Source organism: Hyalella azteca, unplaced genomic scaffold (genome assembly GCF_000764305.2).
Source record: "Hyalella azteca isolate HAZT.00-mixed unplaced genomic scaffold, Hazt_2.0.2 contig15466, whole genome shotgun sequence".
NCBI classification, from domain to species: domain Eukaryota; kingdom Metazoa; phylum Arthropoda; class Malacostraca; order Amphipoda; family Hyalellidae; genus Hyalella; species Hyalella azteca.
In genome coordinates this window covers 61198-133286 of record NW_025945320.1, presented here as the reverse complement: position 1 = coordinate 133286, position 72089 = coordinate 61198, and the positions used below count along the sequence as shown (strand labels likewise).

Genomic DNA, 72089 nt, shown 5'->3' with positions numbered 1-72089 from the left:
CCGGGCGGGATCAATGGTTTGCGCCGACCTCCTCTTTTTTTTTATATCATTTCCTTCTTCGATTGACTGAAGCCTGTCGGATTTCATAGCCACGCTTGCTTGTTAACTTTTCTGAATACATTTCGATGGAGACAGATTTTGGTTTATAATTCAAGGTGAAACTTCATTAGCAAGCGGAGTTTTGGTTGCCGATTTAACTTTTACAATGAGACCGCTTATATAAGAAAGGACGCTCATATATTTAAATTTACCTCCATATGATCGACATGGCCCCCGTTAATTTGTAGCAAAATGTAATTCAAATAACTTACTCGCGTTGGAAAGTTGAACCGTCGTCGGATAATTTTCCCGTAATATTGTTTTTTTTTCTCTGGAGTGTTTGAATGTAATTATATTCATGTTCTTGGGAGACTGGTAATTGATTCCAGATATTTGTTAGAAAATTCTTTTGCGACCGTCTCAGTTGGCTTAGCAATAAGTAGCTGCCGAAAGAACTGCATTGAATGTACGGAACTTGAGCGCGCACATGGTCTGCTATTTTTTATAAGGCTCCCGGTGACTTTCGAAGCGACGTTTGTCTTGTGCAGAAGAATTACTCAGGAAATGATTCAATTGTTGACTTGCTTCCGATTATTTACTGTTATCTCACATAGCGTTTGCTGCAGAATTTCCATGCCTTAAGTATAAGGATTAATGGAATTTGGAGTCATTGAATACTTGAGTTTCGTTAGGTCTTTGTGTAGCTGCGTAGTATCAACAAGAATGCACTGCAGTTAATGGCATACATTTTAATGATTACGTTGCTGCTAACGGTTAAACCAACTGGTTGGTGTGATGAAATTTACGCATCCTCCCCATAAAATTAATTATAAGTGTCTAATCTCTCTGATGCCTTGATATAGGATGCGTTCTTTCATCAGAAAATCGTTAGAAAATAAAATTGAATTTTTGTTGATTACATATCAGGTCGCCGGATAGTTATTAGAGATATTTATCTAAAAGAACACCGAGAAATTTGGGAGGGGGGGACTCGAATGAAATGAATCTCAACCCTAGTTGACTGATGATGAATTGCAAAAATGACGCGAGTCGCTATATTATCGATAAGAGTTCAAGGCATAACGGCCGCGCAGCAGAGAAGTTAGGCGATGAATCGAGCGACGACCTGAACTGGAGATGGAAATCTTTGACTCGACTTCCCGCGGTCGTGCAGTTCAGATCTGATCAGGTCTGAGCATCAACTTTGCAGTTGATGACCCAAGATGACATCTTCGACGGGCCTTAAGGAAATAACCTTAATTGGGCCATTTTCAACCATCATTTCACGGATGGGTTGTTGGTTCAAGTAAACATGTTGACTAATGGGTTGTTAAATTTGTTTCAAATTAATGCAGGAGTATATAAGTAATACAACGCCATAAAACCTTCAACGTACAAATCGATGTTATCGCACTTGTTCGAGTAATAAATCTTCGTTATCTCAATCGGTTAAGTAATGCCTCCTGGACTGTTATATCCTGCAATCATCAAAGAGACGTGAGCTCTGCTATTTACAGTTGCAGCTAATTACTCGTTCGTTGTGCGGCACCACGAAATGCGGACAAAAAGATTGTAACAGTAACGCCCTGTCAGTCAACCCGAAATGCGGTGGTGCTCTGCGTACCGTGACTGAACTCGTTTGCCGCGTATCATCTCGACAGCGAAAAGGTGCTGTGTTGAATCTGTTTAAAACAGTTGTGTGCTTTGCGCCCTCTAGAATGAAATTTCATCGCAATTAAAGAAATGATACCATCCGAATGTAGTCTATGTTATTAACTGTGTTACATCTGGATTACGATGTTTAGGACCATGTATATATAGGGCTAATTAGTTTCTTAAAGAACGTCATACAGCTGACTTCTTAGCGTCTGCTCAGAAGCTTATCTTCTTGTCAGAGCCGCATTTCCTTCCTACATTTCCGTGCACTGACGTAGAACAGCAGGAAACTAACAGACTGCATCGTGTGACAGCAGCAACGGTCTATGTAACCTTCAGACCGCTTGACGTCTGACTATTCAGCCTGCTAAGACATTAAAAATGTTTATGATTTCTTTTTCTGAGAGGCAATTGGACTCCATAAAACTTTTTCCGAATAATCTAGTTAGCTGGTTCATGGACGATCATACCTATATTAATATTTATAATAATAATTAATGTTCTGACATCAAAATTATTATAACTATAAATAATTAATAGGTAATTATATTCATATCGTCCATGTGGTCTAAAAATATGCGATTTACAATTTCTCCCATTCTTAACATTATCTATTGGCATTTTCGTATCCTTGATGATGGAGTTGATCGTTTATAGTTTTTGCTCATATCCAGCGTCTTGCGTAGTCGCGATCGCTTCAAATTCCAAGGACGGATTCTTTCATTGAACAAGAGAACAAACTAAATACTTGGTAGCCGGAACCGCTGAATTTGTGTGTGTTTTTTGAGCATTCTTATTCTATTTATCTTTATTCGCAATTGATATATTTGCAAGTGTAAATAAAAACCTAAATTTTAGTATGCCATTATTTTACACAATAACTTTTTAATCTTCTCGTGCTCAATCAGAGATGAAGGAAAAAGACATTTATATCTTAGTTCAAACGTAGACGGCACTTGAAAGTGGACGCAGGAATCTTATTATGCGTTATTTTTTTTGCCGAGTGTAAAGCGAACCTGTAAAATTATGTAGTTCAGGACGAATTACTGGAAATGGTAATGTTTACTTTTTCATCAAAATTTCCCATGTAATTGATGTTGCAAGTGCGAAAACGAAGCAACCAGCGTTGGAATGTAAAATAAATATCGTTATTAATTTTTTTCATGCGTTGGTTTCCGATTACTCAATAACGATCGTCGATGTTTTCTGTATGTTAAGCGAGTTTTAAAATGTTGCATATGTTTTGTTGACGAACTTTTCCATGATGAACTTTTCCATGTCTATCAGTAAATTTAGCTTTGTCGTAGTTCATTGTTAATACAAATGAACGATTTAAAAAAATTGCTAGGTGATAATTGTTGAAGTTTACGTTTTGATTAAGAATATTACAGAAGTACCATCACTTTTGTTGAATATTGTGTTGGCCATGGATGCTTCATAGTTTTATTGGCCCGTAATGATCTATGCATCTCGTATGCATTGACACAACCAACAGACTTGGAGCTATCGATTCCCCTGGTCTTACTTGATTCTTGAGCGTTTACTTGATGAAAATGAAATTCGTGTCACTCGCTAGTGTGTTTGTGGCTTGAATCGTACATATTGTTTATATAATCTTTGACGCTTGAATTAATTCATTGATGGCGGCGCTTGCAACTGCTAGACGTTCAATACATAATGCATTCATCGATTTTTTGATCAAATACTAATTGTAGATGATGACTATCATTGATACCAAGCGTTAAAAGTTTGTTATCATTGGAATTTATATTTTTTAGTCTGGTTTTAAGATTATCATTAGATAATTTATCATATGCGTTCTGGCCCGAGATTTTATCTGAGCCAAATTAGATACCTTGCATATTAATGTGATGCCATCGAGTCAGCTGGATGCTTCATTAGGATTCTGTTACTCCAAAAAAGGAGTATTGCCTTCTTTGTGCTCGTTGCAGATAACAACTGCTCGAAAAAGACCATGACCTCGGCTCACTTGAACCTTACTTATATCATTATATGGAGTAATGAGCGAATTTTAATTTCCTGGGCACACATTATAAGACAATATTTTTGATTTCAAGTCAATTAATCTAGGAATAGTAGTTACATAGGATCCAATGATTATTTTCGGTTAACGAATTTAACAAGCGTTGGAATCTTAGCTACGTTTATAGTTAAGACTTATTTTACTAAAAGTGGTACCTTGTTTTTTTTTTGTTAAGCCTAAACCCCAGGGATAACATTTTAGAATGAGTAAAAAAGTATTGCGACAGTTCGTCATTTTGTGGGTTTTTGTACAACGGTGTGGAAATACGAGGAAATGATGGCGGGGGAAACGGTTTCGTTATTATTGTAGATCTGCTGGCATATAATGCGGCATAAAGTTATCATAAAACGTCACGGTCATTCCTGGCTCGTTCTTGAACTTTGCAAACATTGACAATGTCACATGACGAATAATAATGGAATAGCAAGAAAAATTGTAGCAGTAAAACCTAAAATTTCGAAATCGGTAAGATTCTAGCGACATGGTAAATATTTGGCCGGTTCAAAAATTATGGTAATTTTGCTTTGCTGGTAACTAATGGTCTGCCGCAATTCAATACCTGTATTTTGTTGTTCAGTTTGAGAGAAAACAAAAAATTGTGACCTATGCTGCTCAGTTTTTAGGTATGCGTGTGTTCTTGCGCGGGTAGTATAAGACGATCCTGAGGCAAATGCTGCAACTAAACAGTTCAATGGAGTGCAATTCTGGCCAAGTAATATCGATCCGATGTTTGATTGTGGGACGTGAGTGAAACCGTAATATCAAATGTGAGACTTAGGTCTACACAATCAAAGCTGCTCTCAGCATTAGTCGGTATTGTTTCCAGTTCGCGATGTTAGGTGATATATTGTGGATATGAAAATGTGTTGTTTAGAATATCTTCCTTACATATGCTATTATAATGCAAAGTACAGATCTAACTGTTCATGATGTCTTTAAACTAGCTTTAATGAAGTACAATTTATCACTTCGCGTTTTATTTCTCGAAGTTAACTGTTCTATGAATTTGGTTAGTACAGAGATAGAAATTCAACGACTTATTTGCGAGGGTAGCATTTTGCTTAGCAATAAATAACAGCCGAAATAACTGCAAATAGCTGCACTTACGTATCTTCAGCTCGCACTTGGCATGCTATTTTTAAAATGGTTCTTTGATTTTTATTCGTCCATTTTGGACTATTTCCATAAATATAACCATTATTTCTGACACCTGAATAGGATTATCAATAATAGGATTATCGAAACACTTGACTAATAACTGGGTATAGCGTACGCAACACAATGTGTGCCTGCGCACACACGATACGCGCAAGGTGCGGAAGCGTGTAGCTCGTATCGAGTGCCGACGCGTGAAGGGCAGCACTGATCGACCATCGTCATGCGCAACCAGGAAAACGCAAAAATTTTACGTTCGGGTGTGGTGCATTTCCCAATTTCTTGGTAGCCTCAGCGTCATTACTATGTAAAAACTAATGACAGTTAGGGTTTCTGATTTACGTATTTTGAATGTTAGACATGTCTCAACATTTGCGCAGTACACACTTTGACGAAGCTCCTCATTGTCTACAAAAATTTTTACTGTGGAATAAGCTGTCAAAGAAAATAAGTGCCTATATTTTTTAGCGCAATAAAATTATGTTCTTTAGCTTAAGCGAAAGTATTTAATCTGATTGCACATCGGATAGATTTGAGAAAATTAGATTTTATATTTTCTTTTTGTGTAACTCTTTCGATGCATCATTATAGAAGCCAAGCATCGTAATTTTTGGGATTCAAATATTCAAAGATAGCGCTCGTTAGCTTGTTGATCAAAACTTGATTATTTTCTGCACCCTTTTTGTCCTGATGTTGATCATCTTTCATGTGGATGCTCCTGAACACAGTTCAATGCTACCGTAACTCTTCTGTTGATTACTTCAATTCTCGACTAATTCTCCATCTACTGAACAGCTTAACACAGTCAAGGTTTTACCTTACATTTTGGCGACGTAAATACATTCATGACGGATTTACGCTTCATTGAACTTGTACGAAGTCCTCGAGTTGTCGCTCCGCGGTGTGACACCCTCTCCCACGAGAGGTGGATGGTGTACATGCACGTCAAGTTATCTAATTTGTCTCGGTTAATTTCATGCGTCGTAATGTGAAGAAAGAAGCATAAAGCTGTAGGAATACCATCTTTTCAAACAGAGGTGAGATTTGTGAAAGAGCTGCCCTTCGCTTCACATTTGGCCTTGAGCTACATGGATCGTCCGTCGTGCGACTGGTGCCTTCAACGTCTCCCTGGCAGCGTGCCTTCAATGTCGCCTTGGTAACTTCACGATTTAACGCTCAGCTTCCAAGATCTTGATGAATGAAAAAAAAAAAAAACTTGCAGTGAACATTTCAAGCGCCGACTTGCACTTGGCTTTTATTTAACATCGGTTCAACTATTTAGTGACAGACGGTTTCGTCCCATCTATTTCTTTTGGTAAGAACGAACTTAAAGCTGATAGAGTCTTTGATATTTTGAGTGTGCTGAAAGTTATTGTGGCTGAACGAGAGAAGGTTTTTTATTTTTATATTACTACCATATTTTTCGCCATTGTGGTTTAGTGTTGCCGCTGTTCGAAAGATCTGAACTCGAGTGCGCTGTTGAATCGGAACTCGGAATTTTCTTTATCGAAACTTTGGTATTTCTGACAAAGTAATTATGATACATTGGTATTTTATGCCCAAAGAAAAAAAAATAATATGTTGTAGAGGCAATAGAGGTGCCTGGAACTTCACCACTCCTATACGGGCACGAATGTGAAGAGTTGAACGTTAAGCAATACATTAGGGCGTTGCTGTGGGGGTACTGTTGCGATTTGCATAAACCGACCTTGCATCCCACGCTCGTGTTTAATATACGTCAGCGTACTGGAATCTAAAACTAATTTTACAACTATAATAATGTATCGTATAGTATTTCTGTTTGTTCTTCCATCGTAGACTTTTGTTTTGAACAATATCAGGTATGCCACCGCACTTCAATTGAATTGAGTAATGTATGCCAGTGAGTGAGTCAAGAAATGTCGAGGAAGTCAAGTAGAAATTAGGCTATAATTTTTAGATTGTTGCGAGTTTCATATGAGCGTTTGTTTTCATCTCCTCTATAAAAAATATTCACTTATCAGACGTTGCGCTTTGAGTTACGTGTCACCGACACAGTTTCATTTTCTGCGAGATGGACGAGCCTTAGTTGCGTGGTCTTGTGCAATTGGTTGCTTTTTTGCTGGTTCTCGCTCCAGCCTTTTACAGCTTCACAAGGTCGACAAGTCCGGACTCTAGCTTGACGACAAGTATTATTAGTCTCATTGATGTATGTCTATACGTGCCGGGCCACTGTGAATGAATACGTTGGTTGCAAATCACATATCTGATTAGTATTAAAAATAAATTAAAGTAACGAAGTAACGTCGTCGCCCGAGAACACGGATCAGCTTTGTATGGTTGAAAGTTAGGAGTCCCTAAAAATTGCAGCAGTGCGTTGCGGGTTCGATCTCAACTTTCTGTCAAAATTCTGCTGTAAAAATTATGGTCGGAATCGGCGAAGTACTTGGTTGGTTAAGAATAGCGAAATAGGAGTAACGAGTTGCTTATTCAATGGCCCATACAAGCTGTGAAAAAATCTACGATGTCGAGAAGCGGCAACAGGCCGCATTAGGCCTAATCTCCGCTGGCACTTGTATTACTATGTTATTCGAACATCTCGGATTTGTGGGATCATTGGAATGCAATATCACTCTTGATTTTAGCTTTGTATGAAGATGCATTTCTTACTGTCATGTCGTGAAATGAAGATAGATTCTTCTGGGTTTTCACTCTGACAGTTGACAAGGCGAAAAAATTGTCTGCCCAAAATTAAACCTCTCTTTTAGCTTTCCCAGCAAGATGTTTTTCAAAAATAGTGGTTTAAAAAAAATAGAGGTCTGCTCTTTTGGTAAATCGTGTATTAAATAATGAAATGGTATTTAAAAAGATTGGATTGTATTTGTGATAATCTCGCCGGCTCACCAATCAACTATCAAATACCTCGAAAGAGAACGCAGCTGCGACTGGCCTCCTATTGACATCCTGGAAATTTTCCCCAGCGTGTACGTGCATATTCGGGGAACCCCGGCTTGTATGAGTAATAAGATGATCTGCAGTCGAACCTGAATTATGGCGAACTGCCAATACATTTTTTTCATTGCACAGTAGTATTACCTATTTAAAAAAAATTTTAATCAAACCCGATTTGGTTCTGGTCTATTATTTTGCAAAGAAAGCTTAGAAAATTGCAAAATGGAAGGGATATTTTCTCTACCGATTGAATTCATTTCGTGCCGTATGAGTAAGGAACGTTTCTATTTAAAAGGCATCAATTGGAATTGAGAGTTATTTGAGCATAAATGTAAGTATTCTTACTTTTTGACTTGTCAAAATTTTTCATTGCTGATAAGATAACAAGGTTTGTCGCTTTAATTTGCTCTTCTCGATTTCGCCACTTGAAAATTGCTCAAAATATTTGACATTGATAGTGATTACCTATGTGGTGTCTAGTGCCTTGGCTCTCCGAAGAAAACCAATTTAGTGACGAATTTTTATGTTTTTTTTTGCGATAGCCATGTATATAGTAAATTGATTGCAGCTCCAAAGTATTTAATTCACAGTATACTTGATATATTTTCTACACTGAATTACCTCATAACCTCACTCATGCTCTTGGTATCACTATTATTGATGCTCTATGATAATTAACAATGGGTCTCCGAGAAGCAGTTTATTCATGTATCTCTCTTAGGCGACGTGTATTTGATCACGACGAGTGCGTTGCTTCGTTCGTCTCGTTCGTCTAGTGACGTCACGCGGCGTCCTTGAGCGGGCCTTTGTCGTCCCGTACAAGTCCTCAGGCTGCCGTGTTCAATTAGGGATAACCTGCCTGTGTTGCTCTATCGTGCCACATAGTCTCAGTGCTTACTTGTGACCATGTTATTTTCCTAAAAATTATTCATGAGACCAATTTCTGCTTCTATTGTTTCCAGTTTTTTTTCCACACAGCTAATGAATGGTTTTTGTATGTGTTTTGTATAAATGTGGCATCTAGTGTAGCAGTATCAGGACTTCAGAGCTAATTATTGATTTATTATTTTCAGAACAATGGAATGTTGACAATCACCCGGATGCAAACTTCGGTCCATTAGATTTAGCCAATATATAATAATTAGCACAGATTAGAACAGATTGCAGATACAAAATGCTGTTCGCCAAACACTTCCTGAAACAAGGGCTGCAGGTACGTACATTGTCGTGATTATATATTGGCGATTATATACCAGTGTCAATTCCACACCGGTTATCAATCCGCTAATGCAAAAATGTAGCCATATAGCGATTTAATCTAAATAAAACGGTAATGCAGGTTGTGTGAAAATTGAGGTCCACTAAATCTCTGCCGTTCGTTTAATTCCATCAATATTATTGAACACAATCCATTCAATCGTTCAATTATCTCAATCGTCCTCAATCAAAATTCAGTTTGAAATTAAATTCTTTTGCCTTTTATCTGATGTCGACTTAGGTTAATTATAATCGTTATCTAGGCAGGTAAGTTCGCGGGGTCAGGGGTTATGTATCCTATCGATTTTTTTACCTGAACAAACTTAATGATCAATTCTAAGCATGAGTTGGAATAATGAAGCAACTGTTGATGCTAACCTGCTAGAACGGGATAGACTTGAGAACCTGCTAGACTAAAATAATTGCCAGAACAGACTTTGATGAAACGATGATAATAATCGTTAATTACCTTACGATAATTATCGATAATTACCTTACAAGGACGATACTTACCTGCAGGTGGGCCCGTGGAAGGTGACCCGTAAGGTGCTGCTGTTCATCATCGCCTTCTGCGTAGTGGTGTTGGCGTTCGGCACACTCATGCTCGAGACGCACGCCTTCGACGCCGACGATGACGACGATGATGATGGCAGCTACGAGCGATACGACGATGATGATTTCGATGAACACTGGAGATTTGGAGGCGGCGACTTGTTTATGATGATATTAATGGGACTTGCAGGTGAGGTTGTGTAGATGTACGAGTGTGATGAGGCTTATGGGACTGGCAGGTGATGTAGTGTAGATGTACGAGTGTGATGAGGCTAATGGTGATGTTAGTTAGTTTAACAAGTATGATGATACTGAGACCTGCTGTTGGATTCATTTAGATATTTTAGTGTGATGAGGGAATGGGATTGGCTTTATGCGATTGATTGGTGGTAGAAAACATTGCTATTTTGATGCCACGATTGTTTGCTATGTGAATTGACACTGCAAATGTTATGCAGGCGCCGGCATCATAGTTTCTGCGCTGGCGTGTTGCTTCGCTCAGGTCAATCCACCCAGCCACTTGGAGTCGCGTCCCGGCGAGCAGGTCTTCACCATACAACTCACCAAACCTTCAATAGGTCCTCAGCATCCTGAGGCTCTCAGCCACTACCAGCACTATCATCTGCAACAGCAGCAACAGTTTGAACGGCAATATAGGCAGCAGCAACAGCAGCAAGCGACGTCTCAGCAGCAGCAACCAGTGGCTGCACACTCAATACCACAACAACAGCGGACAAATTCATCCCAGCAACAGCAAGAGACAAATTCGTCTTGCGGTTCCCGGCCTCCGCACACATCGTCCCGGGAAGGCCTGCGTCACCAGAGGTCTGCCCCTAACACTCATCGGCATGTTCGTTCCCCGCCGCCGCCGTACACTCCTTCCCCACCTGCCCAAGCTTCGGCCCCTTCTGCAGCGTCCCCTTCTGATCAGCCGCCCCCATACTCACCTTGAAGTTGATCGTATATTTTCTACTAGAGTTAAGTAAAATACCATCATGATATTTTGTCCTGGTTAGAATTAAGAAAAATACCATCTAGATATTTTGTCCTGGTGTCAACACATGAAATTTTTTTACTGAGTTAAGTTATTAAAAAAAATGACCTTCTCTGGTGATGCTATTTAGTACCAATGTTGGTTAGTTATATGAATTTTTGCGTGTGAAAATGAATTTTTTTTAATGAGTTACATGATTACAAAAAAATTGACTTTCTCTGGTGTTGCTATTTAGTACCAATGTCGGTTAGTTATACGAATTTTTGCCTGTTAAAATGAATTTTTTTAATGAGTTCTATAATTACAAAAAAAAAATTGACTTTCTCTGGTGTTGCTATTTCGTACTAAATTTGGTTAGTTATACCAATTTTTGCGTGTGAAAATAACTATTGTTCTACAGTTATGCAGTGTACGAACTTCCTATCGAAAGACAAATGTCAAACTTGAATTCTTAAGTAGTTTTTGACCGGAACGCTGGAGACATTTGTGTTCTATCCAAAGAAAGATGCTCTTGTATAAGTATCAATAATCTTTTTATTTCGATCGCCATCATTCATACTTCAGCTAGCAACTGAACTGGTGGGGTAGCGCGATGAACGGCCAAAGTATTGAATGCGATAAATTCTGGATGTTTCAATGTGAACAGGATTCCGCCGGGTTTTAGGATTTTCTAGTCCTGCAGGAAGGACTAGAATTAGCCTTAATTTTCAGGACTGGATATTTGTAGTTATTTGAATTTTAACTGCAATGTAATAATCTGCTCCGATACGTCGGTTTACCAATGTGCTCATTTCTTGTTTGTTAAGGCAATTTGCATGCAAAATCTGATACTCGACGGTGTACTGAACGCCCGAGCGGATCCATGTACGTCGTATGGTTCTTACAGTATGCGTTCAAGTTAATATGAATATAGATTTAGTAACTAAAGTATTATTCTATTCTTCACCTAATGGATGTATATAAAACATCACGGACAAAGTCCGCACAACGATCATTCAAGGATGCGCTATGCGCTGCAGTGAAGGACTGGAAAAATACGAGCGAATGGCTTCATTTCCGATAAAATTTTTTTATAAATGGTCAATTCGCGAATAAATTTATTTCGTCGTTTATGATATTAAGGAGTTAGTACCGCACGCCAACGTTTCGATTGTTTTATCGGCTGAATTGCCCTATTATCATTGTCGTTCTTTGGTTAGCATTTATTGTACATAGATGTTCACAATTGTTATGGAAATATTAGCATTAAACTTATGTTAGTCCTGAAGGAAATGGATTCATCTATTTTGGAAATATATCTACCTGTATTGACGACTCATTGTGAACAAGGTTCTATGTATTTTGAATCGAGCTGATTTGCACTTGTTTTATTAGAATGGATGCATAATACGCCTGATTTAAGTAAACTTGTAAATTTTTTTTTCTTTTATTGTTTTGCAGACATGAAGGAGACTATGGTTGACGATGATTTAGGGTAGAAAATGTACAATTTTTGGGTATTACCGCGACCGATTCATGAAGATAGTAGATTCGCTCCACAGAAGCGTCGCCATTTCAAATTGTGCGAGATCGAGGTTTAAAGGTTATCTTATCCCAGCGTCCATTGAAGCGATTGTTGATAGCTTTCCATGCGGAAATATTCAGGTTTCGCGAATCGTTTGAAAATACTTCTTGCCTGTTGAGTCTACTTTTCATATGTGAACACTTCCAATGTGTGGCTACTTGCAAATTTAAGCATACGCGAACTGTGTATGTTACACTGCTACGCAAATCAATTCGCGAGTCCGAGAATTTGTGAAGGAGAGAATTTAGTTTCAATGACAAAAGAACAAAAGGCTTGGTGAAGAGTCATGATACGAAATTAAACTCAGGTTTTAATTGATTTGGACTGATACCAAGGTCACTGGATATAAGTTATCAAAATCAACGGTTTACAATGGCTTTCATTCTGGTGCTCCAACGCGATTCAGATGTCCTAGCTTTGGGTTAAACCAACGCCACACGATTCCTATTATTTGTATATAAATTTCAATGAGAAACTGGATTTAAGTCCTCTCAAATTGAGTAAAGAAATTACTCTCTCAAAGAAAATAGACCTGAAGGTGTTGCGGTTGGCTTATCATCCCACAGTGATAGTATCTCTCCCGGGACATCTGACGTACAGTGGAGTTCTCTTGCATATATTACCTCATGTAAGGTGCAAGCAGGTATCAATAAGATCTTATTTTTTTCATGGCACGAAAAAATATTCGAACGTAAATTCTAATGACTGCGAGGCGACTAGGAAAGCTCAACTGTAGGGCAACAATGCGACGAAGTAACGTGGAACGATCTTGCCTTTAGGTGGTAGCAAGAACGTGATTTGTGTCGATGCTACGAAAGCATATGGCAAATCAATAAATTTTAAGCACTACCTGGAATTTAGAGCGATAATTTTAAGAAATAATTATACACAAACGAAGAAATTCCAGTTTTCCAGTACAAATGATAAAATTTCCTGCAAAAAATTCCAGGATTATTCCACAAACTGAAAACTATCGGAAAAAATTAATTATAATTATCAATGATATATCAACAGCATATTAATGAAGATCTGGTGTTAGATTAATTTAACATTTTCCCGAGGTGAGCATCAGAATAAACAATGAGAACGTGAGGAAGCATGAGCAAAGATGCACACTTAGTCATGACATTACTGGCGTTGAATGCTACGATCATGAATATCGACTTTGGAATGCCAGCGTATCACAGATGAGTTGCCATCAGCAGACATTGTTTTATTTAAGAGTGCGTTTAGTTCCAAATGCGACTAATAGATATGAAGACTAAATATTAAATCAAAACTCAACAAGAAATACAGTATGGGATAAAGTTAAGAAATAATTATTAACAAAATACAAACGAGAAATAAATAGATCTACAGTCAGATCGATCAAACAGTACTACCACTATGATTAGAATACAAACGAGAAGTAAATAGATCTTCAATCAGATCGATCAAGCCGTACCACTATGATTAGAGTTCTTTGGAAAGCAAGTATAATGGCGAAAAATCAATCACAGAAATTCTAAGACCTAACATATATCTAGAAAAATACAAACACTATTTCCTATCGTTACACTTTTCCGTATTCTGGTCAGCGGAAATTTGCTAAAAAAACAAACATTTCCGTCGTAGAAGAGAGTAGCAAAAACACAGGTACACTCGAGGCAATTATCAGGAAGATACTCTTAATTCAAAGAGGCACTCGTACGAATAAACCTATCAAATGGTTTGGGATAAACTTAGAAATTCTCATAGAATGCTTCGAAATGGAGGGAAGAAGAGAGCTTTTTAACAGTACCGTTTGAAATTAGCCATAAACCAGACAAACAAATTACTGCATGATTATATTATTTCTAGCCTGCACGATCACTGAGTTATACATACAAATAAAGCTGCCGGCGCGCAACTATGACGCAAATTAATTCGACGGGTTTCGAGTTCATCACATTTGAAGTACATATAATAGGCAAAAAATCACAGGATTCTTGAATAAAATAAGGCAACTGTAGTTACAGTCAAAATTTCACAACTAAGATCGCAATTTTTTTCTGAATCTGCTCTGTATGACACAAGCGAAATAGAGAAAATAAGAATAAAGGATCTAAAACGACTCTCGATATTTGATAGCTCGTTAAGAATAAACAGAAACCAACGCGAAGCTACAGTTCCAAGATGTATTGTTCCGGTGTGCTGAAGTGTAATGGGGAGGAATTAGTACAAGCGAGATCAAAGAAATAATTTTTAACTAAGGAATTAGAGACCAGGGAGGTCCGCGACCACTTGATTGTTACTATATTTCAGTTTACGTTGCAGCGGACAACAGATGCGATATGGAGCGCAGGTTGTGCCAGAGGACAAGCACATATTCCTGATGTTGGTCAACAATTAGCAGCGGAGCAGCATTAATTAGGCTAAATATTCAATATAATGCACCGTATATACGAGCATAAATCTACATAAATGTACGAGCTGAAAGAATATCTTGGTTCCTACTGGAACAAATATTATGGAAGCGAAAAAATGAAAAGAAACAATAATAGCTTAACTTTGAAAAGCTGAATAGCATTCCTAGCATTAACTCTCAACTTATTCAGCTCGCTAAGTTTACATATGTTGAGTAATTCTGTAGCAATTACAAAACGAGTGATAATCAACATGCATATAATACTTAATAAAATAATACGAGTTAACTTGACAAAATTTTTGATATTGGATGAATCAAAACCATGACAAGTAGACTTGCTTCACACACAGCACAGTTCAGGCGCTGAATAACTTCACAACTTCAATACAACGGAACATTTAACATTATTGTACACTGCATTCAAATTCTGAACAACTGATAATCTCACATTAAATCTAATACAGCTGCCTAAAAATTCTCATACAAAAAGTTGGTGAAATACAACGTTTTAATATGAAATTCAAAATCTCCNAAAATTTCTACGTCCATAAAAAAGGGATACCAATTGTGATGCTTCATGATCTCCTAGTCGTACGTTTAAACTTTATTCTTTCTATGGCAAAGTCTTTTACATTTAGTGTTGATAGCAAAAAGTTCATGTCACGTACATTTTCTAAAGCAAATGCTGCACAACACGATTTTCATCGCTCAAGAAATGTTTCAAAGAATTTTTTTTAGCTATGATTGCAAATGAGGCGACCATCCTTGTGATGCCACAGCTAAACTTTGATGACAGCATTAAGGCTATTAAGTGCGGCAGATAGTAAAGCGTGTTGACGCACGGCTGAGTCGAGCTGTAACTTGCCGAAGCTCGTTATGATGTCCGTCATCTCGGCACATCTCACTCGGTGCAGACGCTTGATCTGTAACAGTAGAGATGCTTGAATTTGTAGTTAAAAATTGAAAATTGCGGGTGATGTCATTACAGGAAAAATAATTTAACAAAACTTCGTCGCGGACAGGGTTATTTCATTATACGTATAATATAAAAAAATAAACGCGGAATGACTCGAAAGTCATTGGTGTGAACCAATTATTTCTGGGAACCATTGGGAACCAATTATTTCTATTTCCACTGTTTCTTATGGGGGAAATTATTTCGGTTAACGAACGTTTCAGTTAACGTCAACCATTCTTTAATGGATTATTGTCGTTAACCGAGGTTCTTCTGTACACACAAAAGGCAGGGTTTCCGTCAGTGGCGCTTACGTGACCTTAAAATTTTCTGCCAACTTGCGATTTAAGCAAACTAATGATGTAAATAAAATAATTATAAAAGTAATCCTAAAGTCGGACCTCGTGTCGAGCGACGTCGCTGCACGCCTCGAATGCCTCCTCGGCTTCCTTCTTCGCTTTCATTGCCTGCGAAAAAATTACCATTAATTTACAATGAAGTAACTTAATTTTAAATTCACAAAAATAATGAATGAAAGTAACTCAATCACGAGCGGAAGTATCTAAATAGTGATGCAATTAATATCTGATACATCAACTGAAGAAACAATTAAAAAAATTGAATACAGTCCTTGTATTAGAAAAGCATTAATAATTACTTAGAAAAATCTATATCGTGGCTTCTGAATAGTGTTTTAATATGACCCGCAAATAATTGAGCTCCATTATTGGCAGGTTAGGTAGGCGTACAGCATTTAAAGAAGATCAAGATGTTCGCCTAGTAAAGCTTCAAATTAGGTTTCTTTAGTAAATATTTTCTCGAACAACATTGTTTACATTTCAATGTTAACTTTACTAGCCAACGTGCACTGAACCCGAAATATAAAATGAAATACAAACAAACAATAAGTTAAATAAATACTTGATAATAATTACACTGAAATTAGGAATCTGATACAGATCATAATAAGTATACTCACTTCCTTGTGAAGAATTTGTTGCTAAACTTTTCATAGTGATGTAGAGTTTGGTAAAAAAAGATGTAAACACGACCAAAAAGGTCACTGGAGGATGCTTCTTTGCGACAAATGTGCTTTCAAATCAAGTTAATAAAGTTTTGTTAACGGTAAATTGAAAGAGATATCCAGTTTTCAACGCGTACAAATTGATTTTCGAACCTCGAGATCAAACCGTTTATAAAATTTAGAGAAAAATTATTATTCAAAGCACCGCGGAAAAAAATATTGAAGATGGCAATGAGTGCTGATAAGCGCAGAACGTAGGACACGATGAGGCTATTATATTAATTACGGTGTAAAACGTAAATAACAAGGATAAAAAATGCTGATTCATAAATTGTGGATTTATTCATCATACTCCGAAATCGAAGTATATAATCAAGGGATCATGTTACAGCTATATAATGCCATGCTCATACATAAAACAATATAATTTAAAGGATAACGGGCACAAAATACAGGATTTAACAAGAATTAGTAGACCGAGTTGCGTATTTACAAAGTAATAAAATTAGATATGAAAGAAAAAATTTTAAATTAAATTTTACAGAAGAAAAAAAAAATAAAAATGAACGTTAAAAATAAAATCTATGTTAAAATAACAACGGTATCCTATAGTATCCGGAAAAAATACTGTCACACACACACATTAACGCGCAGCACAAAAAAAAAACAACTTTCCATCAAAAATATTATAGTGCGAAAATCACACGATGCTCTTTGTCTCAAGGAAGACTTGAAATCCGCGCATATTATGATGAAAACCAAAAATAAATGACGTACGCGAAAGGACGAAATACATGCAACAATAAAAAGAGTAACGGCAACGGGCGCTGGTAGCGGCGAGAACCGAGCGCGTCGGCTTCGTGGTTGCGGCTCATCAGGCTAACGGAGAGTCGACCAGAAAAATAATAAATACCAGCAACGCGCTTTTGGATGCAATATAAGAAACGATTACTAAAGTTTTGGTCAGTTTGAGATGAAGCGAACGCTTTGTCGTAAAGTTAATAACTTAGAGGTCATAGGAGAGTAGTATTGACTATTTTGTCGTGTGTTACGAAATGAAATATAGCATGACTTCCCAGACAGCGGACAATGAATTCCTCGCAATAACCCTTACATTGATATTGACTACATATACACGACGATGTATTAATATTAATTGAAACTCTGTATCTATGTGATAATTTAGGATCAATCCTCATTTAGACAGATAATTTCTTTCAGCATGGGTAACAACATTATCAAAAAACGTCGAAAGAATGAATGTACCAGAATGGGGACCAACACTAACGGCGATTTTTAGCGCATTTTCTCATTTATGGAAAAAATGCACTATTGTGCTCGCCATGTCCGTCTGTCTGTCTGTCTGTCCGTCACTTCACGTTTTCGTCGACGAGAAAATGCGCACTCTGTCACTCACTGCAGTGAGTACTGAGTTATATTTTTTGCTAATAATAACCAGACGCCGGCGCTAACGGAAGTACGGGAAGCGCGACAAGTTGCTCGCACCTTCATGCGGGAGAAAGCAGCGCACTTCTATCGGTGACACGGCGATCAGTTATGACGCGCCGGGCACAACGTGTTCCAGAAAATATCAGGCCGGAGAAAAAGCGATCAGTTCTCAAGGCGATAACATGGAAACTAAACCACAAAAAGATAGTCAACTGAAATAAAACTTGTAAAGCAGTAGAGCGCAAAATATATGCTTACGAATCCAAGACAGTTGAAGAAATCTAAAAATTTATTAACTGGATATATATAGGTGTCATGACAAATTAGTTTCAATTCTGTTATAATCATTGATTTCAATGACTATCTTGTACCTACGTTGATTAAAAAGAAGTATTTAATCTCCTTAGTCTGATATAATAAATTTAAATACATTACATTATTGACAGGAAGCATTTTAGCTCTCTAAGAATTACAAAGCCTACACTATTATTTGCTGGTATAATTCAAATTTATTCTAAAGTGCATCAGATGCAACATAAACTTGTGCATGGAAAACAGCCTTCTGTGCTCAAACTACTACCCGTCGGAAATTTTTTCTTCATATGCCAAAACAATTTAGACGCGTTACGAGAGAGTGCGAGACTGCACGATCTCAACCGGCTTACCGGACCTTAAGAGATCCTTAAAAACTTGGGGGAAAAGTGACTCGAGTTGCCCAAACGCGGATGCGAGCAAATTGAGAACAAGGCAAGAAATAACTAACCTTATAATATTATACACATGTTAAGCTGCTTAACTTCATGTATGATGCAGCTAGGGTTCGACAATAATAGTGCCATAACTTGTAAAAAGAAAGCATCCGAGACACAATTTAATACAAAACAAATTAGACATACTTTCCATTTGGATGCCAACACGAACGAAAAATATCATAGTTCGAGGAAACGTGCAGAAATAATTTACAAAAAGGGACATAGACTTACACGGGATGATAGAATTTACATCATAACAATCCAAACCTAAGGAGAAAATCGCTCCCTGATGTCATTTAATTCAAGCCCTATCTCTACAAAGATTTCTGCGCGTACTAGGCCTTTGCATACGCATATCAGTGACCACGGGTAATGTATGCACATTCAAAGGGTTGAATTCTTCAGATTTTATTTTTATTTTTTGATTTTGCTGCAACTTTTGTTTGGATTTTGCCGCGAGCGTGGCATGTACTGACCCACTCGCCATCTTGTTGTGAGCTCATTCAGGTTATTTTCTAGCTAGAAGGATTTCTCACACGGCCTCGGGAACTCCAGCTGATATACCTATCGTTCATATTCAATACTAGAGAGCAGGTCGATTAGTCGTGAAGGACTTCATTAAATTACGGCCACCGATAGGACTGCAAAATTATCGATAAGGTGCATAGAAAGATACATGTCCGATAATTAGATCCAGAAGGATAGATGACTACAGAATTAATTCATTATAATGCATCCTAATTTAAATTTAACACATTCTTCAAACCATTCTCGAACAAATGTGTAACAAATATCGTACAGCGTAAAAAAATGATACAGCAACTATACTGGTTACAAAATTTTAACGATAACGAAAAAGTTCTTTACAAACGCCCGCAATAATCTATTCGTTTGTAATGAACACAGAGAAAAAAACATATTAAAAATAAATACAAAACATTTAAATAACATCCAGGCCTCTCCCTCTAACAACATTCATTAACGGCAGGTGAATTTCCAGAATGCCAATCGCAGTGTGACACAACATGAGAAATATACAAAAACTTTTAACATGCATGATTCGACCGTCGAATTACATCAAAAATGAATTTTAATGTAAAATAATAAAATTTAATTGCATGAAAGTCATTTGGATTAATTTACAAAGGATAGCAAGGAACGGTTTATCGCTGACTTCGGGCTGACAGAAAGAAAAAGTGATAAGTCTAATTATGAGGTAATCTACATTTAAAAGTATCGTTTCATCAATGTCATGTCGCTATAATCATTAATATAAAAATGGAAACGTTTCATAAAGCGAGCCAGTTGTGATCACGAGATTATATGCTTGAAATTCTCTAATTCCATTGAAAGGTTACCGGAAGCCAAATTTAATGTGTGACAAATTAAAATCTCGTGGTGTTGATCACAACAGGCGCCTGGCGTCATACGAGCCGATCATTTCTGGGTGGAACTTTACCAATCTCGTTTTCAACACCGAAAGATTTGCTTAGTCGATCAGGTTTGGGCGGTCGTGGAGGAGGCGGAGGAGGGGAGAATCGAGGTGGAGTTGGAGGAGATTTGGAGAGAGGTTTGTTTCCAGTCATGGATGAACTCATGCTCCTTTGGTGCTTGTGGTTGAGAGATCCTCTGGCATGTTTGGGGACTGCACCACCTCCGCCAAAGCGTTGGTCAGATGGAACCTTGGGATTTTCAATCGAATCCGGTGAGTTGGATCGCCTATCTGCGATTCCTTGGTCTGAAGTGCGCTCTAAACTAGAATGTTGACCACCATCGGAAGCTGTTAAATACTGTCCATGTTGCTTGAATATGTTATCAAATTCAAGGAAGACTTCATTTTGGATGTTGTCTCGCGTGAAAGACACTTCACTAGCTGTACGTCTGAGGTTTCCGTTTCCCTCATCTCGCCCGTGTCCTCCTCGGTCAACAGTTGAATCTCGGGAAGTGACTGGACTACCATGATTGTTGAAATTTCGGATATCGTGGCTCAGTTTTTCGCCGAGCTCCTGAGAAGTAGTTACTGATTTCCGCCCCCGCAAATCATCGATGGTATCGAAATCTTGCGAGGTTTCCATGAAACGACTAGACCGCCCTTCGTCAGCACTTGTCGGGTCGTAAAATTCCGAATCAGTGGTGTACGGTTCTCTTCGAGATTTCTTTTCAAATTCTGAACTTTGAGACGAATGAGGTCGCTTATTCTTAGAATCTCGATCGTTTTTAGGACTCTCTCGAAAACCCCTTTCGTTCCCCAGTCGCTTGGATGAATCACCGTTCAACTCACGAGAAAAATCTCCATCAATTTCATCCTTAGACGAATCTTTTTCATTTCCTTGTTTTGAGGTAGTTTTGCGGGATAGGGGTTTCTCCATGCATTGTTCTCCCTTGGATCTTTCTCGGTCGGATGTGCCAGATGTATCTGATGCAGAAGATAATAAATCTCGTCGACTGGATGACCTTTCTGGTTGATCCCGACGGAGATCTTCGACGGTTGGCAGGGCCATGTTTGATCTCAATTTACCTGACCCAAATGTTCCTCCTTTACCAGTAAACCACGAACCGAGCTTGTGGCCTCCGGAGTCGGACTCCAGGAACGTTTCTTGAACATGTGATACGTTAGGAAGAGAACTTTGTTTCAATCGTTGTCGAGAACGAATTTGGCGAGACCCGCACGATTTTTTGAATTTTACTATTAACAACACTCCAGAAATAGAGATCACTGCTAAACCAATGCAGGAGCCTATTAAAACGTAAGCCATGTAAGCCTCAGTAGGTACCATCTCTTCAACAATGTTGACCTTCTCTGACAGAGTATAGTTTAGTCGAGGAAACTGGTTATGCAGAGTAGGATTTACTTCAAGCTTTTCATCGACAGTGTGTCTGGTATTAAATAAATCTGCACTTTGGGGTACTAGGTTGATAGTATTAAATAAGTAAGCTGCAGACGAATCGGTATCATCATCTATTGGACGATGATAGACTTTTGGTTCTACATTTTTGGAGAGGTCTATGTCAGACACTGGTATCTGTAGGGAATTAACATCATCATCAAACATTTGATTAAGCTGAACGTCGTTAAGAAGTTCAACGGGCTTGACGTGGTCATTTGATGACATAGAGTCATGAGCAATATCTAGTTCCTGAGACTTCGCCAAGTTGTGGTTAAACATGAGAGATTGGTTGACAGGTCTAACAGTCCCAACCATCGGTACGACGTCTTGAACTACAAAGCCGTCAGTATCGTAATCGCCCAAAGATGAGTTGAAAGATCCAAATGTAATTTTTTGTTCAGGTTTTCTATCATCTTGATTTGGATTAATAACCTGCTTTTCCGAAGTTTCGTAGTCGTAATACACATAATCATATGACTCGTGCGAGTTAACATTCTCGACTGTTCCAGATTTTCTAGTAGGATTTGCATCAGCAATTTCAGGAGGAGAATATGACGCTTGAGAAATACTCTCATCCTTTATGTTATCAGAGCCAAGATAGTCCTCATCAGTAACAGTATATGATTCACTTTCAACATTCGAATTTATTTTTTCATGTCTTTTACTGCTTATATCTTCATAGAAAGATTCGTCAGGTGCGCCGCCATATTCGTAGACAATACTGTCTTCATGAGGGACATCATAAGATAGTGAATCTTTTTTCTTAGCTGTATTACTTTCAGCGAATGAAATGACACTGTAATTTAGTTCAGGATGGTGCACTTTCTCATAATACTCAAGCCGATTATTTTCTTTTGAAGTCGTTGTGGGCGAATACTGTGAATTTCCGAGAACATCGGGACTACCAGGATCTTCATCCGATGTGTAATAGCTATCATAAACTTGATTCTGAGGATTTCGCAGAGAATACTGTTCGTCATCTTGCAAAGCAGGAGCAGGTCTTGATTCTTTTGAGTTTGTCGCTTGTTTTCGTATCGGCGCTTCATGATCAAACGAGTGTTTCTTCTCGTCAGAAGCGACACCGTCGTAGTTCTCGTAAAATGCATCAGTCAAGTTAACTGAAGGTTGATCATAATCTGAAGAACCTCTGTATTCGTGAACTATTGCAGAGTTAACTTTTTGAGGAATTATTTGGATACGATCGATGGTAGGAACGTGTGATATACGGAGGGGGCTTTCTAATCCCGAAACAGGAGTATGATCAAAATGAAAATGCTTTTCCACTCGTTCGGGAATGTGCTGAATATTTTTTATTTCCTCAGTTCCATCATCGTTTTCAATATCCTCCTCATGACGTACAGCAAAGTGAGAAGATTCTCCGAATGCATTATCATCACTTCGGCGTAGTAAAGTTTCGGCGGATTTTACAAGGGGAACGAAGCCCCCTTCAGTTTTCGGTTTTGGGAAGTATCCAATCGTGTTCTCAGCCTTAAATTGAGAATCAGCGTTGAACTGGGAGTCGGCGTTTAACTGGGAGTCGGTGTTGAACTGGGAGGAGTCGGCGCTGAACTGTGAGTAGGTGTTGAACTGGGGGTCGGCGTTGAAATGGGAGTCGGCGTTGACCTGGGAGGCACCGATGAACTGGGAAGCAGTATTGTGAACAGAGTCGGTACTGAACTGGAATTGATCAGTGAACTGGGGATTATTTCTGAAATGCGAAGAGCTTGTAGGTGTCGCTAAGTTACTCTGCTCAGGATGATTGGACACAGAATGTTCAAAATTACTATTATGATGATGTGGTTCATGATAATCAGGATGTTTTAAAGGATATTCGTAGTTAGAATATAGTGCCGGTGGTCGATGTTGTGCCATTTTGTGGACAAGAGGGATGCTCGGTGGGCGAATATTGACAGGGCCGTCAATCCTGTCATTATTTAATGGGATATTTTGGAGATTCTGATTATTTGAAATTAACTGAGCCCTCTGACCATTTTGAGAAGATACTGGCAGTCTACGCCTCCGAGGCGGCCCAGGTTTTTTGTTAGACCGTTCAGGTTCTTCAGTGGGAGACGAGAATAGAGACGAGAAAAAATTAGGAAGAGATGAAAAGACACTAAGAGGTGAAGTTTGCGTTTCTTTTTTCTTAGCTGGTCGTGAATCTATAACGGGAACGGGGATATTGTCTTCTCCAATTGCAATCCTCGGAAGCACAGGCTTATGGCGCATCTGTGAGGGAAGGATAATTTGAGCTCCAGGTGGAAGGGCGCTCAAGGCTTCAGGTGGCGGCATCCCTATACCCATCCTGAGCTGGCTGATATCGGGAAGACCAGATCTGCGCTGGAACATCGACCCGTCACGTGGCTCCGAAGTGAGACTGGAGCTAACAACTAATTCGAAGCCGTCTCTTGAAGGAGCAGTAATAACCTCAACGTCAGCGCCGTTCCTCGACTTCCTAGCCACACTTTTGTACGGAAGCCAATCATCATCTGGCGAGTCATAAGGATCAACAGAGTTTGACACACGATCACTTGGCTCGAAAATTCCTAGAGAATCATTTTTCACCACTTTCACATTAGCATCGTCGTGAATTTCATGGGAATTAACCGTCGATTGGGCCATCTTCAAAGGCCCGATAAGTAAATTGTACAACAATTTCATGGCATTATGGTTCAGGCTGCTGAAATTTTGTAGGAGTTCTCCGACGAAAGCACCATGAAACCCGTTGCCTGATGCAAAAGACTGAAGAAAGTTAGTGACCTCTCCTTCCATAACAGTGTCGCCATCGGTAGGTGATTCAGAAGGCTGAACAGAAATTACTTCCACAGAATCTTCTGCATCATCTGAAATGTTTGATTCTGGGTTAACCGTAGTCTCTAAATCAGAGGTAAATTGCGACTCTGAAATAGATGGAATATGCTGAGTAGTTTCGGTAACGTCGTCAGAGTCCGTTGAATGTAATATTTCTTTAAGCTGGGAAACTAATGATGTAACCAAGGGTTCATCCTCAGGACTGGGTTGGAGTTTTTCAAACAACGAAGTGTGAGGCGTTATGATATGAGAAGAAGATGAGTACTGCTGAGTGGATGGAACTTCAGTAGAATAGACACTATCGGCAGACGAAATTACGGATAAATTTTTAGTGGGATAAATTTCCGGATCAAAAGTCACATTTTCTGACGCGTCGGTTACGTGATCCATGTAATTTTTTTCTTGAGATTGCTGAAGATATTTCTTTCGGTTGATTTCATCAATTTTACGGTAGCTCGTGCTACGCTTTATATTATCAGGTAGAGGGCGATACGTCGGTAACGGGGAATTGTTAGGATGAATTATAAAAGATGTCTTCGAGAATCCCTGTTTACGAACATCAAGAATACGCCGAGCCAACTCCACGAGAAACTTTTCTTTTTCGGTAGATACGTCATTGAGGGCAGTTGCGTCACCAGTTCTGTGCATCATTTTTACATTTTTTGCAGCACCAACGCTTCTGTTGGAAATTATAGTTTTATTTTCATTGACATCAGATGAATTTGTGAACGTGAACACAGTGGCACTCATCTCGTCATGGTTATCTTGATTGAATGGGCCCATATTATCGGATTCCAACGCAAGTTGAACTCTTGTTGATCTATCAGCGGCATCGCCACTTCCATCATGAGAAACTGAGAGCGCTTCTTCATCATTCAATGGTTGTTCAAAAGAACTGCAGATTAGAGCGAGAGGCAGAGCTGAAATTAGAATCAGCACTAGCCATACTTTACCAATTAGCTCCATCTGGTTCGAGTAAGTTCTGCTTGGTGTTAAACTCTAGATTCTAAAAATCATCGCTTATAATTTTCACTGTCACTGTTGTTCATGGAAATATAATAAATTGCATTGCGGTATTACAAATGCAAGAATTTAGTGCGGATTACTGAAGTTCAAAAAATATCTACGGTTCTCGACCGTAAACTCTGAGCTCAAGTTTGTTACAGTTCACTGCTGTGCCAAAGGAATAAAATACGTTTTTTGACATTCCCTTGCAATGAGAGAAGCCGGGTGATGCTTAGCGGGCTTGGCGGGAGCAGTCCCAGAGACTACGTAAGCGAACGAGGTCTCGGCATAGACTGGCTCTGAGCTGCAGCAGCTGCCACGCGATGGGCGATACGGAAATAAATCAAAGGACCTCAATTCCTGCAGTGATGGCACCTCCAGGAAAGCGGGTTATTACAATGTTGGAAACGAAACTAAACCAAGCTCATGTGAATATTACTTTTACTGTGTAACAAAATGAGTGAATGATTATGGGAATAAAAACTTTTTGCATCGAAATTCACACCTATAAGTTAAAATCTATATCACATTTATTACGTACGACCAAATCTGATTGCAATACGCATCATGAATGTAAAATTACCTTATGTCATCGTGCAAAGAATGATGGTATGAAAAAGGCAACATAAAATCTTGTGATACTGAGCAGGTTTTCGAAAGACTCTGCGCAGGCTCGGCTATGCATAGACGCGATGGCTGCGGTGTTCGCACGACGTGCATGCCTAGTTTGCACGGCGACCACGGAAAGAAAAAGATGCGTTAAAGAGCGCGCCAGATGACGCGATAACTGTACTCCGTCGCGCCGCGGCTGCGTAACTTTTGCAGAGTGGAGGTGCATGTAGAGCGCGCAGTGTTCAGTAATACTTTGAGTGAAGGAATATTAGGAAGCACTGACGGAGCTATACAATGCCCTATAGATAATGTGGTCTTAGATAATGTGGTCTTAGATAATGTGGTCTTAGATAATGTAGTCTTAGATAATGTGGTCTTAGATAATGTGGTCTTCTTCTTCTTTGCCCCTTCTATAAGGTGATCCATGATCTTCCTTCGAGAATTTACGTACTTACCAATATAACTGAAAGAAGATCCTAATCATCTGTTACTAAAACATTGTGATGTCCAGGTGTAACTAAGTAGAAGCGTGGAAGGCCCAGCTAATGTAATTACTGGCAGCGAATACTAATGAAAATTCGTGTAAATAGCGAGCTTTTTCTAGATACGCTTTCAGAATTAAGAAAATCGCGCATTTATAAGCATACCCATTGCATGGTAATACATCCATCATGACACTGTCGCCAATTCTTAGAGAGACATCAAATCTTTGTTTCTTTTACAAAGAGATATTAAATCTTTGTATTCGTTTCTGTTACAAAGAGGTATTAAGACCTTTGATTTTTAACGAAAACTTTCCTTACCAAGCCTTAAGGTACGAATATCACTGACGATGTTTAATATACTTAATAATTTAACCGATATCAACTCAGAAAGAAAAAAATAAAAAAATTCTGTTAGAAAAAATTCCATAGGGAAGAAATTAAAAAATCTTGCAGTAGTCCGTAAATATCTTACATCAAATATCATGCGTAAATAAACCTAAAGAATACTTAGTTTCATTAAATCAAGCCACGGATTAAAAATCATGCGACAATTCTTCATTTTCAAGCAGCAACTGGAAAGATTACAAACAGGAAGGCACCATGTGGAACGGTGTCGCAGAGCGACATTCTGTCCCATGAGATAGTAAGAAGACGTCATAACTGTGAGCTGCTGGCGGCGAGCAGCTGATCAACTATCAGTTGACAGCCAGTCATGTTACAGGCACAAAACACGTAAACGGAGCGCGAGCAGCCACGGCCAAACGTTCCAGACATTGCAAGTCCGATCCCCGTTCAGAAAACGCATCCATTAATTGTCATGCGTCACAATTAATTTGAACAATTTGTGTCTTTGCGGTCAAGGTAAGCTGCTTTCAAGGAAAACGAATTTTGAAAATTCACTTTGAGTAGATTATTTTTCACACAGTAAACTTAGAGAATATCAATGAAAATAATGCAAGAAGAAATATGGAGGAAAATTGAAAAAATCGTATGCAGGGCCGAAGTGATACGGTCATTCAAGTTTGATTTGTTATGCACTTTCAAAGTTTTTTCTCCTCTCGCTTGGAAAAATACGCATGGCGAGGCAAGAGTATATACAAAGTATCATTTTAATAATAGGTCTTGGGTAAAAAACAGGAGTTGTGAAAAGGGATGTCCCTCGAGAGAGGATACTTTCATGACAGTATATCTTTCAGGACACGGAACTGACGACAATTCATGTCATCGTGCAAGAATCCGCGTATCATATGATGACCCAACCAACATTGACTAGGATATGTTACGATTAGATAAAACTGGAAGCCCGACACACGACAGTGCATGTATCCGTTAGATATATAGATGGAGACAAGACACATGCGTCAAACTGCATGAGCTATGTATGTCGTTGTCGTTCAAATATCGACAGCGTAAGTATTGCAATGCACTTGAAAATCGAGCAATAGTTTCACAGAAGATATCGAGGCATTACATGGACGTTGTTCGAATGTAAGGATACAAATGTGAGAAGCATACATGTTTCACAGACAGCTCATTCTCAAATGTGTATTTAACACTTCCCAATGTCACAATTCCTAATTATTTCTTTCACAATGTCATAATTCCGCGAGGTGTCACTTAGTAGGAATGCGGTTCTGTGGCAGGAGAATTAAGACGCAATCGATATAGCTAGTGAGAGTGAGAAGTGATTGAAACATCACACGTTATGTACTTGATTGCCCAATAATTGCAAAATGATGATGGAAACGGAGGCGGTTGACGTCGTACGGATGCGAGTGAGAAGAAGGATGCTGCCATGGATATGGCGACTGAATGGAAAATTTCAGCACGATGTTATTTTTGGTTTTTTACGATCACATGTTAAGTTTTTAGGAAGGACAATTTCATCAAGTAAATTTACAACTAATTAGAGGGATGCTCATTTTGTCGCCATAGGTGCAGGTACTAGTGTCGGGACGGATAATGGTGACTTCAATGAATATTCAATAATGATCTCACACCTTCATTACAGTAGCACATTGCCAACGGGCAGGAACAGAAACTACCAAAGGTAGTTACTGTTACTGTTTAACTATACCGTCTGTTAAAAGGTACAAGTTATTGTTAAATAACATTCCAAGGAATGTTCTGAAAAAAAAAAATTAGTCGTGATTATGAAGAAAATGAGAAACATATAACATTTGTTGACAACAAAATATTGGTTAGAAATATTAGCTTGCATCTTTGAACCCTATAGTTGAAATCAACAACCAATATTGTAACTATCAGGATACGCCCAACGTCCCATGAAGTGCTGAAATTAAAATGAAGTACCGTTAAACACCACATACAGTACGGAGCTCCTTTTTAAATCATGTTTAGAAAGTTGAAGCATTCAGATTAAATGCACAGTAGTTATTAATTTTTGTTATAGCCAAAAATTACGATCGGCCAACGTTTGTTAGTTTCTATGTATGAGCAAAATTATGGATGCAAGTCGCTACTTCTTCACAAAGTTAATGTAGAGCCCTCGAATGTTGGGTTAGATTGACCCAGCACAATGAAGGCGAAGGTAACAGTACCGGGAGCAACCAGGCTACAGGGTGCGCGTTTGTGTCACAACAGCAACGAGAACACCGCGGCATATGGCGAGGCTGGAGCGAGGCATTTGGTCGGCCAGGCGAAGTGCCTAGCGTCATAAGTAACGGAGGCATTAATGGATGCAGTGTTACCTTATATTGCTTCGGCATTGTGTATTACCAACACAAGAGTCTTGCAATGCACGAAGGTTGATAAGATTTTACGTTGCTATTGATTATCAACGTACAGAGGAAGTTTTTAAATCATCGTGTTTTAGCAAATTGAGCATTTTCTACATTACGTACTACTCATTCACACAGCAATTAACAAGTCGCTGCGCGGCAATGGAGGATTTAAAATGCAAGACATTTCTACTTACAAGATGTCACTTTATTTTCGCATGTATATCCTCCCGTTAGTATATATTAGGTAGTCGAAGTTCATGGAGAGCTGTCAATAATGGGATGCTCCAACATCATTGGGTGACCGCATTGCGGGTCCGGCAACGCATCTGATCACGTAACACTTCTGAAGCTCAACTTATCAGTCCAAATGCCGGTAAATAAGCGACCAACATAGCAGGGATAGCGTGAAATTCCACGTCTTGGCATGCGACACCTCAAATACATTCTCAGCCTACATTGAGGTGACCAAGCGGCCGCTGTACGACACGCACTCTTAACTCCTTGATTTACGATTGGCTTCGAAGTTATTTTAGGGCGTACGTTAAACAACGTATGTACTTTCACACAATAATTTTTCGTAGGTTTAAAAAATTAGATTTTGAGGAAAATGAGGCGCGGTTTAATTCAAGCAACCAGACGAAAGTCACCTAAAGCTCAATTTAATCTAACAAACGTAATTGAGGACATGGACATGAATTAGAACAATTCTCAAAGATGAACAGTGGAGATGCAAGACGCATCTACTACGCAAATAAGCAACACCTTAGTGAAAACCGTCAACTGTCCCGTATTTTCAGGCGCACTTGCAAAAAAAAAAAATTATTCGTCTCTTCGGCTCCTTGAAATTATGATTTAATCCGCAAAGAGAACGGGACGTATAACTGAGTGTTAGGTTCAGACGCGCCTCTAGCTACTGTCCAAACGTGTCATTAACATGCGTGTCCATGTCACGATGAGAGCGATAGACCGACATACCGCCGGCCACATCGGGGAGCTCGCTCTGTTTCATCTCACCCGGCCGCGCGCTCTACTAACCACGTACGCGCCCTCATGACCACAGCTTCTTTTCCTCGCTGGGCCTTCTCAGAGATATTGTAATAGAGATACTGTAATACAAGCATAAACTCCTGCCGGTAAATGTTTATGATGAATAACTATCCTTCTAAGTGACATATTGTAATACAAGAATTACCTGCAGCCGGTACATGATTATGATGAATAAATATTTTTCTAAGTGACATTGAGATTTAACAATATTGTTGAAACAATATTACTGAAATATACGAAAAGGCAATTTCAAAAATAATGAAACGGCTGGAGAATTATAATATTTTAATAGAAATCTAAAAATGATCACCAAACACGTAGGCGATGTTATAAATGTCGACTCTTCCGACTTTATAAATAGCACATTTCACGAATAATAAATAGTTCGAATAATTTCTTGGAGAAGACGTCAGCTTGCATAAGCGAGAAGATTTGAAATAAATTTAACTTTATGAAAAATCCCATTTTAAAGAAGCCATGTTTAATTGAAGAACGCAAACGGAGCAACGGAGAAGCAACTAAAGCAACGCAAACGTCACGTTCTGTAAACCAGCGTGTGTGTGATACGAGTATACCGCTACCATTTTTCTTCTATCCTTATGCATAAAACAAGTGTTACTTTATATGTAACAATAAGTTTTATTTCAGTTCCTAATTACCGTTAAACAGTGCAGAAAATTCCTTCTCCACAGAACGAAAGAAATTAGTGAGAATCTTATAAATTTTTCAAGATTTCGGATAATATAATCAATAGTAAAAAAATTGTTGATATTCTAATCAATCACAAAATTCCGTAATCAAATAACGCAATTACCAAATATGCTCATAATGAAGAAGTTGCCTATGCCCGGAAGGTAAGGAATTTTACCGGTCCAGTAAGAGGATCTTCGAGCTAGACTGCTGCTTAAAAAGTAATTGCTATATATAATGGACGTTATTATAATGGTTGAAAAATATTACTAAGTAAAGGAAAAATTCCTTAAACCAACATTTAGAAAAAGAACCCGAAATCAAACCCTGATTCGAAATTTCAGAAATATTTTTCTGCTTAAAACTTGACGTAATTTCAATTGTATGAATTGAAATAAAAATATCATGCTCAATCTCAACCACCGTCTTGCAATATATAATGGCCGGCATGGAAACCATCCTAAAATACGCTCTCGAAGTAATTTGCGACAATATTTGCACACCCTAGGAGTTTTCAAGACATCACGATGGTCGATATTAAGGTAAAATTCATGTATAAAAAAATAAATGAAAAAACTGAAAAATGGCAAACATAAACGCAACTAAGAAACGCCAAAGAAATTTTCCGAAAATTTATCGAAACAATCGGACAAATTGCCGCTTGATCCATTGAAGATCTGAAAGGACGCTTCAAGATTCCATTGGTCACTTATCGCCAGGTTCAGATATACAAAAAATTTCCCATGATCCCATATGGTAGAATATATCTTAACTTAGCATAATTTTTCACAAATTAAATCAAAGCCCTAGTGTAATTTGAACAAATTGGAAGAACAGCTTTCAGCAGAATGACGGTAATATTTTTCCTGTGTTCGTGAAAGTCGAAGTCGGAGGCAGAGGCATACAAAGGAATGTATGTCAGTATCGCGTACCACAATGAAAGGCATCACAAGCAGCTAAATAAAATCCCATAAAAAGCATATGGCATGACGCAGCGTTGAAAGGCTGACGCAGCAGCGCAATAACCTTACTGGAAATAATGGCCCACGCCGGCATCATCAACAGCTGCTGAGTTAGTGACCACTGAAACCATTGAAAATTTCACGCCCTATATACGAACGCCTCAAATAGTTATCCTATCTAGCTCAAGTATTTCCTCGAATTAAAGTATTTTTCTGGGAAATTAGCACAAAATGAATACATATTACGAAAAACCCACGGACGTTTGATGACATTCAAGGGAGAAGCGGGGAAAAATGCATCATCTCCAACAACATTTGATTCTCTAACTGGAAGCAAATTTTAACAAATCCGCAACTGGAACAAAGCAAGTATCGCAAAGCCCGCGAGAACGCAGATTGCAAAGCAATAAGAAAAATTGAAGAGTCAATTTACCCTAGAAAGTTGGGCACGGGCAGGGAAATGGGTCCGCACGACAATTTCAGTCGTGCGTCACACTCGTTCATGAGAAGACCACTAGAATGAACAGGACTACAGCAGCATCTAATGTTTTCCAACGCGTGCAGCAGCAACATGAATCGAAAAATATCAATAAAAAATCAACTACAATAAAAAGACAATCATGATACCGACGCAGCAAAGAAACAATTTCTGCGGAAGCAAAAGAAAACGCCAACGCCAGTGCATTATCGTTTGCGTGACTGGTGACAGTAATGGGCAATATATGGTCAAGAACAGCGAGTTACTTCCTTCACATTACCAAAAAACTCAATTTTATAATATGAACAGTAGTCGCATCAGTAGCAACATTGAAAATCAAAATAAATACAGCAAGGCAAAAACAATCTGCGAAACTTCAGAATTTTTAAGCTACCGGTACAAAGACAATCACAGGTAAAATGTTAACCTTAGCGTCAAGATACTACAGCAATCATCTCAAAGGAAACAACGACCACAATATTAACAGGAACGGAAACAAGAACAAGAGCGGTTGCTTGGGCTGAAGGTTGCCGCGATATCGCCAGCATATACAATACTGCGCCACTACCATCAGGTCACAATTACGGAACCGGAATAAACAGGCACAAGCATGAAGCCTGCTTTGTCATAAGTGGTAACAGCAGCAGTACAGCAGAAGGCGGCTGTGTCTTCAGGGGTAATCACAGCAGCAGCACAGCTGAAGGCTGTAGTGTCCTACGAGGTAACAGAAGCAGCAGCACAGCTGCTGCTGCAGTGTCCCAAGTGGTAACAGCAGTAGCAACACAGATGGGGCCTGCAGTGTCATAAGGAGTAGCAGCAGCTGAAGGCTGCAGTGTCTTAAGAGGTAACAGCAGCAGCAGCACAGATGGAGCCTGCAGAGTCATAAGGAGTAGCAGCAGCTGAAGGCTGCAGTGTCTTAAGAGGTAACAGCAGCAGCAACACAGATGGAGCCTGCAGAGTCATAAGGAGTAGCAGCAGCAGTAGCAGCACCTGAAGGCTGCAGTGTCTTAAGGAGTAGTAGTAGTAGCAGCAGCAGTAGCAGCAGCAGCACAGATGGAGCCTGCAGTGTCCTAAGGGGTAGCAGCAGCAGCTGGAGCCTGCAGTGTCTTCTATAAGGTAGTAGCAGCAGCTGAAGGCTGTGGCTGGAGCGGGCATTACAGGGCAGTGGGTCAGCAGAGCACAGGGCATTAATTCCTGCCGTCAGGCGTACGCGATGCCGGGCGCGGGTCACAAGAAAGCAAGCCTTATGCCCGGAGAAAGCTCACAGCTTTTTATATCCAAAAATATTCATATCTCAGGCATTAACTAGCAATTTTTCGAGTTTTAATTTTTTATTAAGAACATATGCTCAGCGGAAAGACCATTCATATTTATTCGCAATATTTTGTCCAGGATGGAAGGGATGGGATGGGATGGAATAGGTTAGAACATATCGAAAGATTCTCATGTATGTGATTGCTACATTGTTCGATGAAAGAGAGTTAAACGGTAAATATTCGTTGCATGTTCATAAACATGAATATATCATTACCATTTATCGTTTTTTCTCAGACGACTGAAGAAGAGCTAATAGCTTTTTGATGAGAGCGAATACGGTTTTTTGACCTAAGAATGAACGAACTTTAAACATCAAGTTTTTATTTATTATCCGCGCCTAGAGCAAGCAAATTTTAATGTATGCTTGTCACGTTTTCTCAAATAAACGAATATAGTTCACTTTTACAAATTTCCAGAAAGTTAATGTAGCGATGTTAAGCTCAATAATTTGACTTAACAGATGATGAAACGTGTCGAGATTAGCATCTTAAATAATTTAAACAATATTGCGATCACAAATTAGACAAACAACTATTCGGTTCTTCGTCTAACAGTCTATCTTTAAAATACGGACAAAATATAATCGTTGTAAATAGGGTTATTTTTATTTACATTTACGACTCCTCGGTAAATCGCAACATTAATCGGTTAATAAAAAACAAGAATCAGTTGTTAAAGGCGCCTCACATTTCAAGTGAATAACACAACCTCAACCACTAACATGTTCAAGCGATCGAAGAAGTTTTGCGATAATATTCTACGCATTAGAACTGGTTCATGTTCTCGATATCTCAGTGATGAAAAATCCAGATCATAGGTTTTTATATAATCGCGGACGATTTTTTTTCCTTGGAGCCACTATGAGCTCATTTTTTCTGCGGGAGTAGTTTTCAATTCACATGCAAGCAGCAGTTGCAGCACCTCAAAAAACAGTTCGCCGAACAACATACAGTATTCGGCCAACAAGACGCCAGTCGGACAGTTTATCACTTTAGACGAAGATATTTCGAGCAGTGCTCGAGCGATAATTGAACACGTTTCAGCAGCTGTAAGTATTATATACTCTTGCTCTGCAGCCACTAGTTTATCAAGATAATTTTGAGGCGTATGCAAGTAAATTGGAAGCCAAAAGTGGAGTGGCAGAATAGAACTCGTGNCTATGCCGTCATTCGTTATTTTGAGAAACATTTAATGAATTGAAAGCGTATCGGTCTTGGAGGTTCATGTGGCGAACTCTGCGCGTGATATTATTTTCAAAATTCTATAATGAAATAACGAAAAAACAATTACAATAACGAAAAAACAATTATATTAACAATTATTATTGAGATACGTATTCATTAGTAATTAGGAAATTCGAAGATAAAAATTATATTAAGAAAAATTCTTCTTGTGAAATTCCGACCAACACAATACTTACATTTTTTGTCGGGGCTGGCTTCCCAAGGCAGCGGTTGAGACTGACAGCGGGAATCATGCAGAGCTTCAATACTCAATAAGTAATAATAACAGGAACTTGAAGGATCATTTTGGTTAGCCCTTATCAAGCGCACGGTTGCAGTGCTGGTACTCACAGCGTCCTTCCTGTTAGGCTTGGCCTTATCAAGCGCGCGGTTGCAGTGCTGGTACTTATGAATTATATTTGAGCTTGGGAAGGAAGCATAAGGATCTAAAATAATTAGCATGTATGTAAAATTCAGGAAGTTTATTGTATCGTCATCTATTTGGAGACAATTACCTACCTCAACATTAGATTAAACTTGGTTATTTTGTACAGTATGTATCTATACTAGTGATTTTCCTTATTTTGTATTGCTGTTCATTTTTTTGAATTATTATGTCTTCCTGAGATGTAACTAATTATATCTGATACAACATTACCATAATAAGAGTGTCGGACCAAATCTACAATGATAACAGTTTGATAGAATGATATTATGAAAGAATGTTAATTTAGAATATATAGGATAATAGAACATGATAGAATACTGTGATAACTTCTTTTGAAGGATTTTAAAAGCAAAGAAAACACCAAGCAAATTTACCATAACGATATTGAAAATCTTTCGGAGTCCAGCTCCATCATCAGTTCGACAATCTAAAAATGAAAGCAATCATTTTAAAAGTCAAAATTCTAAGTCAGACATAACCTAAAAAATACATAACATTAATTTGAAAAACAGGGCTCGCGGAACACAGAGTCATAGGAGACACGAAAAGAATAAAACTAAGGAGAATAATAAAGAACAAAACTTTCTCAAGTTTTATTCTTTCCGTGTCTACTATGACTCAGTGTTCCGCGAGCCCCTTTTTTCGATTTAATGTTATGTATTTTTTAGGTTATGTCTGACTTAGAATTTTGACTTTTAAAATGATTGTATTCATTTTTAGACTGTCGAACTGATGATGGAGCTAGACTCCGAAAGGTTTTCAATATCGATATGGTGAATTTGCTTGGCGTTTTCTTTGCTTTTAAATTCCAGGTGAACTTGCGATATAAACAGACTGATAATATAAGAACTTCTTCTCAAGCATTTTCGAAGTGCTAGCTCTCACCCTGCAGTTGTCGATGGTGTGTACGAAGATGGAGGAAAGAATATCAATATAGAATATGTAGAATAACAGAATATGATAGAATAATTGTGATAACTTCTTCTGAGACGTTTTTTGAAGTGCTAGCTCTCACCCTGCAGTTGTCGATGGTGTGTACGAAGATGGAGGTGAGGTGGGTGAGCAGGGCGGCGTCCGGCGAGCGCTGCTTAGCATTGCTGGCACCAGCACACAAACGCAGGGCTGTGCTAACCTGGTCCAGTGACAGCAGCAGTCCTGGCAACACAGCACAACACAAGTGACAGCAGCAGTCCTGGCAACACAGAGTGACAAGTGACAGCAGCAGTCCTGGCAAGATAACAAAACGGCGCCAAATGTAAGATTCAGTGCGGGAAAATTCGATCGGTGAAGTAACATTCAACACCTTATCCGATATGGCGGAGCTGGTCGGTATGGGTCAATGTTTCTTCCCGTCAGCCAAAAAGCTTTCCTCACCAAGATTTATTTTTTCATTGAAATTAACCTATATGCTAATTTCAAGCCATAGATCAGACTCTGTTTTCGTTCAGCCAGCGCATAAAGTTACCAGGACTTAAGGCGGTGCGAGTGTTAGAGAAGAGAATAAGAAGCTTGAAATTAATGGACGATGATGTCAATCTCTATGATGTGTTAATATATTTAGGCTGGAACCTTGAGAGCTTAATTAGAATTAACTAGTATCTACCTTCAAACTTGATTTTTAACAAGATTAACATCAATAAAGTTGAATAAATAAGTAGTTCTGCTCGCGTTTAATAATTGGTTGAAGTTAGTGACAGTAAGCGCATTGAGTAAGATTGGAATACGCTGTGTACAGTTGCCGATCAAATAAAAAAATGCAACTCAGTACTCACTGCAGTGAGTGAAAGAGAGCACATTTTCTCGTAGACGAAAACTTGAGGTCACGGACAGACGGACGGACAGACAGACAGACGGACGGACATGACGAGCACAATAGTGCATTTTTTCCATAAATGAGAAAATGCGCTAAAAACCTGCAATAGTTTCTTCTGACCTATCCAGCAACGCTGTATTGCCATCACACTTTTGGGGTCTAGGAATGGCTAACTACGCCTCACTCTAGCGTGGAGACTGGAGAGTAGGAATGGCTAACTACGGCTCACTCTGGCGTGGAGAGTAGGAATTGCTAACTACGGCTCACTCTAGCGTGAAGGTACTGACGCACTCTGGTTGGCGTGGAGGTAAGCGTGGAAGGCGGCATCAAACTGCTCCATGGCGGGCAGGCTGCGCGTGAGCCAGGCGCGCTCGCGTTGGAAGAACTCCTCGCAGTCCGGCACCACAGGGCGCCGGCCCTCCATGGATTCCGTGAGGCGTGACAGCAAACCTTTACGCAGCTGAAAACGGGGAATGTTATAGGAGTTATAGATTGTATGAGAGAGTCCTGAGTCAGGAATCAGGATTAGACTTCGCTAGGATTACTGCAGCAGACATGAAACAGATAAAATTATACGAGAAAGTCGGGCGACCAAACTAGACAGAACTTCGTTAGGATAACTGCAGTAGACATGGAACAGATAAAATTATATGAGGAAAGTCGGGCGTCCAGACTAGACAAGACTTCACTAAGAAACTGCAGCTGGAACGGATCAGGGAAAATTATTTGAGTTTAAGTCGGGAGTTAAGACTGGACGGGACACTGTAAGGATGCTCAATTAAAGTTGTTGTGAGTGAACTGATTGTTATAACTGCTATTAATGAGTTAAGTTTTCTGAAGGGCGAACTGTGAAATATCGCTAAATATCGTTAGCAGTAGCAACTCAACCATAATGATAATAATGAACAAAAATTACAGAAACTTGAAACATTTCAAGGCTAATTTCAGAGCTCTTTTTGGTGTCAACCTCAATCGAACTGCTAATGTAGCTGGATTTCAAATCGTTTTCTTTTATTAAGATATGCTGAATATGCGTCATTTTTTGCATTTATATTCCTTGAAAGAAGTCTACAGACCTTTGCTCTCGGTGGTGCCTCCTTGACAGTGAGGAAGCTCTCAAGTCTGTTACTGCGGCCCAGGATGGGGTGGGCAAGAAGCAGCTCAAGATATTTCTGCAGCTGCAGTCTGTCCTTGTGGAAGTTGTCACCCAACAACGTCCGCGAGCCTGACGCAACCCAGAAATTTAATATTAGGACAAACTGAGCATTTCTGGAATGAATTTTTCTACAGTGAACAAGAAATTAGTGACAGAGTAAGGGTTAAATTTCAGAGTAAGGGTTAAATTTGAATTCTTTTTCACCAAAACAATGATACTTAAGATAAAATAAGGTTAATAGAACAGATGAAACTTAGTTCAAGTGATGGAGGATGAGTATGTTGTATAGAAGGTAAAACATGACTAAATTAATAAATTTTAGAAATTGGATAGGGAGTGCAGCAGTAGAAATACAGATATTATATATATTTATTAGTATTGATAATGCTGTAGAAAAATCTGAAAAAATCTTTAACATGGTATACTATATCTACTACATGACAATTGAGAAACATCCTCTATGCCTGCATACCGAGCAAGCAACATGCATTTTATCAGTAATACGGTACTCAGTAAAACACAGCAGATGATATAATGATAAGAGCATAACAATGCACTTAATGGTTCACATAGAATAATCGTCAATGTAACACTGAAGATAATGTAACTGACAGGATTTGGAGAAGCTGGTTAAAAGTGGATAGTTCCATGTATGTACTTCCAACGATTTACCAAGCAACCTGAATGTCAACAGTCCGATTATATAAGTTTAAAGTGCAAATATAAAGATTATGAATGTTCATATAACCATTCAGCATTCAGTAATCTCATAATAAAACTAACAAGAATCCCAAAATTGAAGAAATTAAATTCGTATAAAGTCTGACTATTCACAGCCAGCCACTAGTGGAAGTTCTGTGGCAACTATATGGTTTAACAACTTAGTGATATTTTTTCCTAAGGGTTAAGGTTTAAACTAAGATTCCTAAAGTATACCGGTATGTGTTCTGATGACACTGTGAACTCGATTAGTAACATTCAATCAAGGTTTGTGGCTGAGTACTGTACAGGTTATTTGTGATACAAAAGCAATGTACAATAACACAAAATACAGTGCCAAAGAGATCGCTAAAGCATACCGGTAACTTCCTAGTCTCACCAACTCTTGCCCCTAAGCTATAAAACCATACATACTTTTATCTTTACTCAATGCTTTACCTTTTACAGCTTGATGCTGAACCTTTAGGACCCATTAAAATTCTGAATCAGCACTTTGCATTCAACAAGTACATTATTTATCCAAACAATCCCTCAAAATATTGTGAATAGGCCTTGGATGCATAATAATAACCCAGTGAAATAATAACCCATGTAACAATGACCACCCTATAACTATCAATAGGTACCTATCATATGACCCACTCCACAAAGAGCATCAATTAGCTACCAAATATACACAAAGATTACATCTTTTTACTTGTAGCTAATTACTGGTACATCTTTACAGAAAGATTACATCTTTTTCTAATCATTTAAACAATATAATTAAAATAATTCTGAGAAAAATTGAGCTTCAACTCTCTCCACCTATTGGCATTAATTAGCATTTGAGCATTTATTATTATCATTAATTACTACAGATAAGAAAATATGTAATTAATTTTATTCACAGTTCTTACCCTTGCCCATCTGTTTCTTACTGGCAGTCTCAGCAAGAGCTGCATCAGTAGTGGGAGGAGGAGGCAAGGGAGGTACAATGATGCCCTCACAAGGCTGGTCTGTGGTGACACAGTGTTCCAGGTATACAAAGTCTTCATATACACGCTCCAAAACTTGTATCTGCAATCACATAATACAGATAATCATACAGATACAGATATTCCTAATACAGATAATAATGAAGGGAATAGAAATTAATTTTAGTTCACATTAAAGGATGTTAAACCATAATATTTTGCTGTAGCTATTACACCTTTGGCAAAATTAGTTATCCATGGATATATTCATCAAAATAACATCAGTACATAACAAAAGGCTTCATTACTCTTTTGTATGTATATATATTATTTAGGGAGAAATTAGATAGAATGGTAGGTAAAATTATTTAAAAACCTAAAAAATTCACAATCAAAGCTGTCTTCTTGCAAGCAGTGTGAAGAGAAGTTTGACTCACTGTTAGTCCTCCTTGTCCAACAATAATAGTGAAAGTGACAGCTGAGCCATCTTTGGTAACTTTGTTGCTGAAGGAGACTGTGTAGCGAGGAGACCACGGCTCAGGCGGCTCAGGACTGCTGCTGCCGCTGTCATTGTCAGCAGCAACCACATCACAGATGGGTTTCTCTGGTCCATTGCCCTGCATTGCCTCTGCTATGGTGGTGGTTAATGGTGACTGGCAATTGTTTTCTGAAGCTAGTGGTGCTAAAATGTTTGAATTTAAAGGCTTGGCACCTTCATGTATATCTTGCATCATTTTGAAAAATTTAACTTTGAATTTTATATCAAATAAGCAGAGAAATATTTTACTATATGAATTTGCATTGCCCTAAATGATAATACAATGACAGCTATTGACTAGGCAGTATGGCAGGCTGACACACACTGCACAGTAGCCACTCACACCTGCAAAAGTTGACAATAGCATTAAAAAAATCACATAAATACATGAAGGATGAAGAGGCTATTAATAATTTTACTGATTTAGTTTGACACCTGAAATCCTTATACACTAGATCCAAATCCAATAATTTGATATTTTCATAGTAGCTACATGAAAGCAAGATAGACTTGATTGTTATTTGTTGATGCATACTTGCTTGATTACATAATTAATTTTCATGTAAATTTCAAAAGAATTCTTTCAGACTTTCAAAAATGTAGGTATAGTGGCCTGTATTGCAATGAAAAATGTCCAATTCTCATTTATTAATGTTAGTCTATTCCTAATTTCCTACTTTATCCTAATTTATCCATTTCCTACTTTTTTACCTAATTTCCTACTTTATACACATGGGTTATGCCATATGGGTAGTAATAACTAATAGGTAGCTAGTATTACAATATGATTATCATTATCATGGTTTTTCACGGATATACCTACATAAAATGATAAAAAATGAGAAGTTACTTAATTATTATTTTTAAATATTAGTGTATAATTCATAATATAATATAAATTTTCTAAAATCCATCGTTTCTTAGTCCTACTACTAAACTAACCTACTTAGGAATGTAAACTGACGCTCTATAACTCATTATACTTGTAATAACTGCCGAGTGCAGAATGTTATAATGCTTTTTAATTCTTGTGAATAAAGTAATTTCCTACTTCAAATTTCTGCTTCAGTTCACTGCACTTGGTGCAGCTTCAGTTTCAGTAGTGACTAGTCACTAGTGAGTACTGAGTACAGACTATAGAGACTTCGTAGTGGATAGTGCCGTCACTACAGACTACCTGTAACCTAGTGCAAGTCCAGAGAAACTACTACAGACCTTCAGCGGCTTCAGGCTCAGGGTTCAGTCGTTCAGACCGTTCAGTCGTTGCTCACATAAGTTTTGTAGCATAATACAGATTTGAAACTAAAAAAAAAGATATGTAATTACCAATTGAAATACAGTAAAATTCATATGGACAAACTCCCTTACTTACTATAATCTTATTTCCAAGATAGGCGCCGGTAACGATACCGGAATCCAGTTCCTTGTTTACAACCGTATTCTGCCTTACTTCAGTTGAAGTGGATCAGCTGTCGTTTGTACACATAACACAAATGTTACGCCCCCACTTCAAAGAAAACTTGTGGAAAATAAAAAACGTTCAGAAGGTGTACTGCAATATAGTTTCTGTTTGAAGACTTTAAGTGGTATTAAATGCCATTGCTCTGTTGCTTTTATGCATGACTGTGATGAACAGAGGTGGGCAGTATCGCGCTACATGTAGCGGCCGCTACTAGCGGTAGCGGCGCTACATTTAAGCAATTGTAGCGGTAGCGGTAGCGCCCGCTCCATATTTAAGTAGCGATACGAGGTTTTGCCGCTACAGCGCTACCGCTACATTTATAGATAAAGCCTCTAGATTTTACTTAATAGTTTTAAATATTTTTTAAAAACCAGCATGAATTTCAAACATAATATAAATTACAGAATAAAACTATACGAAAGATTTCGGTGTAATGTTGTCAACCTCAGCCTGTTACTAGTGTCAGTCAACAAGTTAGTTGTTACTTGGTAGGTTGTTACCAGTTACCACTTACAGGTATTTTTTCACGTTTCAGTTTGCTTACAGTTATTTGTACGTTCCACCTTCCCTACATTGGTGTCTACTTTAATCTACCAATCTCAAAAATAATCCACACATATATACAAATAAAAGAGTGATTTTTTACATGTATATGTGGATAATTTTCCAGATTAGAAGATTGAAGTAGACATCCATGTAGGGAAGGTAAAATATAAAAATACCTGTAACTTTTATTTACTGTATGATGTATCTAACTCGTACTAGTTCGGTTAGGTTAATTGCAATAAAGTTGCATTGATATGTTTTGAAAATGTTTTATTATCATTAAATGGTTATGAGTAAATCCCAATAGCAGAACAATAAATATTTAGAGATTTCCAATAATTTTGGCCATTGTAGCGGCTAATGTAGCGGCGCTACATTTTACTGTAGCGGTAGCGCCCGCAACATTTAGAGCATGTAGCGGTAGCGGCGCTACATTTCAAAGTAGTGCTGCCCAGCTCTGTGCTTAAAGTATAATCATTATGACGTTCAAAAATATTTGAAAATACAATCAATTATAATATACTGCATATATTATTACATAGTGATCTCGGCGCTAAAGTGTAGGCCTGATTGGCCTGTCGCCGATTCTTTTCCTTTTCGTGCCTTGTTCACAGAAAATCTAAAATCGTGTCATTTGACCGGATCTTTTCATGACCGACGATAGTTTGAAGTAGCTACTAGACTTCCACCGGGTTCGATATGGTGCTGGGCATTTCAAATCTGAACATATATTTTTCCATAGCTTTATCTAGTCTGTTCTTGAACGCGTTCATACTTGGTGCGCAAACGATGTAATCGGGGAGGCTTTTCCACATGTCGGTGATTCGAAGCGTGAAGAAATGTTGGCGCGCGGAGAAGTTGCAATGTAGTTTTTTTAGTTAATAGCCGTGGCCCCTGGTGTTGGTTCTTGTTTCAAATTCTAGTAATCCTTCGGGGACCTTGTATAAACAATGAGTATACATGTATACTTCAATGAGGTCCTCACGCTGATTACCGTGCAGTCAGCCAGCTGGGTAAGTAGACCAGCTGTAGCACTCTAGCAGTAGCCTGCCTCTGTCAGATCCTCAAGAAGTCACCTTATTATTGCTAATGTTGAATACATGAATCCGTTAGAATCAGTTGTGGTCAGCTAGATGTAATCCCTCGACGGTTCATGATTGCCCGTTTCATTGTATGTGCCTCATATTGATGCTATGAATTATGAAATCCACTAGGATCATGATACAGACCGATGAGATTAACTAGATTAAGTATAGTACGATTGATCTCGTGTCTTGAATGTTGCACTCGCTTGAAATTAAGCAGCTCCCTTCTGGAACTGCGTTCATTAAACTAATTATAATTCTATATGGTCATGCTGTCTTGTATGTTCGATTTAAGCAGCTCCCTTTTGGAACTGTGTTCATTAAACTAATTATCATTCCATGATCTCAGTGTCTTGTATGTTCATACTCTTAAAGAATCCTGTGCAGGTTTCGACGCCGAAATATAAGGAAACAATGATCAAGTCTTGAACTTCATTCTTCCTTTTAAATTACGCGTCACCAAGCTCCCGAACTAAGTTGACTTACTTTAGTAGCGGAACATATAGAATGGAAAATATTTTATTTGAGTAGCCATTGATTGATCATTTTTAATTTGAAACAAATGGTTAGTCTTAATCACCGGAGCGTGGGGTGAATTTTGGGCAGTACGTAGTATCATTGATAACATGGAAAGTTAATTAGCATATTATGCGTTTTTTTTGGTAAGTGTCGAGCTACTGGTTTCTGAAGCCAGGGCTGATCAACCGGAATCAAAAAATCTGTTATGCTCTCCTTAATTAAAACCGTGTAGAGTTGAAATTTTCAGGAGCGATCAACTTGAGCGATAAATATAAAATTTATCATACACTACTGCATTGAAGACGTTCGAAATCAGTCATTTTAAAAACGAATTTGCGTGAACAGTATTATATTAGAAGAGAAAAAATTGAAGGGCATTGCTATTGTAACGCTTTTGATGATGCGGTTTTTTGCGCTTGTGCGGTTTTATAAAATTAACGTGAATAAAAATTTCTAAAACTCTTCTATAGAGATTGCTCCCAGGGATGCGGACACTCAGGTTATCATATGCATCAATTGAAGATTCGATTTTTTTTTCAATAACGAAATTTCTACCACTTCCAATTCGATACGTTACTCCACTCCGGTGAATAAAAAAACAAATTAGTGTCTACACCGATGTGAAGAAAACTCATGAGTGTGAACAATAATTGTGCGTTAAAACCAAAAAAATACACAAAGAATTTTGTTAAAACAATTAAACTGAGCTCCATATGCGTAGAAAATATTTGCTCCTTTCCAAAGACGATGCATGTGAGGTCGAAAGTGAAGAAGTCCAGCCAGTTTTTGTGGGTCTTAACCTCGCGGATCTTCTCTTGCCAACAGGATGGAATCCAAAGGTCTGCACGAGGAGCATCTTCAACTACAGGACCAAAGCAAATTCGACTGTAAATTCTTGGCTGATTTGACATCGCTCTTCTGATTAATTTGTGGTTTTTGTAGGAATTTGTGTATTCATATACCTATAATTACGATATAAACCAAATAAACAAATTCTCGTAAAATTTGGGTCTCTATACCTGGAAGCGAGCAAGAACATTCACTCTTAGATTGTTGATCTACTTTCAGTTTCCACTCCGAACAAGCAAGTTTTTGCGCAAATTTAATGTCATAAAAATAGCCTTCTAAAAAGATTAGGCGAATAATTAAGATTTGTAATAAACTTTCTCCGTAGTTAAGTTCGAGAGACAGGATGCGGAAATCAGTAAATGTTGATTTTATTATAATAGATCTCGATGCTCTTCGTATAGCGTTAACGGGTTGATTTTTTGCGGTTCGAAGTCAGTGTGACTCAAAAATCTCGTTACCATTACCAAGACATACTAGTTGCACTGATGCCGAAACATTGTTACAATGACCAGTTGCACTAACGTTAAGATATTGTTACGTAATAAAATATATCAGTTTAACTTATGCCGAAACGTTGTTACAATGACCAGTTGCATTAACGTTAAGATATTGTTACGTAATAAAATTTATCAGTTAAATTAATGCAGAAGCATTGTTACCATGGCCAAGATATACCAGTTGTGCCTGTTACCGCTGATTTGCAGCCTCGGGTGGTTACGAACCATTCCAGCAATGGTCTTCACGTTTGAACTGACTAGGAGAGTAATATATACAAGTAATCAAAGTTTGTAGTTGGAATAATTTTAAATAATATGAAAAACACAATAAACAGGATATCGGATGCTAACTGAACACGGTGTCTGATTGCAGTGGTTAAAATTATTTTGCATAGGTCTGAAATTTGACGGAACACTATTACATGAAATTCAACAGTATAACTACATCAGAGAACTAGCCAAAAGTCCTGCAACTCACGTCAACCACAACCGTCACGACTATGAATTAGGAGGATCTTAGTCAATCCCAATTAGGATCTTATCATACAGAGGTGGGCAGTAGCGCGCGACATGCAGCGGCCGCTACATTTTCAGTAGCGGTAGCGGTATAGCGGCGCTACATTTAAGGCAATGTAGCGGTAGCGGTAGCGCCCGCTACAGATTTAAGTAGCAATACGTGTTTTTGCCGCTACAGCGCTACCGCAACATTTATAGATAAAGCCTTTAGATTTTACTTAATAGTATTAAATATTTAAAAACCAGCATGATACATACATAATCTAAATTACAGAATAAAACTGTACGAAAGATTTCGGTGTAATGTTGTAAACCTCAGCCTGTTCCTATGTAGTGTCAACTTGTTAGTTGTTACTTGTTAAGTTGTTACCAGTTACCACTTACAGGTATTTTTTCATGTTTCAGTTTGCTTTCAGTTATTTTTACACAGTTATTTTTATGTTTCATCTTCCCTAGATGGATGTCTACTTTAATCTACCAATCTCAAAAATAATCCACATATATATATACAAACAAAAGACTGATTTTTTATATGTATATGTGGATAATTTTTGAGATTGTAAGATTAAAGTAGACACCCATGTACTGAAGGTAAAACATAAAAACAACTGTAACTTTTATTTATCGTATCTAACCCGTACTAGTTCGGTTAGGTTAATTGCAATAAAGTTGCATTGATATGTTTTGAAATGTTTTATTATCATTAAATGTGTATGAGTAAATCCCAATAGCAGAACAAGAAATGTTTAGAGATTTCCAATAATTTTGGCCATTGTAGCGGCGAATGTAGCGGCGCTACATTTTGCTGTAGCGGTAGCGGTAGCGCTCGTTACAATCTAGTGGTTGTAGCGAAAGCGCCCGCTACATTTAGAGCATGTAGCGGTAGCGGTAGAGGCGTTACATTTCAAAGTAGCGCTGTCCAGCTCTGCTTATCAACTACAAACAAAAGCTACGGCTATGCGTAAAAGCTGCGGCTACAGTAACGATGCCGAGATATTATTACATTAACCAAGAAATACCAGTTATACCGATGCTAGCGAAGCATTGTTTTCATATCCATTGCATCCAAGTTGCAGTGATTTAATTCTTCCTTCACCTTTTCCGTGGCATAATGTCAGGGGAACATAAATTTTCTACAAATCAAACCCTTGCTATCATTAATTAATATAATAATCGTTAAGACATTGTTGCGTAATAAAATATATCAGTTGAACTTATGCCGAAACGTTGTTACAATGACCAGTTGCAATAACGTTAAGACATTGTTACGTAATAAAATATATCATAATATCATTTGCACTTATGCCGAAACATTGTTACAATGACCAGTTACATTAACGTTAAGATCTGCTACATCTGCTTCTTCGCTGCCGTTGTTTCGTCGACGCCTAAAAACAGAACTTTTCCGTAGAGCCTTTGAATCTTAGACCTAGCTGTCATCTAATCTATTGTGTATATTACTGGTTTAGCATAGGTGTTGTTTGTTCTAGCATAGACGTCGTCAGTCTTGGCATATGTCCTTTGTTTTAGCATAGACGTCGTCAGTCTTGGCATATGTCCTTTGTTTTAGCATAGACGTCATCTGTTTTTATCCTCTCGTGTCTTTTTTAGCTACTTGTAACGTGCCCTCGAAGTTCGATCCGAACGAGACGCCACGACAATCTCTTCGTGGAATAATAATAATAATAATAAGATATTGTTACGTAATAAAATATAACAGTTTAACTTATACCGAAACGCTGTTACAATGACCAGTTGCACTAACGTTAAGACATTGTTACATAATAAAATATATCAGTTAAACTGATGCAGAAGCATTGCATCTGTTTAACATTTGCAGCCTAAGGTGGTTACATACCATTCCAGCAATGGTCTTCATGTTTGAACTGACCAGGAGTGTAGTTCATACAAGTAATCAAACTTTGTAGACGGAATAAATTTCAATAACATGAAAAACACAATTAACAGGATATCGGATGCTAAACTGAACACGGTGTCTGATTACAGTGGTTTAAATTTATTTTGCATAGGTCTGAAAATTAAAGGAACATTATTACATGGAATTCAACAGTAAAACTACATCAGAGAACTAGCCAAAAGTCATGCCTCTCACGTCAACCACAACAGCCGGCGTCAAGACTAAGAATAAGACATTCATGTGTCCCCATAAGGAACTTATCAACTACACACAAAAGCTACGCTCTGTGCATGAAGCCTGAAGCTACAGTATCTATAGATATTGTTACATTGACCAAGAAATACCCGTTATACCGATGATAGCGAAGCATTGTTTTCATATACATTGCATTCAAGTTGCTGTTATTTAATTCTTCCTTCACCTTTTCCGTGGCATAATGTCAGGGGAACATAAATTTTCTACAAATCAAACCCTTGCTATCATTAATTAATATAATAAAATGCAGTTCGTGCCTGAATCTCACCATAGGTGAATAAATGTTTAAGCGTAAAATTAGTGCAAAAAAAAGGTTTAAGCGTAAAATAAGTGCAAAAAAATGTTTAAGCGTAAAATTAGTACAAAAAGGTTCATGTAACCTTGAATCTAAACTGTACTTGCCGCCTTGTATGGCCTGGAAATTTCACCTTCGTATTTGTAGCAGCGACGCGTGACACCTGCTGAAGTGAGAGACACTCAGAAAAATGAATTGGTCATATTCAACTCCAAAATATTTTATGAATGTGTCCCATGCCTATTTTATTACAAGACTTCTCTTTAACTTCACTTCTTGTTTGTTCGTCTGTCTGTCTGCTACAAGTCTTATAATCGATATTTAACACACTTCTACCTGTCCAATCGATCTGAAAATTTGCACATTTGCGTAAAGTTGGAGACAATGCATGAATCAATTTACAGAATAAATAATTTTATAAATTAAAAATTTTATTTTTATTATAAAAAAAATAATTTCGTCTGCTACAAATCTTATAATCCATATATGACACAATTTGACCTGTCCAATTGATTTGAAATTTTGCACAATTGCATAAAGTCAGCGACAATGCATGAATCTATTGACAGAATAAATAATTTTGAAAATTTCAAAATTTGGATATATTAAAAAAATTTTGAAAAATAATTTTTTTTTCAACATTTGAAAATAAAATTAGAAATTCATTGTACATGTGCAACATTCAAGACACTGGATTGTTCAGAAGTGTTGTCTTTAAAAAGTAATTTTCAAACGCATATTATTTTATATTCTAAGGTATAATATATTTGTCTCTTAGCGTTTGATCGTGTTCACAAGCAGAAATTGCTTGTGTTCAGTTCAAGACTATAGTAATATGTCCGGTAATTTTTTTATTTATTCTTGGGTATAATATATTTAAGTCTCCTATCGTTTGATCGCGTTAACTAGAAGATATCGCTTGTGTTCAGTTTAATACTATAGTAATAAGCTCAGTAACTTTTTTATATTCTAAGGCATAAAATATTTAGGTCTCCCATTATTTGATTGCTTGTGTTCAGTTCGAGACTATAGTAATATGCCCGGTAATTACAACACTTCTCTTTAACTTCACTTCTTGTTTGTCTGTCTGTCTGTCTGTCTGCTACAAATCTTGTAATCGAAATTTAACACAATTCTACTCATCCTATCGATCTGAAATTTTGCACACTTGCGTAAAGTTGGAGACAATGCAAGAATCCAATAACAAAATAAATGATTTTAAAAAGTAATTTTTTTTTCAATATTAAAAAAATTGAAAAATTAATTTTGTCAGCTACAAATCATATAACTGATATTTGACACACTTTTGCCTGTCCAATTGATCTGAAATTTTGCACCCTCGTGTGAAGTCGGACGCAATGAATGAATCAATTGACAGAATAAATAATTTTTAAAAAATTTTATTTATTTAAAAATTGAAAAAAATAATTTTTTAACATTTGAAAATAAAATGAGAAATTCATTGTATATCTTTAACATTGGAAAAACTGGATTCTTTAGAAGTGTTGTCTTTAAAAAGTAATTTTTAACGCATATTTTTTAATATATTCTAGGGAATAATATATTTAAGTCTCCTATTAATTGTTTGATCGCGTTAACTAGAAGACATCGCTTGTGATCAGTTTAAGATTATGGTAATAAGCCCAGTAACTTTTTTTGTATTCTAAGGTATGATATATTTAAGTCTCCTAACGTTTGCTCGTGTTGACAAGCAGAAATTGTTTATGTTCAGTTCAAGACTATAGTAATATGCAAAGGATTTTTTTTATTTATTCTAGGGTATAATATATATAAGTCTCCTATCGCTTGATCGCGTTAACTAGAAAATATCGCTTGTGTTCAGTTTATGATTATAGTATTAAGCTCAGTAACTTTTTATATTATATGGTATAATATATATAGGTCTATTAACGTTTGATCGTGTTCACAAGCAGAAATTGCTTGTGTTCAGTTTAAGACTATAGTAATATGCCCGGTAAGTTTTAATTTATTCTAGTGAATAATATATTTAAGTCTCCTATCGTTTGATCGCGTTAACTAGAAGTTCTTTAAAAAGTAATTTTTAAACGCATATTATTTAACTTTCCGATACAATACTGTTCAAATTTGGAAACATTTTAGGAAAGTATAGCACTGACACGCCATTTTTCCTGGCTAATATGGGTCCGGATGAAAAGTGCGTTACATTTTGGACAATTTCTCCCTCCTTTTTCAGAGTGCCCGCTCGCATAATACAGTTTTTACAGCTCACAAGCAAGCCGCAATGGCGTCACTCTCTTGTCTCACCGTCAGGAATTATGGTAACATTGTAGCAGTACCGTTGAGGGATCCATGGTCATAGGAATTTTTATTGAATGGTGTACTAATTTGTTGCCAAATTCACAGTGAATTCAGAGTTCAACCGTTCCAAATTAAGATGGTATAATAGTCTTAATCATTTTCGAAAAGTACAAAATGAGCGCAATTTGCATCTCATTTGGTACTTCTCATAATTTAAAAAGCTTATTGACTCTAATACTCAATTATATAAATTGAAATGAGAATATTGGGAAATGCTTTTGCTTTTAAAACAATTTTATTGGAAGTACACAGCAAGTCGTTAAAACAACATCAGTGCAAATACAGTTACATATATTTAAAGTGTCTGCAAATCATATAGACTCACTCAACAATTAAGCTACATCACTTAGCTTATATAAAATTCTGAATTTACATTAGATTCCAGCGGTAGAAATGGTAGTATATCTTACATAGGTTCAGTGGGCATCTTTCCTTAATTGTGGCGGTTCCTTGCCATCTTTTTACTCTTGGTAGACAACTGACATTCAGGCACGTGTATTATGCACATCATGCGTATCGTTCGTATCATGATGATCATGCGTATCACGCGTAAGATGCAAATCATGCGTTTGAGTTGCCACCATACTAAGGGTTGACGAATTACATGGAATGAAAGCTGTCACCTAAGGTTACATTGTTCACAGTTCCTACAATAATTTCGTACTTTTCAAGTCGGTCTGTAAATATTTTTCACGTTCAATCGTAGTAGGTGAATTTTTCTGCTAATAATTTCGGGTTTATCGCTGACGTTGACAAAATATTTGTTCATATAGCAACTGCATTTCTCGATCCCAACGAATTCAAAATTTTAATTTTGGTTTGGACCTAAAAATGATGCGAACTTTTATCATCATCATCACGATGCATGATGGATTCCTACTTATGTATTATAATTACCTGAAAGATGATCGATTCAAACAAATTAATGTATTTCTAATACGCCGAGGATGATCGATTACTGTGTTATCATTATGGCGGGATGACCGATTTCGACTATCAATTATTACGTCGAAGAAGGTCTTAGAATCTACAGCGCGATTACTGCGTCGAGAATGGTCGGTTTAAACCCATTTATAATCATCAAATCGAGGATCAGAGATAGATTCAAACTACTTTATTATTATTAAGTACCTTCATCTGTATCATTATGTCAGGACCTTCAATGATTTTTATAAAAGCATACAATTTAAGACCCAGCAAAGAATCCCGTAAATGGTTTCCTTAATTGATGGACCTCCGCAGATCAGAAAAAATGAACTGATGTCATAAGCAAACACATATTTTTAATGTTGTGAACAAATTAAAAATATTAAATTATATTCAAATATTTAAAATTTGAACAATTACAATTTTGTATAAAGTGTTAATAGCCTGCAAGAGGGCTGAGAAATGAGAAATTCGCGATCTGGAACAATGCTGCGATCTATTTTCTCATGAATGGTTTAAGAAACAACACAAATTTGAAATGAATATGTGAAAAAATATAGTAAGTCCAGAAAACTTATCGTTTTTAGCCGGAAATGGTATTGACTGAAGTTGATATTGTTTTATATTCATGGTTTAAATCGTGCGATGAGATCAGCACACCGATGCAATTATAATCTATATGTGAACATAATATTATAATCTATATGTGAACATAATATTATAATCTATATGTGAACATAATATTATAATCTATATGTGAACATAATTTCACGGTCGGGTAACGACCCTGAGACGATGGTGCGCTCGCGGCTTCAGAGAATAAAAGGTTAGCAAGTTTTTAAACAGTCTCGTTGTGGTCATTATAGGAAGTAACCAATCACACGTATGCCGCCTTCCTAAGTTCTGGACAGTCATGGTTTTTTGCTGCGAACGACGTATAATTCGCGTGTTTACGACAAAATGTTCAGACTTTATACGCTCAGATTATTACGCCGATTGAATCCTTTGCTGGTAAAGTATTGGAAACTTCCTTGTTTTGTACGACTGCCTTTGGGCAAGCGGAATAAAAAACAGTTTGTGGTTGCAGAAAATTATACAAAAACTAAGATTTTTGCGTTACATCTCTGACATTGCGCTCGATTTTTCAATCCCCACTTAGATAGCTCAAATTTACGTATATTCATATCAAAACAACCGCGTAATTTGAAACAATTTTCCAGTAACTTGGTTGTTTTTCTCGCTTTCCAAGAAAACAAAAGTATATATTTCGATCGCTAACATGGCGCCGAGATATTTTCGTTGAATTGCATGGGCGATTTTTTAGTTTATCATTTATGCTGGTCGTAGCAAAGTTTCTTTATATATTTTCATGCAGCAATTTCCTTGCGATATATTTTTTTACCAAGAGGGTATCAAAAATATTTTATGAAATTTACAATATATATTCAATAAAGAATTTGGCATCACAAAATACACGAAGTTCGAAACCTGTAACGTTGCATATAATCGTAAACGTTATACGCAAAACAGAGGAACGTACGTCCTTGGCTCCATACATAAACAAATTAAAAATGCAAGACAGATATGAAAAAATGTTCAATGATCTCTGCATCCTTATTGTTTATAACTTGTTTATAACGATGTTAGTAATAAACTGTACCAAACGTTACATTAAAGTTTGGCAATTATGCAATAATAACAATTAGGAAAATACCGGGTTTCAGATATTCGCCTATCTCGCGAAAAAAGGACTAAAGCAATTAGGTTTTTCATAATGTGATTCTGGAATTTTTCCATTAAACTGACCGAAAAAATGTCTCTGATAATTTCAATAATATCCATACGAGTGAATTTCTTCATCGTTGAAGCTCCGATTCCGATTCCGCATCAAGGATTCCCATATTCAAATACAACAATTTACGGACCATTTTATGGTGTATGTGAACACTAAGATTACATAATAATAAATTAAGAATTTTGCCCTAGCTGCTTGACAATTTGGTGAGCATTACAAACGACACATTACAAACCATTAGACTATTCCCTTATTGATTTCGGCTGCTGTATATGTTGGCAGGTCAGAAATCATACACATGCTACGTTTTTCACGGTTGTTCATGTACCTATTCACATAAGTCCGTGAGTTGTTGTTATGCAAACTAGAGAATTTAATTCGAGTAGATTAAAATATTTTGATGTCAGATCGCATTTATGTGAATAATAGTCCCAAATAATAATACAAATTCTTATACTATTACATACACTTATTCAACTGAATTAAACCTCATTGATGAACTCTCTTGAACAGCGAATATCACTTGAAATGTCTGGAGTGGCATAAGCACAGTTTATCCAAGTAATTTCGAAGTGTTTCATTTTTTGTCTCTATGAATTTACACCGTTTATAAATTTTATTCAAAATATGGTACACGTTTCACGCGTTCCCGGCAAATTTATTCAGATCAAAAGATTTTTTCAAGTAATGGCAATGCGTCGGACGCGCGTCACAGGCACGCACTAACTACGCTGGCCTTCCACATATGAGAGCAGATCACGTGTCAGACACCATAAGACCGATATCATTGGCTGACCGCTGATATCATAAGGCAAAAATCCTAATACTGACGGCATTACACCACCAAAGGCCAGCCATAATGACACCGGCATCAAATTCATATGGTAAGTAACTGCTCAACTGCTCGGAACAATTCGCGACATAGAACCTCATTTTTACTATCGATAGCTCACTCACTGAATAACATTCACTTAATTTTTTTACGAAATTGATAGCTTGATATATAATTTGTTACTGTCCTGTATCGCATGCCTGCGATTGCTCCCTTGAATCCTTGCGATGAGGATTTGCGATTCAGCACGCTGATGGGTCGTTTTTCGGAATTAGTTTCGCTATTTACACACTTTTTGGGAGCAATTAGTTGGTCGTGTATTATACTCGCATATCATCACACCAAACGTGAGACCTATTCTCTATAGCAGGTTTTTATTCATCGACGTTTTCCTGGTTTTCGGGTTTTTCGCCTGACGCTGGCTGCTGATAATCATATTCGTCATCAACATGGCGCTCGTCCTCCGCTTCGCCTGGATGTCCGTATTGCCCACGTAACTCTCGTTCGTCCTCTGTAATGTACACGATTCCTTTAGAAAATTGATCATGAGACACGTCTTCATAATCTGTCTCTTGATCTTTGCCATCGAGATTAATAGTAGCAATATTCTGTTCATTTTCTTGAGACATCTCGTACTTGGGAGTAATGTCTTCATGGTCCAAGTGATGTGCAGGCGGTTCAGAATTAGTAACCACAGATAAATTAACGTCTCTGTATTCCTTCTCTTCTGGGCGATCAGTAAGTAGTCGGGGTGTTGGTTCAACGTAAGGGACGTGTTCTTGATCATCCTTTTGGCCTTCAGTTCTTGGTTCGGGTTGCGTAGGCTCGTGTGTAAACGTGGCTCTTTTAGCTGGAAGGTTCGATATTTCTGCATGGCTTGTAGGATTGCGTCCTGCATCTTCGAACTTGATTTTATGTTCCTCGAGATCAGACACGACATGATGGCCGGGCTCATGTTCCGCACTCTCACTTCCTTCGATGTAAACTACGTTTCTCTTGCCCTGGGTGAGGTGACCGTCACTCGTCGTCTCCAGTTTTTTGAACATACTTGGCGGCTTTTTCTTTCTATAATTTTGTTGCGTTTCATAAAGGTTTGTTGCGTGGTTTTCTCCCAGGGAAGATCTTACGTAAAATGCTTGGTCATCAAGGCTGGCCATCGTCGGATTTCTTGGCTCAGGTTGTACTCCAGAACTAAAATCAACGGAGCCGTACGTTAAGGGCTGTGCAACAGTAATTCCATTGTCCAGTTTGATGGGAGTGTAAAAAACTTCGTCGTTAAAATTGGATCTTTTTGAAACTGTTGAATGACTTTTGCTAAAATCGTAAAAATCTTTTCGGGAATGACTGAATTCGTGACCGAATTCGTGTCCTATGGGCTTAAAGTTTGAAGAGTCTTGACTTCCGGCATGCCCAAAATTTGAGGGACCAACGAAGTCTGAGATTTTAGTATTATGAGGTTGATGAAATTTATTACCGCGGTCTTCAAGGCTAGCAGACTGGTATAAAATATCGCTGGAATCAACGGTGTGAGCGTGACCCTTATTGTTGGAGCCAGAATTGTGTTGCGAATATGGCTCCTCACCATCGAAAGAGTAGCTTTCTGACTGAACATCTTCTAAATTGAAAGCATCGCCTTTTAAATGCCGAACGTGATTTCCCCTGTTGAAATTTTGTTTTCCAGAATTGAAATCATGGCCTCCTGAATTTGAGCTGTGGCGCACATCTTTGAAATTTGGACTGCCATATTGGTTGACATGATCTCCAGGGTGGTCGCTCTCATGACCTCCTGATGTAACAACGTGATCACCTTCAAACCCGTGATTTCCGGCTGAAGTTGAATGATACGAACCTAACCCTCCTGATTGTATTACACGCTGTCCAGAACCGAAATTGTATCCCGATTGAATTATGGTGTCATCTGACCCGATACTTTGGGTTTGAGGCTTTGAAAATCCATCACTCACACCAGCACCATGACCTCCAAAATGAGAGAACGATTCTCGGTGATTCACATCAAAACTAAAGCCAGGTTCCACTATTTCAGCATCACCTTTCAGTCGTTGCGTTTCAGGGATGCCAAAATCATACTGGACGTTATAATCGAGATCCAAAGTATCCGAATCGAAATGCCCAATGTTGGAACTTTTCACTCCTACGGGGCTATAAGTTGTATCCGAATCAAAATGCCCAATGTTGGAACTTTTCACTCCTACGGGGCTATAAGTTGTATCCGAATCAAAATGGCCAATGTTGGAACTTTTCACTCTTACGGGGCTATAAGTTTCCTTTCCTGACTCCTGTGGATGATGATCCGAGGTTTCTCCGAAAACTTGAGTTGCATGATAAGCCAGTGGATAATCTTCATCAAATTCAATTTGTCCTTTGTTACTCGAGGTGTGGTCATAGTCGAGATGTTCATTATAGGAATCGGAAGTGACGTGAGCTGGGCTGCTTCCACCATGTGGAGATAGATGACCTTGAGGAAAGTAAGAGTCGTCCCTAACAAAGGAATGAGAGCCATGAGGGAGACGAAGGCTGCCGCCCCCTGGACGGCGGAAAAGGTTTTCGTGATCACGGTAAGAAACGCCAGAGTTGCCTCCAGCGTAATCCTCAGCTGCAAAAATTTCACCGTTATTGTCCCATCCTGCTGGCAAGCCGGAACTGACATGAGTTTTCTGTATTCTCTTTGGCAAATTGTCGTGATATGAACCGGGAAGTAGGCCATGAGATCGATCAGGGTGATGGTAGTGTGTGCGTTTCAAATTATTCCGATGTTGCGAAATATCCTGTTTGATCCCAACTTGTCTTCCAGGAATATTTTTGTTCTGCACATGAGTTTGCGTCATGTACTCAGGAGCAGGTCTCTGCAAATGGCTCTTCCTTGCACCTTCTCGAATATTTGTAATCTGAGGCTGAAATTTGCCAGTATCATGCTTGGACATTGGAGATTTTTCATCGACACCTTCGTGAATAGTTTCGTCTAATATGGGTTTCTTTTGGATGAGCGGATATGCCAATTGTTCCTGCTTGATTCTTCGCTGGTTCTCAAGCATGAATCGAGCAAACGAACTTTGTTCCACAATTCCAGAAGGATACGTGTCTTGGAAAGAATGATGGTCGCCGAAATTCCCCAGAGGGATCTTCCGATTTTGTCTCATTTTGGTGATGGCAGTATCTTCTCTTAGAGAAGATCGTTGTCTGGATTGCACCGGGGACGAAGCTGAATTGCGATGAATTGGATTTGATCGTCTCAATCTATGATGACCAGCCAAGGTTTTTTGTAGCCGTTGGTGCTCAATCAAATGATTGTTATTTGGCTTCAAATCTGAATTTGGTAATGAATGATGTCGAAGATTTTGACTTGCAGGTGAACCATGCCTCAGTTGTTGCATAGGCGGGTGGTTGCTACGTGTTATGGGCCGTTGCACGCTCTCTGACTCGACTTGTTGGGGCTCCCATGTCCACGTCGGACTTGGATAGACCATGACTGGCGCCACTACGTAAGGCCGGTGATCGTCTAATGTGTTGTCAGGAAATGTGATTTTGTCCAGTTCAGGAGTTAATGACTCTATGTTCCACGCTGGCACATCTTTTGTACTGTCCACGTAGTAAGCGTCAAGGGATGCTAGGTGTACGATGCACAACACCACTAGGTGTCTCCATCTCTGGAATGCGAGAGAAAATTGGTGTTAATTTTGAAGAATTGAGGGAAACAGTGTCAGAAAATTTAACTAAGAACTAAAACATTATAGCTGGTGGCAAGGGTGTCATTTAAAAAAAAATTTTATAAACTATAAATTTGTAAATATAAATTCTAAAAAAATAAAATAAAATTTTTTCAGCAATTATTAATCGTTTTGTTTGTGGACATCGCAAGATTGGAAACGCTAAGCTGGACGTAAATCGCCATCAGTGCTACCGACAGGTCCCTGAGCCGAGGCTATTCATAGACGTTGGTGTGGATGTGGCTGACATCGCGGCAGGGCTGAAGAAGTGTTCGAAAGCGTCTAAAGTCATACAGCTTGATTTGATGAAACATGACTTAGGTTATTTATCGCTACGCTACTGCGTTTTGTGATAGATAGTCAATCTACCATGAAATTAATGCGAGATAAATAAAATTAAATAAAGTTTAAACATACATTTGTATGAAAAAACGCTGATTTTTCAATTAATTATGGTATTTATCGCTACTGCGTTTTGTGATAGATAGTCAATCTACCATGAAATTAATGCGAGATAAATAAAATTAAATAAAGTTTAAACATATATTTGTATGAAAAAACGCTGATTTTTCAATTAATTATCGCAAAAAACGTGAAAAAACAGTTTCGAAATAAAATAATTGCATGACAAGTTTTGGGTACTTCTAAGACATTTTAATGGTCATGGAAAAATCCAGTTTGCTTTTAAAATAAAATTTCGCTAATAAAAAAACACAAAGGAAAGACACAAAATTTGGATTGTGATTTATCTTAAAGCGGAGTACTTTATATTAAATTACTCTATTCCTTCATCAATTGCTCTGAAAAGAATTAAACTATCAACCTTTTAAGTTGTTATGAACCACTGGTTCCAGTTAGTTATTTAAAGATGCCTTTTTGGAAAAAAATCGGGACACTTTCAGGACATTTGAAGCCTGCGTTGATATTATCTATCGCTTAATAAATTCATTGAGCATTTCATGAAATCATGTTCATTACACGACCCAAAAACGGTTGATTCGAACACTCCAAACTCTGTGAAAATTAACGATACTTTTCAAGAAATTCACATTTTTCAGGTATGAAACTAAGCATCACTTACAACAAGCATGGCTGTAGCCTGCTAGCACCGATCGGGCGACTTTCGTACGTAACGAAGAGCTGACGGAAACTAAGTTGACTACTGCGATACTCCTGCCTCGGCAGATGATTTTTGACCAACGGCTTAACTTTCGCTGACCACGTGTAGAAGCCGAACAAAAACTGGAATGGGCGCATCAATGTTGCATGTGGATTACCTGACAACTTTTTAGGAGCTTCATGATAATCGAAGTTTTGCGCGGGGTGGAGAAGCAATAGAAACCTGGAAGGTGCTGGTAGTTTTACGAACATAAATGTCCGTAAAACTAAAAAAGGCCGAAGAGAGTTTCAATGAGAAAAAAAGACAAATTTCAAATAAAATATAATAAACGAATACGTGGTAGCCCTAATAAATGAGTTGCTGCTACGACATAGAGAGCATAGGCATAAATGCACCAAAATCAAATTTTGATAAGAAATGAAGTTTTGCTGAAAAATATATTCAAACCTATTATATTTTCAATGATAGACGGGAAATTCAATACGAGTCATTGGCTAGAGACGCCCAGAATCCAATAACGGCAGTCACTAAGCCAGAGATAGAGAGTTGACGAGAGTTATGTCGCTCAGGAAACTGGATTAACAACTTTCATTGTCAGGAGTGTGGAAATGAGCAACTTGAAGCAGTAACTCATTGTTGCGTTACCCATTGTTAATTTAAGTTTAATCCTGCAGCAAAAATCCATCACATTTTCTACAAAATTTCGCAATCTTTGACATTAGCTCAAATGCGACATCATTGTACATTTTGTAATCCTATATAGCTGGTATGTAAATGTCACTTTCTTTCTCTCTTGAATCAACATTTGCTGCTTTTGTACACTTTGCTCCCTGTCGCATGTTTGACGTCATTTTTCGCAAATCGATTTCAAATGAATCCTATTAAAATGTGTATGTTTTACATCACAGATTTTATAGGATTATAAGTTGTATGACAATGATCTAACATGTTATTGCTTACAAAATCCAATTTAGCGATGTGCCAATCGCTTGAAAAGATGGCCAAACTGCTAAAAAGTTTGTGGAATGGGCCGATATATTTACTGTGCTTCTTCTCGTTGCAGTATAAGTCCCTCATCTTGTAGAAACTGATCGCATCTACTTCATCGGCCTGGGTTTGTAATCTGGAATGCATGAAAATTTTTCTCTAGATGTTTTTTTACTGTCCAGCTAGGTTATTGACTGACACCAATTATTTTATACACATGGTTTTTTTTGCTATACATATCATAACCAACGTATTTATCGTATAATGTAGGAATCCATGACAATTCACGTGATAATTAAAAACCAGAAGCAGAAATTCAAATTTTTAGCAACTCTGCATCAGGTTTCGTGCTCGTGATTTGCTCTTTAAATAACATATCTAGCGCTTTCACTTGTCTAGCCTATTGATGAGTTAACCTGGTACGCCTTCTTCTGTAGTCGAAAGTGCAGAAAAACTGTAGTTACCTGACGCATCTTCAGGTGGGGTGCAGATGACCGCTATGCTCATTTATTCTGTCTTAAGAGCAAGCGGACTCAGAGGGGCGATTGGTTTTTTTCGGCTAGAAAAAGAGACACAATTCTTACTTTCCTCACAGGCCGCAACGCGAAGCTGCGTGGTAACGAAGCTGTGAGCAAATGTTTTTATCTATTAGTGCGTATATCAACTTTCATTTTCGAGCAATTGTGTAATGTGTGAAGTTAGGGTTATAGTTAATTAATAGCAAGCAGATACATGCATATTTCAATAGTAATTACATTACAGTAATTACATTACATGCCTTTTTCATGTCGCCTACGGGCGCCTCTTTCATGTCTACCTCTAAACGCAGTCGTAATTCAAATATATACTGAATAAGAAGCAAGGTTTTCATGAGTTCCCACTTTGAAAATTAGCAGCAAAGACACAACAGATTAGGCTTGAAACTAAAGATTTCTGCTTTATAAAATGCTAAAATGCAGAAGATTTTTGTTCTAAATTTCTTCAGTTCAAGTTGGACATCAGTAGCTGACACCAATAGAGGATGCGCAGTGGGAAGTTCACTCGATCAGTACACCAAAACATTAAAAAATATAACTTATTACTCACTGTAGTGAGTGACAGAGAGCGCATTTTCTCGTCCACGAAAACATGAAGTCGCGGACGGATAGACAGACGGACAGACAGACAGATGGACGGACAGACGGACATGGCGAGCACAATTGTGCATTTTTTTCCGTAAATGAGAAAATCCGCTATAAATAATGAAAAGCGTTGATTACCTGCATATATTTTGAACTTTATTTATAAAATTTATATATATTTATTTGGATTAGATTGAAGAGAGTAAGATAAACATTATATTAAATGGAAAAATGACTAATGAAATCTTGTTTTAGGTAAACGGGTGCTCTTCTATATTGCCTCTGAAGTTGCAGTGAAATGACACTGGAAGGAATTGATGTGTAGGCGCTCGAGTTCCTTGAATTTCGGCAAGTATATAATGGCGTTACAAACAACATCTCAGCTCGCTTTAGTATGAGTTCGAGGCCTCAGTATTAAGAGGAAGAATGTACGTATAATTTCCAGTCTAAAAATGTGATGAAGTTTATTAGCCTTTGCAGACATTTTGTTAGAATTGTTGTGGATTTGTTCATTAGCACACCCAGAACGAACGAGCAACGGTGTGCTCTATGGTCACAATTACGGCTCTACGGAAATTAAGCTGAGTATATTGTGCGATGATAATTTAAATTGACTAGTATTGAACGCTTGCTGCGGAATCAGAAGATGTGCTCAATCAATGACGTCAATCATAATAGATTCATCTAATACCTAACATTAATTGTAGTGAGCTTTTCTGTAGGCTGAATGTACAGCGATGCTCAACCGCAGTTTTATGAGGTGGATGGGTAATTATCAAGAATCTTGAATCTTTAATAAAAAGTGGCGTTGGCAAACTCTACTCATCCTAAACATAATCTTGAGCAGAGTTTATAAACGATCAATTATCGACGTAAGAAAAGTTATCATAAATCAAATTAGTTTCTGAAAATTTAATAATGTGCGTTTGAAATTTTTTCTTGGGTTAATTAACAATTAGAATTTAACACTATTCAATTTTGAGCAAATAATGGAAATAAAATCCTTACATTTTCTGCCTGGAAAAGAAAATCTAAAAGAATTTATGTAAAACAAGAAAGTAAGGTTGAAAGCTTATCGTGGACAAGCCAAATTTTATCGCGATCCAGACTATAGCCTCGAAAGTAGAGCACGAGAAAAATAAAATGTGCTTTTGGTTATATAGCATTAACCAATTTTTTTTCACCTAGTTTAAAAAATAAATTGAAAATTGGAACTGAGTATCATGGCCGAACGTAAGCTTTTATAATTAAAATGCAGAAAATTGATCAAGAAAATATGAATGGTGAAAGTTGTTTGATTGATTTACAGATAAAAATTGTTTCAATATTTTCCATCTATTTCGAGTTTTGACTCTTCTGGTCCATGTAACTTGAATTCATGTCAATAAATTTCAAATATATTTCATCATGATAATAATTCAATAATTGCTCACATATACCGAAATCGTTACAAATAAAACCATCGAAATTCTTTCGAACCTAGTTCAATATGGGAATAAACGAAAAGATCAATCTAAAATCCGTAGATATTTTAACGAGATTCGACAGCCAATTTTCTTTGCATTTTATTACAAACTGGGAAAGAAAAATCATGTTGTGCAAATGGTTCACTTGAAGTTAATACATTTTTTTATACCATGAAGCTCCGTTTTTGTTCACTCGTCGAGTCAATGCGGCTTAAATTTATTAGAAAATAAGTTGTCTTTGTGTACAAACATTGTTAGATCATGCACAAATAAAAATGACAGGGCCGAATTGTTTTGGTACGTTGTTTTATTTTTTTTAGGTTGTTGCAAAACGAAACGAAACGAAATTGTTAAGCTTTTTTCTGAGGACTGCTGTGAATACGTTTTAATTGAACTTTTTTGTAATGCTGCGAGTGTGAACTTTTAATTTTTGGATGTTAATAAAAGTATTTAGGTAGCGTGTATGACCGATATAAAGGTCGTGACCGGAGGTCACCACGCATTTCAATTTCAATTTCAGGGTGAAGCCGTGAAATTTTAAGCACGCATGAACAATAAGGCAGGTATGCGGTAAAACCATCGTCCCAAATAATGAGCTGTTCAAGCTAAATGCTTAATTATTAATTTATGCGATGAAGCCTTTGCATACAGACGATTTTTCGAGCAGTATTTGGGATAAAATCAGTACCGCGATGTTATGGTTTACACTTAGTGCACTTCGATTGAACGATATTAAGGGAGAACTCATGTTTTTAGAAATATTATGATCAAGGAATCTTAGCTCGACAAGAGAAAATGGAAAAGAAGGCGGTATTTTATGCTTAATATTTTTTTAATTGATTAATCGGGTTTCACAATTAGTGAGAAATGATATCTGAGCTGTTTGTCCATCCATTTTGAATGTCGTCCGTTTCAATGGGTAAGCATAATTTCCTGTTACCAGAGCGTGATAGGAAACTAAATTTGGCAGCAGAAGTATATAGGAAGATATTAAATGTCGTCGTTCTTTGCATTGAATTATTTGTTTACGAATACAAATGAGAATGCAACAATGTTGTTTTTTTAAGGCTAACGACTTTTCCCCAGTGATGTTTATAGAATATTATATAAATATAGGGTATTTTATAGCATAGGTTGAGGTTTAGAACCCTCACAGCATGAATGCGTCAAAACCACTGTTATAAATTTTCAATAGTATAGCTTCTTATTCCTGAAAATATTGTTGGTGCGCTTCTTACGTTGAACTCCTTGAGCGTACTCAATTTAATTGCAGTCATTTCGTTTCTGGATTCTAAGATGCTGGTTTAACGTATTATTATTATTAATATTATTATTATTATTGAAACGTAATTATCAATGTGAAGTATTTTTATTGCGTCATATTACTATTGAGATCTTTTGTTATTAAGATGCACTATCCATGAGAAGTATTATATCACTAAGACGTTTTGTTTTTGTGACGTAACATTATTGAGTTGCAACATAATTGAATCGTATTATTATTGTAACGTTAGACAGGCAGAGTTGCCACTTGGCCGGATATTATGATAATTCTGCGTAGACTAAATGGCCACGATGTTTCGAAACAATTTCTTCTGACTCTTTTATAGTTTAATCTTTAATTGTATCAGTGTAATGGTACTGTAACTGAAGATAACTGATGATACTTTCAAATTGATCAACTGATACGTTTGCAACATCAAGTTCAAAGATGAAGTTTTAACTCTTTCGTCAAGGATACATTTACCGGCATTAATGCTATTCGCTCCCATAGTGGTTTGGGACTGAGAAGTCCCGTCAGTCACGAAAGGGTTATGATAAGTTGAGCAGTGGCAGCGAAGATGGCGAGATAAACAAAGTTATTTTTAACTATTTTGTCATTCCATTTAATAAATTAACTTCCGCTACAAGAGCAAATCTCACGTTTGAGATCAGTTCCAGGAATGTGGCTTTGTCTAAGTGCCTCTGTCCAAGTTTATTTTTACTGCGCGCATTCCATATTATTTTATTATGGGTCTAGAATTGAGAGTACCTTAGTAAAACCTGCAGGCTCTTCTGTACAAAAAAAGAAAACATCATCCAATGGAACTTTTTTAGCCAGGCTGACTGGCCTTGAATGAAGGCACTAAGGCTCTCATAAGAAGTTTTATTGATATCGAACAAAAAATGTTTAATATTCATCATTCTCTTTGAAATCTAAAATCGGTATAAGCAATTACTGACATAATACATATATGTACATATAAACTTATGCTTCACTTCCTAACGATAATCATTGTCAAAGTGAATCAATCAGGTCGATCAGGTTATCAAGCACAATTCAGCAAAAGGTAAAGTTCCTGAAATATATAGGTAGGTTATTTTCTCGTACTGACGCTAATTATTTATTGTAGCGTTAACGGCATTATGTGACGTTCTAAAAGATATTTGAAATGTCTTGTGATGTTGCACTCTGTATATCCTAATTATGACATCAATTTGAAATGAGCTTCATTATCATTTGTCTATACCTAGTTGAATATGGCGATCAAATTCGACTTCTCGTCATAGGAGAGTTGGATGTCGAGGTGCAGTTTGATCAATTGAAGTCATCCAGCGATTTAATTTGGTCGTATACAGTTAACCAAAGAAGCCTCCACCATATCCACCATATCCTCCGTACCCACCGTAGCCACCGTAGCCACCGAAGCCACCGAAGCCATGATAGCGTCAATGTGGCTCGGCATCAGGCATGGGGAAGGCCGAGGCATATGCCACGCATGCCATTACGATGAGAATGGCCACGAAAAACTGTGGGAAACAACGCAATATTTCGAATTTACTTCTCATTGAATTGAAGATATGGTTGTGTTATTATGCTCAAACGTGCTCGTCTCTCAACGTACTGTTATGAAGAATGTCCAGATTAACCATTTGGAAATAATGCAATATTTTCATATTTTGAAATCAAATTTAGCTCCAATTAAGGAATTCACTGGAATACATGAACAATTTTGATTATTATATAATCGTAAAATGTGGAAAATCATGCAGCGTTCTGAGCAAAAATGATTTGAGAAGTTATCAAAAATAGGATTTATAAAACAAATAAATCGAAAAATTTCAAAATCCAGATGCCCCCAAATCACTTTTTGGCGGAAAATTTACAACAATTAATTAATAGTTGCGGAACTTGATCGGTCCAATTCAAAAACGTCTGGCCAGCAAAAAGACCACAAATTAATTTAAAAACGCTAACAAAATTTATCGGTACAACAGGCTGGGTCATTTTTATTTTCTGAATACTTACAAAACTATGAGAAAATTAAGTGGCGTGCTGATTAAGTTATTAGTTAAGTTAGATTATCAGTTATAATTACGTGGCGGGCGACTTGAAACTGATATATATGTATATGGAATAATTGTACTTCATCAATAGTTTGTGATATTTCAAAGTCAAAATTACCTACCCCCAAGAATTGAACAAATTGTGGGCGGAATATATAGCTCTTTGAAAAATTTATTGCGTATGTTGAAGCAGTGCATGATGTAGTTTGATGAATATCGCTTAAAAAGTTAAAGAGCTAATGATGTACCTATGAAAGTTCTGAGTCTCAGCTGAGAGTCGAAAGTAAAGAGCGTGAATCTTGTATCCATTCAAATGGCGTGGATCTCACCTTCATTCTGAGGGTTGCGAGACTTCAAAGATGCATAGAAAGGGTCGTGGTTCTCGCGTGAAGAGCTGGAAGTTTGTCTGATCCTCTGTACCGAGTCTTTTAAACGAGTTTCAGTTTACTGGTTCGAGCCAGACTCGAGCTAAACTAGAGCTCCGCCGAGCGATCTTACGTTGGCACGCTAAGTTTCGCAACAGGTTCCGAACGACCCAGGCATGGATGAGGTGTCCCTATCAGAAAAAAATTGTTCATTTTCAAATCAATGTTAAAAAAGGATGGGATAATACCCAACGAGACACGTTTCCCGACATGTTCCTAACGAACCGAGCATTAACATGACATGCTAGTCGCCAAACAAGTTGCACATCAGCTAGTAAATTGCAGTACAAATTGGAGGGATTTATCCCAGCTGGAAGGTTCTCCGGACATCGGTAAGTTCCCCAGAATGTTGCGAACGAACTGAGCATCGGTCGGTGCAAATAATATTTTAATCATGATTTCAGAAAGACGTAGTACGTGCTTTTTATCTTCATTTTATGAAGACGGAGTACGTGCTCTTATCCTGATTCTACAACGACATAATACGAGCTGATTCTTATGACGTAGTACGTGCCCTTATCTAGATTCTATAGCAACGTACAACTTGTTCTTATCCTGATTCTATAACAACGTAGTGCTTGCTCTTATCCTGATTCTAAGACGACATATAGTACGTACCTTATCCTGATTATATAACGACGAATTACGTGGTGTTATCCTGATTATATAATGACGTATTAGGGTATTACGTGGTGTTATCTTAATTTTAAGAAGATGAAATACGTGATTTTTTCCTGATTTTCCGACGACGAAGTACGTGCTCTTATCCTTATTTTAAGAAGACGAAGTAGAAGCTGTTAGCCAATTTGATGCTTTGAAGAAAATAACACAAGCTGCTGTAGGTTCATGAAGCTTGCAGTCGTTGAAGTTCATTTTGGCTCAATAGTTTAATTCTTGCAACATAGAAGTTCGGAAATAAAATTTGAAAAAAATCTGGTCTTGATGGGAATATTCAAGAATTATGATAATGATTTAATTTAAAAACATTGTAATTAATTTATTTTGAGAATCTTGCTTTTCGTTACGTCGTCAGAGTGCGGAGGAGTCGCAAGTCTCTTAGACCCTTCGGCCAGCAGAGTGGTCAGGTATTCATTATAAGAAGCTGTTCCGCTCCATGGTCGTCTACGCCTTTGATTCAACCTTCAGCACCTCAAAATCCGGTTACCGAACATTTATTTTTTTGTCACATTTGTGCGTGATTTGCCAATTTTGGAGTAATTTGTACCTTGAGTAACTTGTGTTAGCTCGATTAGTATTATTTTAGATTTAATTTTCTTGCATCCTTCACCGTCTCAATCACCTTCAATAATCTTCATTATTTCAATTTAACGATGAAGTTATTCATTTGAGAAGGAAACAATTTCTTGTATATCAATAATTGTTTTCAAAATATAGGATTATTCAAGAAGTCAGCTGATATTTACATGAAATGAAGGTCCATACGTATCAAATTACAGGCTCTTCCAATGAGTTCAAATGGATTATCGATACTGAAATATTGTTTGCAAAATATGCGAAATCAATGTTTTTCTTAAAATGGTATGTTATTAATATTTTTGCAGCGATTTTATCATTTCATAGTTACCTGCGAATATTTCGTAACTTTGTAACCATTCCTCATATCTGATGGATTATATCTTACGGAACACAAAATATATCATACATAGGCTTTATGGTTGCGTTCAGAAGACGATCTTATTGTGCTTGATGAAGTCACGTGTAATGTACGACATAAACGTAATCTATACTCAAATATAACTAACAAAGACCTCCAATTTGATATTTTGTGCGTGATGAAGTCGCGTGTAATGTACGACATAAACGTAATCTATACTCAAATATAACTAACAAAGACCTCCAATTTGATATTTTGTGCTTGATGTAGTCTCAAAAAGCTCCAATTTGATATTTTGTGCTGGATGTAGTCGCGTGTAATGTACGTCATAAACGCAATATATACTCAAATATAACAACCAAAGACCTCCAATTTGATATTTTCTCCCGAATACAGCGATGCGCTTCATTAAATTGGTCGCACCTCGAATGGTGACTTTGTATTTTTCCGGTACTGGATAATGAGGCTACTTATTTTCAGGGATCATTAAAGACACAACGAATCTAGTATATGTTTCTAGTATAAGTTTTAAGAATTTCTCTGAGATTTATGGCTCAGTTCCTCGAGCGTAGTTGCACTGGAATCTGTTAAAAAGCAAGAATATATTATTTTAAATGAAAATAATCACGACAAGCGATGAATCAAAATCGGATTTTGGATGTCACCAGACGTAAAGGATGTGATAGTAGGACACGAAAGAAATAAAATTGGCGGAAAGTATTATGATTTACTTTTAAAAGATATAGTTGAATAGTGTCCATATTATCCTTCATTATCCTATGTCTCGTGTATTGATACCACTATCATATTTTATTTTTATTTTATCGATGCAATTTGTAAATTACTTTCAAATGGTTGTCCTATATGATCTTGAACATGTAAACTATCGTGAGATCTCTGGAAGGCAAATTATTTCGTTCACATGAACGACAAGTAAAATGAACATAATTTTCTGCCATGACAAAAGCTCCCAAGGCCACCACGCTGCGACTGCAATGAAAAGATGTCAATTTCACGCGTCTATGACACACGATATTGCATTAAAACCTGCGCAATTCGCTTCAAGTCATCGCAGAGTATGTGACAATATTTTTAAATCAGGCGCTGCAAACAACTTCAAAAACTTGTTCGATGTCGCGCAGGCACATGACTTACGACGCACATGACTGGTTGTTTGAGGGCGCGTCATAAAATAAAAAGGCCGTAAAGCTTGTCATTTTTGATCGCCATTGCGCGTTAAGATTTGCTTTGTCATGGCCTGCAGCTCGTTAGCTCGGGTGGCAACACGGCTGTTCTGGTCCGCGAAGCGGTAGCTTGTCGGGCTTCTTTCCGGTCATTAGCCCGCGGCTGGTCGATGGTTGCGTCGTCATTAAATTAATGATAAATTTAGCAACCTAACTTGCGCCTATCTATCAAATACTTATATTATCAGTCTGCTTATATCGCAAGTTCACAAGGAATTTAAAAGCAAAGAAAACACCAAGCAAATTCACTATATTGATATTGAAAACGTTTCGGAGTCCAGCTCCATCATCAATTCGAAAAACTAAAAATTAATAAAATCAGGGTGCGGAGGAGTGGCATGTCTCTTAATTATACCCTTCGGCCAGCAGAGTGGTCAGGTATTCATTATAAGAAGGTGTTGAGGGTCCATATGTTTATTAATTTTTAGTTTTTCGAACTGATGATGGAGCTAGACTCCGAAACGTTTTCAATATCGATATGGTGAATTTGCTTGGTGTTTTCTTTGCTTTTAAATTTTATCTATCAAATAATTATAGATAGGTTAAATTTTCTAGGCTTAATTTGCGTTGAAAATTTTTTGATAACTATTGTGTCCATGATAAGTTTTCAAGTTTTTTTCATTATTACTGAAATTCTATGAAATTAACATAGTTATTAAGATATAAATATGATCCTCTGGTCCTATAAAGATATTGGTAAGTGAGTATAATTCTTAATTAAATGTGACTGAAGCGTTTTTTTTGCCTTTAATTTAAGGATTTAAAGGACCAAAGAATCGATTCCTCAAGTCAAGCAGGTTCTATGACCAATTGTAGCTTCATGTATTTAGTCAGCGAATTATTTTTTCATAGTATTGAAGAAATTTAAATGTAAAAATATTGGCAGTTCGTTGAAGTATCAAAAATATTTTACCAACATTATTACCATTGGTTAAACTTACATCATAGACGATTTAAAAATGTCAATGTATGGGAATTTTTTTCCAGACAGATCAGGCCTGAAACAAATCGGTGATAGTAAAAAGAATAGAAAACATGATTGTCACATCCACATTACTTGAATTACTCATTTCTGATACGATCTTTTGAAACCTGTTTAAAATTCTCTCTTAGGTCGTATTATTCGCAGCCTGTTTGACAGGGCATCGTTGCTGTGATGCGCAGAGGGTCGGGAAGTGAGTTTTTTGTTCCATTGACCATCCTGTAGCGTGCCTTGCAGTCCTATGACCATCCTGTAGCGTGCCTTGCAGTCCTATGATGCGTCAGACATTTAATTGCCTAATCTGTGAATGAAGCCAGGAACGCTCTTGTATTAATTTTTTTTCAGATTAATTTCGCGTATTATGTGGGTTGCATGCCAAACGCTTGTCTTACATATTTTATATATAACTGCACAGATTATATGCCACGAATTATATTTATCTATGAACGCATAACGCATTAGAGATGCTTATTGCCTTAATTGTTTACAAGTCGGAAAACCTGAACATATTTAATATTCAAAGTGTAGTGAATTTGCTGTATGCAAATTCACTGAGGACGTGAGGTGGAAGAACGTACGGCGACGTAGTTTCCAGAGCCATAACTTCGTTATTTATGTTTATGAAGGTAAGACACTCTTTAGCTGGTTGAAGATCCAACTTTATTCGTTGAAATTACTTGAGTCTACAAAATGAGATAAAAATATTCTATCAAGGATACTATACGAACGTTCGCTCTGTATAATGACCTGTTAAAAATGCGATCTACAATGCATTAGCAAGCTAGAAGGGAAATGCAGGGCATTACATATATTAGTAAATATAATAAGTTATTATTCACATTTGATGATTCGACATGGGAATTTCATTAACATTTTATGATAGCGCTTTTGTGCATGGATGTCAAAATAATAGTATGGTTTCCCAGGCATTGATATCTTATCCAGCCAGCATACATTCTTCTCGCAATTCTAAGGCCCTTTTCTCCAAAACGATGATGCGTTGCATTTGAAGTCAAATGAGATGAAGCTTGAGTGATATACGATGCATTTCAAAGAGAGATGAAGGGTTGACGTGGTAATTAATGTTTATTTAGATTTCTTTATTCATTACAAATATTTTCGTAATAACTGGCTTGCGCGGTAAAGTCTTGTACCGTCTAAAGGATATTTCATCGCTTTTTGAAGTCTACCTTACATAAATTTTCATCATAAAATTTAAAACAATTAATCAGTATTCTAGACTGAAACACCTGCATGCACTGAATAAGGTTATACACTAAGGCAGAATTTTTGAAAGCTGAAATGCAAGCAAATAAACAGGCTATCACACTAGAATGATATTTTTTGTCGCTGAATTTCGATAGCTTTTATGAACGCAATTACCCAGGCCGAACCTAAGTATATAGTATTCCACAATTAAAGAGTGCCACTCACAGGCCGGATGTCCATTCCGCATGCAGGGTCGAGAAAAATGTTCATGCTATCCCTTTCCAAGTCATGTTAATAGAAAAATGTAAATACTGTGTCTTTCCAAGTCATATGTTCTAGGAAAATGTTCATACTGTCCCTTTCCAAGTTACATGGTCGAGAAAA

The 72089-nt window shown here is 37.5% G+C and overlaps 3 protein-coding genes and 1 long non-coding RNA gene across 5 annotated transcripts; 1 reads left to right on the top strand and 3 right to left on the bottom strand.

Annotated features, from left to right (window-relative positions):
* The first annotated feature begins 8898 nt into the window (after positions 1-8898).
* Positions 8899-12052, top strand: LOC108679119 (zinc finger protein rotund). Its single transcript, XM_018167687.2, has 3 exons — positions 8899-9038; positions 9602-9824; positions 10093-12052. The coding sequence occupies exons 1-3, from the start codon at positions 9000-9002 to the stop codon at positions 10584-10586; spliced, it is 756 nt and encodes a 251-aa protein (XP_018023176.1). The 5' UTR covers positions 8899-8999; the 3' UTR covers positions 10587-12052.
* Positions 12053-15112: 3060 nt separating this feature from the next.
* LOC108679118 lies at positions 15113-35425 on the bottom strand. Its single transcript, XR_001931352.2, has 3 exons — positions 35369-35425; positions 15935-16000; positions 15113-15501 (listed from the first exon to the last, which is right to left on the bottom strand). It is a non-coding gene; the product is annotated as an uncharacterized LOC108679118 (long non-coding RNA).
* Positions 35426-36339: 914 nt separating this feature from the next.
* On the bottom strand, positions 36340-42119 carry LOC108679096. The gene is made up of 7 exons (XM_018167622.2): positions 42099-42119; positions 40548-40993; positions 40054-40213; positions 38355-38503; positions 37570-37738; positions 36481-36620; positions 36340-36351 (listed from the first exon to the last, which is right to left on the bottom strand). Exons 2-7 carry the CDS (start codon positions 40842-40844, stop codon positions 36340-36342), a joined length of 927 nt encoding a protein of 308 aa, XP_018023111.1. The 5' UTR covers positions 40845-40993; positions 42099-42119.
* An 11170-nt stretch (positions 42120-53289) lies between these two features.
* On the bottom strand, positions 53290-59355 carry LOC108679134. Of its 2 annotated transcripts, XM_018167718.2 has the most exons (3): positions 59291-59355; positions 56751-58149; positions 53290-56693 (listed from the first exon to the last, which is right to left on the bottom strand). In XM_018167718.2, the coding sequence occupies exons 1-3, from the start codon at positions 59297-59299 to the stop codon at positions 54859-54861; spliced, it is 3243 nt and encodes a 1080-aa protein (XP_018023207.1). In that variant the 5' UTR covers positions 59300-59355; the 3' UTR covers positions 53290-54858. The 2 variants fall into 2 exon arrangements, with proteins under 2 accessions (XP_018023207.1, XP_018023206.1); XM_018167717.2 differs by having other exon boundaries at positions 53290-58149.
* Between the last annotated feature and the right edge of the window lie 12734 nt (positions 59356-72089).

Excerpts from the sequence above, each read along its gene's own strand:
- LOC108679119 (XM_018167687.2), top strand. The coding sequence starts at position 9,000 with ATGCTGTTCGCCAAACACTTCCTGAAACAAGGGCTGCAG. Across the intron at positions 9,039-9,601 it reads TCCTGAAACAAGGGCTGCAG|GTGGGCCCGTGGAAGGTGAC; the intron begins GTACGTACATTG and ends ACTTACCTGCAG. Across the intron at positions 9,825-10,092 it reads GATATTAATGGGACTTGCAG|GCGCCGGCATCATAGTTTCT; the intron begins GTGAGGTTGTGT and ends AATGTTATGCAG.
- LOC108679096 (XM_018167622.2), bottom strand. The coding sequence starts at position 40,844 with ATGATGCAAGATATACATGAAGGTGCCAAGCCTTTAAATTCAAACATT. Across the intron at positions 38,504-40,053 it reads TAAGAAACAGATGGGCAAGG|GCTCGCGGACGTTGTTGGGT; the intron begins GTAAGAACTGTG and ends GGGTTGCGTCAG. Across the intron at positions 37,739-38,354 it reads AGGCACCACCGAGAGCAAAG|CTGCGTAAAGGTTTGCTGTC; the intron begins GTCTGTAGACTT and ends CCCCGTTTTCAG.